Source organism: Neovison vison, chromosome 9 (genome assembly GCF_020171115.1).
Source record: "Neovison vison isolate M4711 chromosome 9, ASM_NN_V1, whole genome shotgun sequence".
NCBI lineage: Eukaryota > Metazoa > Chordata > Mammalia > Carnivora > Mustelidae > Neogale > Neogale vison.
In genome coordinates this window covers 89,434,125-89,506,213 of record NC_058099.1, presented here as the reverse complement: position 1 = coordinate 89,506,213, position 72,089 = coordinate 89,434,125, and positions in this window count along the sequence as shown.

Sequence of the window (72,089 nt, the reverse complement as noted above, 5' to 3'; positions counted from 1 at the left end):
TGGAAAGTCATTTGTGGGGTTTGAAATTATGTTGTCCTTTAGCACATTTACGGAGTTTGTGAAAGAAATTTATACTGGAGAACAAACCTTCAAGAAAGAATTTACCCTTCATAAAGGACTATAACACATACTGAGGTGGGTAGCAAAAATGCTGAACTACCGGTATTTATACACCATCAAAATAAAATATCAAATTACAATTCAGAATGTAGGTAACCTATCTTCAATGCATTACAGGGAAAGAACCAGCAAGCCCACAGATCAGGACAGAACCCTAGGTCAAGCACAGCAATCTCTGAAATTAAGTGAGGTAAGAATACTTAACTGGAATTCATCATAACCTACCTTATGTTTTTATTTTCAGATAGAGATCTTTCTCTACTAAACTAAAAGTCATCAAAAGGAACCATAGTAAAAGAAAACAAATCTGAAATATACCATCATCTTAAAAATAGAAAGCAATATTTCATTAGAGTTTCACAATTTAGTGCTTTATGTTCCAATAACCTTATACAATCTAGAGAAAGGAATGGTAGAGTAAAAACAATTAAGAGGAAATCTGGGCAATGTCTCTGGTTACTTTAATAGAAAAATCATGGAGGGGGAGGGACAAAGGGTAAACTGTCAGCCTCTCCTAGCTGGAAAGAAATATCTGTTAATATTCAATTCCCATTACTCTAATTTCATAGCCTCTAAACAACTTTCTTTACTGTAATTTGGCCACCAGAGGACATCTACTCACCCAAAGGGAGTGTCTTTTCCAGTGAACTGATCCAGTTATTGTACTAAATGCAACTTCCACTGTAAATTAATGAGTGGGCATTAAGACTTATAGATCAGTCTCTTGTGACTTTAGCTAATATGAATCAATCTGTTAGGCTGTTTCACTACCAGCTGAATAGATATGCTCTGAGGTTTCAAGCATAGAACAATACCCTAAGTAACACTCTGCCGAAATCTGGGCACCAAGACTCAACCTGAAATGGCTTAATTATTTATCTTTACACCAAAACCCATCAAGAGTTAAAGTAACAGTTTCAAATCAGATATTGATTTCATTTTCCAATCTGTTCCTCAACTGAGCTTCACCCTTAAAGAGAACTTCCCACTAAAAATTACAGATTATTCTAGAATTGTGGTGAATGAAAACCATAATGTTACACTTCTCTTTTCTTAGCTCTTTTTCATCATACACTTTTTTGGGCAGTGACTTTAAAGAAAATACACACGCGCACACACACACACACACACACACATAACCCAGTATGAGTCTAGTATTTTATTTCATATCTGTTCTTGAAGAAATAGCTTAAAACTTGTGCACAAATACAATGAAACCAAATTTCCAGTACGTATTTTTTTTCGTAAATTCATCTTTTTTGAAACTATGGGAGATCTGAAATATTAGATCTAATTTCAACATCAGAGAAACATGGTCTACCAGTTACTTTGTAGAGACTGTATCATCCTTACTAGAATAGGAGATAGCAAGACATCTACCTCTTATTAGCTGTGGAAGTGTTCTCTCTTGGAGATGGTGTCACGTTGGCAAAAGAAGAGACAAACAGATCAACAGAACAGAATAGAGAACACAAAACAAGCTTACATCAACTTGGTATTTGACAAGAGAAAAGGCAATGCAATGGAGAAAAGATGGTCTTTTCAAGAAATGGTACTGGAACAACTGGACATCCACATGCAATGAAACTGGATGCAGATGTACCTTTACACAAAAAGTGACATCAATCACAGACCTCAAGGTAAAATTCCAAAGTAGGATAGCAAGTAACATAGAATAGAAAGAATCTAGACGAACTTGACTATGGTGATGACCTTCAGACGCAACACCAACGGCACGATCTATGGAAGAAGTAATTGATTAGCTTGGCTTCATTAAATTTAAGAACTTCTGTTATGTGAAATACACTGTCAAGAGAATGAGAAGAGAAGCCGCAGATGAGGAGAAAATATGTGCAAAAGGCCCATCTAATAAAGACTACCACCCAAAATATACAAAGAACTCTTAACATCCAATAAAACGCAATTAAAAATGAGCCAAAGATCTGAACTGCACCTTATCAAAGAAGATATATCAGTAACAAGGATATAAAAAGATGCTCTGCATTATACATGCCCACCCATTAGAATGCACCCCCATTAAAACAACCAAAATCTCAGACCTGGACAATACAAAAATGTTGATGAGGGCATGGGACAACAGGAATTCCTTTCACTGTTGGTAAAAATGTTAAATCATCTAGCTACTTTGGAAGACAATTCTGTAATTTCTTATAAAATCAGATATACTTTAACCATACAATCCAGCAGTTGTGCTCCTTGGTCTTACCCAAAGGAGTTTAAAATATCTGTCTGCACAAAAACCTGCTTTTATAGCAACTGTTTTTGTTCCAAGATTGTTTATGCACCACACCAGTGCTCCATGCAATACGTGCCTCCTTAATACCCACCACCAGGCTCACCCATCCCCCCACCCTTATCCCCTCCAAAACCTTCTTTCCCTTTCCTTCTCCTAATGCCCTCCATATTATTCCTGATGCTCCACAAGTAAGTGAAACCATATAACTGACTTTCTCTGCTTGACTTATTTCACTCAGCATAATCGCCTCCAGTCCCGTCCATGTTGATACAAAAGTTGGTATTCATCCTTTCTGATGGAGGTGTAATATTCCATAGTATATACGGACCACATCTTGTTTATCCATTCATCTGTTGAAGGGCATCTTGGTTCTTCCTTCAGTTTGACGACTGTGGACACTGTATAGCAGCTTTACTCCTAACTGCTAACACTTGGAAGCAAGCAAGATGACCTTCAGTAAGTGAAGGGATAAGCCATGGTACATCCAGAGGCTGGAATATTATTCAGCACTGAAGAAAGAAGCTATCAAGCCATGAAAAGATATGGCAGCATCTTAAATGCATATTACTAAGTTAAAGAAGCCAACTGAAAAGACTACATACTGTTTTGATTTCAAATACGGGACATTCTGAAGGCGGCAAAACTGTGTAAATGGTAATGGGAAAAACAACAACCCAGTAGCTACCATGGGTTAGTGAGAGAAAAATGACTAAGCACGGAGGATCTGGGAGGCAAATTATTCTGTAGGATACTCCAATGATGGCTACGTATCATCGACAATACGCCCAGACCTATAGACTGTAACACCCCCAGAGGGAACAGAAATGTACATTATGAACTTGAAGTAATAATAATGTGTCAGCGTAGGGCCATCGATTGTACCAAACATGGGATATGCGCAGATGCTGACCGGGGAGGGGGGGGGGCGAGGAGCACATCTAGGAGCAGGAGGGACACAGGAATAGAGCCACTTTCTGCACTTGCAGCTCAACTTGGCTATAAACCTCAAACTGCTCTTGAAAAGTTGTTAAAAGAAATTCAGCACTAGAAATTTGTCAGGTAGTGTCAGTATGAGTTTATATAACCTAAGTTATTGCTGACTGACATGAATACCCAAATCTGGTACTTTACAGCCTTAAAAGGATGAGCTGACACTTGATAGCTGGTGTTTAATTTCTAAATAAACTCTTCCAGACAGGAAATCGAAGGATGTTACAAAAAGTAGAACACGGCAAACACATGAAGATGCTATTCATCCGGCACTCATAGATTATGTAATTAATAGAGGATTGTTTCCACAAGTAAATACATTGTGGTATCTAAAACACGGGCCTTACAGGATTCCTGATGGGTCTTTTCTTAAGGCAGCACAGGTGAGAGATTTGTGTTATCTAACTTTCTAATTATTTTTTCCTGTTGCTAAGATAACCTGCTGTTCACGAGCGCAGTCACTACCTTATTTCTACCGGCCTTCCTCTGAACAGAAGGATCACCAGATCAATTAACCTGCAACAATGCTAAGTCCCCTCTGGCCAGAAGGATCTTTTGTTTCCTCCCAAGTCACTGAAAATGCTCACAAGCTTCTGCTTTTCCTTTCCATCATAGAACCTGATTTGTTTTTCTGGCTATAAAGAGTCCAAGAATATAATGAAGTAGAATAAAGTATCAGCAATAAACTAACCCCCCGATCCCAGGCAACCACTGTTAACATTTTAGCCATTTTGTTTAGATTTTTTATGAAACTTCATCATCAAGGAAAAAAAAAAATCATATCCCTAACTTCCCATCTTGTTCTTTATTTAAACACTTTCCTGTTGCCAGGCAATACAATTTTGCAATGAACACCTTTTCACAGGAAAGCCTGCCTCCATTTTAAGCCCCCCCTTGCTGGTGGTTTTCTCAATACCTTATTGGTTTTAAAGATAATTCAAAAATAGGGGCGCCTGGGTGGCTCAGTGGATTAAGCCGCTGCCTTCAGCTCAGGTCATGATCTCGGTGTCCTGGGATCGAGCCCCGCATCGGGCTCTTTGCTTGGCGGGAGCCTGCTTCCCTCTCTCTCTCTCTGCCTGACTCTCCGCCTGCTTGTGATCTCTCTCTGTCAAATAAATAAATAAAATCTTTAAAAAAAAAAAAATTCAAAAATACCCGTGACAGATCAGCCATGAACGCCATTATATTATTCATTATCACAAAAAAATGTCAGCCGTATCTGGATCACTGCTACCCAACATTTTCCGAGGTTCTCATACCTCCTTTAATTCCCTGTTACTGGGGTTTTGCCCCTTTCAGTAGCCTATGTGTAATTTTTTAAATTCTCTGGTTTCAGTTACAGTCCACCTTATTGAAGTTCTTTTAAAATTAGTAACAGGCTTTTTTTGGGTTTTTGGTTTTGTTTTTTTTGTTGTTGTTTTTGTTTGTTTGTTTGTTTGTTTTGTTTTGCCCTAATAACCCCTGATGAGTCCTAGTTGGGGAGAAACAGACAAGGAAGCAGGAGTCCCTGGAGAAGCTCATGCGGGTTGCTAGGGTGCAGAAGATGTGAGTGGCAGTGACAGGGCACGTCCCCCCGTAGGGAGCATGGCCGAGGTCCTAGTTCATCTGTTCCCACACCTAGAGAGTGCAGCCTTAGTGAACACATCCTACAACCAGAAGAAGAACGCCTCCAGGATTTTAAGACTTTTCTGATTTGGGGGCCCTGGGGATGCTCTGGGGAATCCTGTGGCTTGGTCAAAGTGAGAGGTTCTGAGGAACACAACCTGTTTTGTTTTGTTTTTTTCCTTTTGGTGCACAGTGCCTTCTATTTGAGGAGAGAAGTCAGAACAAGATGGTCCTCAAGGTTCAGGAGGCAGCATGGAGGCCACGGGAAGGATGGAGCTTTGGAGCCCGGGCTATGTGAGTTTGGTCAGGCTACGCGGTTCAGGGTATGTTTGACCTCGCATGGGTTCTTCGCTGCTCGAAATCTTGGTTTTTCTCTGCTGGGTAACTCAAAAAGCTGCGGCAATGTGCAAAGCACCCAACAGTGTACCTGATACATTGCAGGTGTCTACTAAACCACCTGTACTAGACCACCTCTTCTCCCTCAATCCTTCCTTCGGCTCCGGCTGACTCGGGCAAGGGTGAGATCAAGAAGACCCTGCATTCTTTCCAAGAAACGGAATAGGAATTATACACATAAACATGGTGTTCGGGACGCCTGGGTGGCTCAGTTGGTTAAGCAGCTGCCTTCAGCTCAGGTCATGATCCCAGTGTCCTGGGATGGAGTTCCACATCGGGCTCCTTGCTCGGCGGGGAGCCTGCTTCTCCCTCTGCCTCTGCCTGCCTCTCTGTCTGCCTGTGCTCGCTCTCTCTCCCTCTCTCTCTGACAAATAAATAAATAAAATCTTAAAAAAATAAAATAAACACAGTTCGTTTGCAAGACGAAGTGAACTTTCAGAAATAGCTGAACTATCCAATAAAACCAGTTACTGCTTTTTCAAAGATTGGTGTTGGGGAACAAGGCATTTTTCAAATTCTATACATTTGAAGCGGAGGAATTTCCTAAATCATGCAAAATTATCTTCCCACTCTGTGTAGATCTCTGCTTTCCTCACCTGTCACTGATCTTACAGCTTCTGCTCCCAATTTCAAACTACAATTAATTTTGAGACAATCAAATCCAGCTACGCTTGCAGCTATTAGATTCATGTGAATATTCCATCCAGCTCATTTATTAAAATCAATTTAAGAAAAATACAGTTTAAATGGATTCTGTAAGAAATTAAAGGCATTTAATTAACTAAAACAGGCTATTATCCTGCCATGTTTTAAAAATGATTTTTAAAATGTAATCTGTCTTTCCTTATCAACTTCATTTTGTGAAGACTGGATTTTATTTTGCTAATTCGAAACCGAGAATTAAATCCTGCCTTTCTGACATTCACATATCACAGTCTTATCTATTTAAATAGAGAACATCTGGTCCCTAGTTTATTTGATCTATAGTTCTTATCATTCTCCTATGGATCCTATATAGCCACTATGGATCCTATATAGCCACTAAGCAAGAAACTCAAAGTTTACTAACTGTATGAACCTAGTTTTGTTTTACCTTAATAGTTTAGTGCACGTAAATGTTTGCCGAAGATTTTCAAGTATTTAAATTGAGTGGCATCTGCCACCCAGACTGAGAAACAACTGCTCGAATAGGCCTATTCGTGTGGTTAGTTTAAATACTGAGCGAACAAAGAGGATCAGTACGTCCAAAGTGTGGCGACTGGCATATTAAAAGCATTATCCTAAGAGCTACTTCTCTCTCTCTCTCTTGCTATTTTTTCATTTGTGGACTCTTCTGTTGAAAAGCACACTGGCTGACCCCCTCCAAAACACTCCCATTAATTCAATCTCCTGCTGCCCTTGTTTCAGTTCCTCCTCCTGGATTTTAATCCGACGGTGGGCACAATACTGTGAGAAAGAATTATCCAGGGTTCTGCAGGTGAATCCAACCATCAGACCTGAGTCCTTAAAAGCCACTTTCTGGCTGAGTTAAGAGCCAGAGAGAGGTCACAGGGAACTGCAGCCTTACTGTGCTTGAAGACAGGAAGGAGGGCATGGGTCAAGGACTGCAGGGCGGACCTCTAGAAGCAGCAAGGGCAAAGAAAAGAATCCCACCCCAGAGCCTCCAGAATGGAATCCGTCCTTGTCGACACTGTGAAGCCCACATCAGACTGACCTACAGAAGCTGGAGAGATGACATTTTAGTGGTTTTAAGCCACTGTGGGGCTGTATTATGACAGCAGTAGGAAACAGATACAACCCACAAGAATAAGTCACATTTTAAAGGAAAAAAATCTTGTGGGCCAAGTGATTGCTGTGCTTTTCAGATGCACTGGGCCATCTACATCTACAGCATTGTGATTATACTGCTAAAGACTTTTTTTTTTTTTCCTATTAAGACCATCTGTACATATTGATCGAGCCCGGCATCGGGCTCTCTGCTCAGCAGGAGGCCTGCTTCTCTTCCTCTCTCTCTCTGCCTACTTGTGATCTCTGTCAAATAAATAAATAAAATCTTAAAAAAAAAAAAAGAAAGAAAGAAAAAAAAGAAAGGGAGGGAGATGGAAGGCAGAGGGTCAGAAGGCCGCCAGAGGGAGAGGAGGAGAGGCAGAGAATCTGAAGCAGGCTCCACACCCAGGGCAGAGCCTGATGTGGGGCTGATCTCACAACCCTGAGATCACGACCTGAGCCAAAACTCTAGAGTCTGATGTTTAACCAACTGAGCCACCCCAGCACCCCTGATTTCTGTATTCTATTCTGCTCTCTCCCCAACACGTCAAGGATGTACCTACTCTCAATGAGCAAGATATATTCCGACCTGTCATAGGCTTTCACTGTGGCACACATGAATGCAAAACACGAATGCATGAAGAGATCAGTTCTTTCCAGTAGAAATCATGAATACGTTGGCCAGAATGATAACCATGTTTTGTGAAGTAAGAGATGATAACGGAAAAAAAAAAATTTTGTGTTTTCTATAGGGCCAAGAAAACATATTATGAAAAATAAAGAAAAAAAACATTGTTTTTATTTAAATTCAACTAGCCAGCATAAAGTATATCATTAGTTTGGGATATAGTGTTGAATGATTCATTACTTTCATATAAGACCCAGTGCTCATCACATCGTGTGCTCTGTCTTAATGCCCATCACCCTGTTATCCCAACCCTCCACGCACCTCCCTTTCCGCCACCCTCAATTTGTTTCCAGGAGTCAAGAGTCTCTCATAAAAAACCCTGTCATTTTTTAAGTTTTTTAAATTTAATTTTATTTATTTGACAGCGATCACAAGTAGGTAGGTAGAGAGAGAGAGAGAGAGAGAGAGAGAGAGAGAGAGGAGGAAGCAGGCGCCCCACTGAGCAGAGAGCTCAATGCAGGGCTTGATCCCAGGACTCTGAGATCATGGACCTGAGCCGAAGGCAGAAGCTTAACCCACTGAGCCACCCAGGCACCCCAAATGCTGTCGTTTTAATTATATTTACTTTTTTGTACTGCTATTCTCATTCATTCTTGCACTTAATGAAATACTTTTGTTTTTAAGTATTCCAAAATTATCAAAAGTAGCATTGATTATGTTCATTAAATTTTGGACCATCTATGACCAAACACTTAAAATACAAAAAGGTATTCTTTAAGTAGTCCAGGTAAGCAAAATTCTGGGCCCTGACTTTTAAAACAGATTGCGTAAAACTGAAGGGTTATCCATGTCTCCTAATGCAGATTTTGTGCTAATTCAAAAATACATTTGCTCATTAGTGAAATCCAAGTTATGAAAAAGTAGTCAAATGAGATGTTTTAAAAAGATATTCTGGGGCGCCTGGGTGGCTCAGTGGGTTAAGCCGCTGCCTTCGGCTCAGGTCATGATCTCAGGGTCCTGGGATCAAGTCCCGCATCGGGCTCTCTGCTCAGCAGGGAGCCTGCTTCCCTCTCTCTCTCTCTGCCTGCCTCTCCATCTACTTGTGATTACTCTCTGTCAAATAAATAAATAAAATCTTTAAAAAAAAAGAAGATATTCTGTAATAGAGGCTTAACTCCCAAAGTAATCATGTTCCATTAATACATCATTTTTGTAACTTGAATGACATCTCCTTTAAAAACCTGAAATTCTGGCTTGTCCTAAGTTTGGACAGGACTCACACAGCTCTATGTTGATGACAAGGTTCCACTGTATGTCATTCAAGAACATCTGAATGGTAACTTTTCTATAAAAAAAAAAAAAAAAAAAAAAAAAAGCTTCACAACAAATACATCTCTGTTTCGACCACCATGTTACTATTTCGGAGCATGCTCAGCACTAGCTCGGGTTCTGAGAAGGAACAATGCTCTGGTAGAGAGCATCGGCGGTTGCTGCGAACCAGCCATCAGTCATCACAACCAGCTAGCTCTGATGTCAGGAACAGATGCAACTTTTTCAAGATACATTGTCTTTTACCTTCAGTTCTCTCACCTCTAAAGTAATAATCACAAAAAGTCAGAGTTAGAAGCAACATTAAAATGAACTTTTTTTTAAAAAAGATTTTATTTATTTATTTGACAGAGAGAGAGAGATCACAAGAAAGCAGAGAGGCAGGCGGGGGGCAGGAGGGAGAAGCAGGCTCCCCGCTGAGCAGGGAGCCCGATGCAGGCCTTGATCCCAGGACCCCGAGACCATGACCTGAACCGAAGGCAGAGGTTCAATCCACTGAGCCACCCAGGTGCCCCTAAAATGGCCTTTCTTTGACTCACTCTTTTTATGTCGTGTTATGTCTTGCTCACCCCAACTGCAGCTACCATCTGTCACCATACAGCACGAATATAATACCACGGACTCTTTATGTGTTACTCAAATTTTTTAAAAATTTGATGTAATGGAAGTAAAATAAGTTTTACATATTTAAAGTATAAAATGTGTTTGTTACCTCCTAAAATCTCCCCCTGCCCCTTGGTAACCCTCCCTAGGTACCCCCAACGACCACTGAACTGCTTTCCATTTCTCTTCAATGAGTACTATGCCTCCCATTTGTTATCGCTGCCCATGTAATGAACTCGGTGGGTAAATCAGGAGCTGGGACTCATAAACCTCTCTACACCCAAATACTATACACACGTTACAACGTATTATTAGATTACTACTACTACTCAAAAACTGTTACCCTAAGCCTCAGATATTTCAGCACTCTGGCAACAAGAAAATTGTCCTTAGGGGTCAGTCGGGCTAGGGATTTGACTGCATGAAATGGAAAGGAAATTTTGAGTGGGGAAGAACACAAATTCCCCTGTGCCACCATTGTTCACCCCGGAGACATCTGAAAAGGAGGTATTACAAAAATCCTATTATGAGGAGACCTTTTTTGTACCTATTTTAAGATCTGCACTACTCTAAAACATGATTATGGATCAGCGGAAACAACTTCCAGGAAGGCTTCAGAAGGACAGGAATTTGGGCGAGGAGCAGGCATCTTCTAGGCCACAGCCATCCTACAAGAGAAGATAATCTTCCCTCAAGTGTGAAAGGTTCATTAAGAAGAGCAGCAGGATATACAGCAAAGCTCATCTTAGAATTATATTTCCTGCAATTCTGATGTTGTGACTGTATCTGCAGTATTATATTGCCTATGGTCCAAGCACTGAGCCACTGCTCACAAAACAATTCTCCGCTTATCAGAAAAGTCTCCACAACTAGAGGAGAGCAACACAGATTTGTGTAGAAATAAGAGACTACCAGAGTTCATCAAAGAGAGAAAAATAATTCTCTTGGCATTATCTTTCATACTCTTCATCACGGGTCTTTTCATCACTCCTACCAGTAGAACCTAACTCCTGATTCTGCTGCGGCTTAACTTCCTCAGCCTACTGGGTAAATGCTGTGCTTCGCTCAGCTCCGCCGTCAGCCCTCTTCACGCCTCACTTCCTGCTCTGACAACCTCATCCACTCCCATGCCTTTAATTGCCACCTATCCATGATGACTCACAGCTCCAGCCCAGACTTTCCCTCATAACTCTAGAGGTACACAGTCACTCAGCCACTTGAAAAATCCTATTGAGTGCTCCAAAGCCCTCTCAGAATCAACATGCCAAAAATAAACTTGTAATCTTCTTCCCAATCAAGATTCCCTTCCATAATCCCCTGTCTCAGTGAGTGATTCATCCAGCCACTCATACATAGGAGCCCTCCTTGACATTTCCTTCACCCCCATCCCCCTTCCATATTTCAGCCATCATCAATTCTTACAGTCTTCACTCTCTAAACATATTCTTTCTCCCAAATTGGTCTACTCCTATCCATTTCCACTGATTTTGTCCTCATCCAAGCTGCCATCACAGACAGCTGCAGTAATGCCCCAGCTAGTCATCCCATACCTTCTCAACCTCCCTTCCTCTCTGCAATGCAGCAGAGGGTCCTTCAAAACAAACCATCCCCTCCTCCTCCTCAGCCTCTGAAATATAATCACCTACACCTTTTAGTCTACCTACTAAATCTCTCTTGAATATATCCACTTTTCCCCGACCCCAAAGCCACTAAACCAGACCCTGACATATCTCATCTCTTGCCTAGATTATACCAACCACTTTGAAACTGGACTCTATCTTCACTTAGAAACATAAACTGATCATGGGACGCCTGGGTTGCGCAGTTGGTTAAACGACTGCCTCCGGCTCAGGTCATGATCCTGGAGTCCCGGGATCGAGTCCCACATCAGGCTCCCAGCTCCATGGGGAGTCTGCTTCGCTCTCTGACCTTCTCCTCGCTCATTCTCTCTCTCACTGTCTCTCTCTCTCAAATAAATAAAATAAAATCTTAAAAAAAAAAAAAGAAACATAAACTGATCATTCTAAAGCAAAAGATTATATTGTTCTCATTTAACTACGTAGTCAAAATCATATAAACAGAAAAACCAGTAACATAAAATTACAAATACACATAAATATCACTTTCATCTTATGAGGCATTCATCTGAGGCTTCCCATTCTTAGAATATGTCATAAGACGTCAAAAACAAACAGTTGAAATTTTGCACATTTGCTGAGTAAGATAGAAAGTGCATTGCATACATGTTTCGCAGACTAAATGACAATAGTTCCTATGAAAACAACGTCCCAGTAAATGTTGTCTACTAGACAAAGGAAACTAAATGTGCCTATGAGCTGCTCAGGGATCTGAGCAGGGGCTATCATCTGGAAAGAGACAAGTTTTTATTCAGAAAAGTTTTACTGAGCAGCTAGTCCATACACATTTATTCGGTAAGCAACTCTGAGTACATACACACTTATAAGTGGCTCCTCACTACTCTCGAGGTGCTCATAATCTACCTGAGGAGATGTGACTCATTTATGAGAAAAAATTTAAAAGCAAGTGACCAGAAGTTATTACAGAAGGAAAAAAGTGAGGTGAGGGAGAACAGAGATTAAGAGATGCATAAAAACCTTATGGAAAGTCAACAGAAGTAAGGAATTACATTTTAATAAAAAGTTGTAGATGAAGTGGCCAATGGGTTTGGGCAGGAGCTTTGACTTAAAGCTTTTATGGAATAATTTTGGCTGAATACTCCATTATACATTTCTTCAGTATTTTAGATCATTAAAATCTGTTGTGATTCATTTGACCATAAGCCATCTCGGAGGTTAAGAGAGACCCTACTGGTGTGTTAAATGAATGTTGACAGGGAAATTTTGCATGGATAATTCGCATCTGAACAAACCACTCAGCGATTCATCCAATTAGAGGATAATATCATTGTCGGGATAAACATATTGCTATTCTTGTAGGATTACAGTAAATTCTCTTACGCGAGAATTCATTAAGCATCTGCATGTGTAACTAGCTATCCAAGCTGATACATGATCCAAGAAATGACATCGCAGCCAGTCATACTGCCCCAGGTCATAGCGGAGTTAGACTATGCCATCCTGTTCTGTGCAACTGAGGGGGCTACAGGGAAAATGTCAAGTCCTACCTCATGAACATTTTGGGAGCAAGGATGAGTCATCTTTTCCCAACTTCTATTTTATGGGGTCAATAGAGACCGTTAAAGTGAGGGACAGAGAGAGACAGAGAGAATCTCAGACTCCCCGCTGAGCACAGAGCCTGACAGAAGCTCAAATTCATGACCCCAAGATCATGACCTGAGCCAAAATCCTGAATCATACACTTAGCTGACGGAGCCACCCAGGCAACCCAGGAAAGACACATTTTAAGAACTACCTTTCACATAGTAAGTAAATGTTTCTTAGTAAATGGAAGAACTGCTTAGGTCAAGGGCAAGAATCAGAGCAATAACTAAGTCAACAAACACATAACTTCTCCTCTTCTCAAAGATACTGGCCATATTCTCATTCATTCTTTTGTTTGGGTTTTAAGAGCTTTAAAATACAAACACTGAGCATCCTTCCGTAAGACTGTTGGGGAAGAGCACATGTAGTGACTGAACAAAAGAGTGCTATCTTAATAAAATAGATGCCTAGGAACCATGGTATTTGTTGATAATACATCAATAGGAATCCTGGAACTTCAAATCTGAAGAGCCCAGAATCCATTTCATTGAATATTTCCATTTTACAGATCAAGAAACTAAGTCTTTCCCAAATGACGGCCAGGTTAGTAATGCTTATCAGGTACTCTTTGTATTATGATTCTTCAGCTCCTTCTCTTGGAAGGCAGAGAATAGGTATTTCATTCATCTTTGCATGCACACTACCCAATAACTTACTTGGTTCAACATGACTATGCTGTAAGCATGGGTTGGATGAGTAAAGAACTCAAAAAAGTTCAACTCAAAATTTCAGGCATGAATTAAAAGTAGATGACTGCTGTTTGAATGCCATCTTTACCATGGTTGATAACGTCACTGAGTCTCCTGATTGGCTTGCAAAGCAGCCGTAGGATACTCTTTGAAACAGGGAAGATGAACAGGAAAGCCTGGAGACAGCTGTAGCTTCCTTGGCCCCATAAACATCGTCCTAGTCTTAGGAACTCTGAGCTGTGGAAATGGATGAGGGTCCTCCCCTCATGACCTTCTCTAACCCAGCAGACAGAAAAAGAACAGGACCAGTGTGCCTGATGGGACTCCCAGCCCTGGTTCTCTGGAGTACTCACTCCAACTATAGAACACACTGGTTAGGAATTCACCTGGCATGGCGACATCGGAACGGTGTCTCTCGGTACATGGGCTACTCATGCTATCTGCAGAGCCTCTACTTCTACAGGAAATTCTCTCCACTTACAGATCTGAGTTCACAACACTTAGACTGGCTGCTAGGAACTGCTGTTTGGAGTTATGCTGCTTTTCAACTTTTCTTGGATCCTGGCATCTGCTTTCCTGTGGTACTATGACTGAATGTCTTAGCTTTTATTAGAGAGATGCTGAAGATTTGATGTCAAGTTAGGGTTTTGCTCGGTTGTTCTAAGGGCCAAAAGATCACTGAAAGGAAGTGAGCTGTGGAGAGCAATAGACAACCATCCAAAGCTACTACTCCTGGGGATGCCTGAGAACCTAGCATTCTGGAGCGGGCTGATCAGTCACAGCACATACTCTGTCTCCTCCCAGCAGAGATAGAGGGGCTTTCGGGGAATACAGAAGTATTTTATCTGCAAAAGGAGTCACAATGACTGCATTTGAGACAAAATTCATCAGATAAATATGAAATACGATATATACACTACAACCACATGGAACAACATAGAACGAATCACCTACTGGCTTTCAAACCCAAAGAATGATGCAGTGATACAATGAATAAGCCTGTGTTTAATGTGTTGTATCTGTATCTGGAACAAAATACACTGTTCTTAGGTTCTTTCAACTCTTCTTTTATCTCGGCAACCACCTCTGAATTCCCTTCAGAAATCAGCTTTGCTTCTGAAACCACCTGAACCTACTAGCACTTTTCTGAGAAGTTCTGTCAATGTTTTTAAAATGTTGTAATGTATTAACCATTATACCTTGTCTACTTTCAAAAAGGCTGTAAGGGGAATTACTTCGTGTCAGCTGTGTGTAGGCATCTAACATTAAGTAGCACAACAAGACTGCAGCCCTTCAAGCAACCAGTTCAGCTGCCCTGAAGCTGTGCCTTGAAGCTGCCCCACAGTACTGCCAGGCTCAGTTCTTCTGGGAAATGAGGAGTCTCTAGAATCAAAGAGTGGGCCCTAGTACAAATGGCATTAGCCAAAGAAAAGATCTACAGCTTTTCTGAGGGAAAAAAAATATCCAAGTGACAAGCTTGAAGAAGCCAGAGTGTCCCCTGTCTGGATGCTCTGGTTTCTCTTTCATCTTTGCTCCATCCCGAGGACCTCAACCTGGCCCACCTTTGTCACTAGGGTGTCCTACAAGGACCTATCATCTTTCATCTTGATCTCTCCCGCCTTCTCCCTGACCACCAAACCATGGGGTACAATGACCAGAAGCTCAGCACAGGACTAAAGTGGGGTCTGAGATGTTGAGCCAAGGAGGAACAGTCTTAGCCAGTTCACTAACACCCAGGAACTAATTAACCACAAGAATCTAAAGAGGGCCCATCATCATATTCTCCAGGTGACTGCTACTAGGTCTCACATTAACATGTCCACAGTCCTCCACAATTACTATTGGAACAGAAAGGGATCAGGTAATTAGGGGTTCAATTCCAGTGGGATTTGAAAGGTTTCTTTAAAAATGAAAAACAGTTACATGTCAAGTACCCATGTTCAAGCAATCAGTGTTAAGTTCTCATTAATACTTGAGAAGCATGGATCATTGCTATAGATTGAAAAACTATTGTTACTAAAAGTATTCCAGCATCCCAGAGAAGTGGGTTTTTTGGGGGGCGGGGGGTTGTTTTGTTTTGTTTTTACCTTATCTCCCTATTCTGAAGAAAGCCTCAGTGGAAAGTGGTCTGGGATACAGATTTCCCCTGCCAGAATCTATCCCTAGCCCGATAAGACAAGTCATTTCAGGTCTTTGGGTACAGTTCCTCATTTTTCTAACACATACAGTAATACTCATTATATAACACTGTAGCTTGTCATGATAAATTCCTACCTATGATCACCTAATATGAAGCTGCTTTCAAAACACCATCAGTTTATAAAATTTATGATTATTCGGTCGATTTTTACTATGTCTCCTGTAATGCATTATAGCAATACATCCCATGTGTATTTTAACTGCTACCGTCACTGTTGTCATACAAAGGAATGCATCTCTGTCACCAAGCCCCAGAGGTTACCACGTTCCACACTCCCGCATGGACAATACTGAATGCCAGCAAATGTATTTTGTACAATTACACTTGCTAATGTGGTTCTGAGCACACAGTAGACAGAATATGGTTTTAATTACACGATGATTCTTCAATATTTCAATTGGTCAAGAAGAGTGTGGTGTCCCAAAGCCACACAGCTGAGCTCAGACTTGGAGATGTAGCAAAGAGTTCAAAGAAGCCAAGAAGATGTGGCTTCCACTACAGAATCTCCATAGTTTCAGTAATTGGAGATCTGAATAAAATTGAAATTCAGTAAAAGGGGGCAAGGAGTTTTAAAGAGATGTTGAAAATCATTGCCATGAGTAATCAAAATAATATGCAACCATGAAGACAAATCAATCTGTATCTTAGATGTCTTCCATCAAAACACATATCTCCACTCTACAGCAGTTTTCCTCGACATTCTTCCTGCATTTTTTCTGAGAGAAAAATGTACGTGCAGAATTCCAAAATTTGGAGGCAGGGACAATGAACAGTCCCCCCACAACAAGGCAAAAAAAAAAAATTAATGATTCCTGAATTCTATTAAAGGAACATGCCTGAGTACCTGCTGTATGCTTAGCATCCAGCAACTCAAACATAAGTACTCAGAAACATTCATACAAACAAATATAGAAACTTTCTTGGAAGCATCTTATTCCAAGTCAGTTTGAAGCAATTATGAGATGTGAGTTGGCAGACCAGAAAATGAGTGAGCAAAAAAGGACCCAAATTTAGGAAGACAATAGGAGAGCATCAACCCTTCAGAAGCCACAGCCGGGTACGAGCTATAGCCTACTTCCCAAAGTAGCACTTTAACATCCCTCATGTACAGCCCTGGGGCACCCTTCATCCAGGCAAGGCTCACGTTGTCCCATCCCACATCTCCCACATCGGAACAGCTCACTCAACGTGGCTAATGGGAGCCATAATGGCAGTCTAAATTTGTAGAAAACTAAATTGCAGAGGTTTTTTTGTTGTTGTTATATCATTAAATTACTTTTGAGAACGTATAGTAACTCAGGCTAACAAAAGGTTTTCAATTTGGTGTGGGAAAACTTTCATGAGAGAAAGAACTTCATAATCATTGTATTGATTCATACATAGGTGGCACTGCCGAAAATGGAGTGGATTATGCTAGTCAGCTACACTTGAAAGATAATGAATATTATTCATTGAGTGTGAACCACTTACCAGGTATTATACTAATGATCACAAAATCCCTCAAAGGTTAGAGTTCATTATTGCCTCTTTTTTTCTAATACTCGGGAAATCCTTAGTACAGTACAGTAGAGCACAGAGTATATCTTTTATTTGTCCATCTGAGAGAAACACCAACAAAGATGGCGCATATCTCAAAGCCTAACGCTAAGGCATGTGCTCAAGGTTGCAGGAAAGATCAGGATGTGGCAGGGGACATGTAACACAAAGGAGACCTATCCCAATAGCTGGCTCATCCCAATAGGCTGAAAGAGGACGCTACTGTGCGCTTGTGCATGGTGAGCGTGGCGTGCTGTTGGACGACATTCATGGGGAGTCTTGGGACATGGCTCACTTTGCCGGGACATGGTACATAGCCTTTGAGGCCTTAGTATCTGTCCTGAGCGAGATGGCTGGAAACAGGGTAAGAAGCAAAAGTTACCAGATGACAGGAAGGAAGACACAAGCTGTTGAGGGAGGCAAAGCCTACAAACATTGATGAGAAACCAGACTCTTTCCTTGTAGGGTTCCTACAGCTTCAGGTGTAGCAGGAGCTCACAGAGGTGGAAGCCTGCCCTATAGCCTGTCTAGAGCCTGCCCTAGTGAAGAGCAGGTCTTCACTTTTCTTAAAGAATTTGCCCAAGAAGCAGGACAAAATCCTTATCTTTAAATGGCTAGGAGATCTTGGGAAATTTAATTCAACTCCTGGGATCTCCATTTTCATCTATAAAGTTAAAATTAGAACTCTGAGATAGTATATACAGTTCCATGTGATTTGATTTTACAGAACATTAATTGTTCAGAAGATTTTGAAAATAACCCTACATGAGTGTTCATTATAATCCAATTAAAACACCTCCAGATTAGGTGAAATTTCAGATGAAAAAATTGTATTATACAGTGGAAACTCAAAAAGGTTACACTGTGAGCTCTCAGAGTGTTTGTCTATGATACTGAAACTTTTTATTAATGCTCAGGTAGCAAGCTAGCTACATTTTTTTTTGCCTTGTAGTAACTACTCTTCACATTGATTTAGATTATAACATACCTTTATAACAAATATGGCTAATTAATATTTGATTGGCTAATATTGTTACTGCCCAAAGCTACAATTCTCTACTAAATTCTGCACAATGGGGATGGGGGCAGGAACAACCTCACACGAGGACCCCCAGTAGCCCTCCCAGTAGATACTAGGCATACTTCATATTTACTATTGAAATTATATGTTTAAAATTGTGAAAATCATGGTAAATATACTAAATATTTACATGGGTTATTGTGTAGTGTTTAAGACAGACTGACATGGTGTGGTCAGGGAATAGGAAACTCTGGCTAAATGAACAGAGGTGTCAAATAATGTATCTGGATAACTGACAGTCTGCTCACCTTAACAACTATACTACGCATATTCAAATCCTGGAGGATTAAAAAAGATACCAATTTGGGGATGCAATATCCTGAAGTATCTTAAATTTTATAGCTCTTGTCACAGGCAAGTTCTTATTCTGAAAATCTCTTGAAGTCCCTTTACCTAACCCAAAGAAAAATTAGTCTCCATCATTGGTTTTCTCTGTGTTTTTCAGTAGTGAAACCCTCAAGTGCATTCTTATACAATACTCCAGTTAAGCTGAAAGTAGTATCTTATCACTCTAAGCTCACATAAAAAATTTACTTATTATAGGGGTGCCTGGGTGGCTCAGTGGGTTAAAGCCTCTGCCTTTGGCTCGGGTCATGATCTCAGGGTCCTGGGATCAAACCCCCTATCAGACTCTCTGTTCTCTCCCCTCTGTCTCCCTCTCTGCCTGTCTCTCTGCCTACTTGTGATCTCTCTCTCTGTCAGATAAGTAAATAAAATCTTTAAAAAAAATTTACTTATTATAAAGTCAATCAACAGAGTATACATTCTGTTCTGATACATCAAAAAGTGTGAAATCACAGGATAGAAAGCTATAGTGTTATTTCTGATTCATTACCAATGTATTCATAGATTTCATTTTCATTTGACAGGTTCATGAATTTGCTTTATACCACCAAGCATTCATGTAGAATTTTTTTTTAAGATTTTAGGGGTGCCTGAGTGGCTCAGTGGGTTAAGCCTCTGCCTTCAGCTCAGGCCATGATCTCAGGGTCCTGGGATCGAGCCCCACATCAGACTCTCTGCTCAGCAGGGAGCCTGCTTCCTGCCTTACTGCCCACTTGTGATCTCTGTCAAATAAATAAAATCTTAAAAAAAAAAAAAGGTTCCATTTCTGTGACTCCATGTGGTTGTACCGTCTCCACAGGGCAGAGAAAAGGAGGGATTTACAACTACAGAACAAATATTTCAACCAAAGAGGTCGTAGCAATGACATGAAGTAGGGATCGCAAACTGAGCTGCATGGAGACTTCCAGCAGGGACCATAAGCAGGTGAAGGGGACTGGACAAGGTCAGCTGTGGAGCAGAGAGTTCGTGGCCCACTCACAGGGAGCTGGTCACAGCTCGGCAAACACAGGGCTGCTGGGCAAAAGAACAGAGAGCTCCAGATGATTCTATAGCAACTCCTGAGGGCACTCACACCCTCGGATAACCCCCTCTCCTGGAGCAGGGACCAGACCTAGTGACTTACTGACAATGGATAAACAACAACACAGAGCAAGTGTCAGGGTGGCACTTCCGAGATTAGTTTATAGAAGATTCTGACTTGGGTCTCACTAGGACGCCTGTTGGCTCTCATTTTTGTTCCGATAAAACAAAATGCCACATGATGAGCTGCCTCCTGGAGAGGCCCATGTGAACAAGAACCAAGGGGGCGTTTAACCAACTCCCCAGGAAGGAAGTGAATCCTTCCAACAACCTTGACAGTGAGTCTGGATGAGCCTCTCCCACTCAGCTCCTCAAATGGCAGTAACTCCAGAGGACACCTAACGAGCACCTTTGTAAGAAATATCGAGCCAGAGGACCCAGTTAGGCTGCACCTGGGTTCCTGACCCGTAGAAATTGAGATCACGAATATTATTGGTTTAAGCAGTAGCCAGCTAATGAAAAATGTCAAATTTTCTCATTTTTCTAAAGCAGCTGGAAATCCAGATTCACATGTATAAAATCTCTCAGCTTTTTAAAGTGGAAAACCAATTCTTTTAGTAGATAAATATGTAGCTATGTCTAAAGGATAAAAGGGGCTAGAAATTTCTAGTTCCTCACAGATACGGTAACAGGGAAAATGCCAGGGACCATCATCAAAAGTGAATACACATTGATAAACATGTGCAATGAGAAAGAAGTCCTCTACAGTAAAATATATTTTTAAAAATTTCTTTTTTTTTAAGAATTTATTTATTTGACAGACAAAGATCACAAGGAGGCAGAGAGGCAGGCAGAGAGGGGGTGGGGAAGCAGGCTCCCCGCTGAGTAGAGAGCCCAATGCAGGGCTCTATCCCAGGACCCTGGGATCATGGCCGGAGCCAAAAACAGAGGCTTTAACCCACTGAGCCACCCAGGTGCCCCTAAAAAAAAAAATTTATTATAAAGTTGAACCTGACAAGATAGTTGGTCTACAAAAATTAAGATGTTCCTGTTGCAAATAGGTATGACAATCAGTAATAAAATCAGAGAAAAAAATCATAACAGAAATTCAGCAGAAAGAGACCTTGAATCATTCAGAGCTTTACTATTAAGTCTGCTTAACATTTTGCTCATGTGTTTCCACCGAATGGTAATAAGCAAGCTGCCAAGTAAACCCACGGGATTATTTTCTCCCTTTTAAAAAAACTTGAAGAACTATACTATGGTTAATATTCCTGATTTGCTAACTGCTAGGAGAAAGAGGTGGATTTCTAATACAGAAATGTACTCAGGGATAGAAATCATACTAAAATATTTTAAGACAAACTGTTTCTATAAATTTGTGCCACAGAATTACCATAACGTCATCGGCTCTATTACAAATGATAGCTAATCTTGTCTTACTCAACACTTCATCTATCATTTCTATGAAAATGAATCCCAAATATGCATTTCTTTCCCTGTCCACATCCCTAAGCAACAATCCTCTATCTCCAATTGTTTCTCTAAGCTTTCTTCCTTATTCCCTTTCTCCTCAGATCTTCTCCCCCCTGCACTACTTGACCATAGTTTCATCCCATTATCAAATCTGATTAAATAAATAACATGAAAGAGTATCTTCCTTTAGCTCTCCCCAAGAATGATACTGGTTCAAGCCCTCACCAACTAGCACCCTAACTGCTAGGTTATTTTCTTCTGTTCATTTTTTTTTTCTTTTCAATGATTCACCCATTATTCACTTATACTACACACACATCTATAGCAATACAGAGCTCTTTGAATAAAATTTCATCGAATAAAATATCAGTCATTGAAGATGAGACAGAATTTTGCCCCACATTACAAAATGCAATTACCACTGAATTTGTAATTGCCAAAATGGAATGAAATAAGCAAGGAGGTATTAGGAAGGAGATAGTGGATAACTGAAAGTTACAGATAAAAGCAACTGCAATCAATTTTAGTGACCTGAAAGTAGTAATAATTTTGCAGACATGAGACATGATCTTGGCTCACTGGGGACCTAAGGTCAGCTCTCCTCAGCAAGATTTGCTATTTAACACAGATTAGTTATCATAGACCGCTGTAAACCAGACTGTCTCGTCTTCTGAAACCCTCGGGAGAAGTTTGGCAAATCACACACTTTTAGATTACATTTTATTTCAATTTATCAGAAGACTTATACAAAGTCATTATTAAGAAAACAATACTTCCTGAAGTGAGTAGCCATTCTTAAACGAGTAGTTAGATGCTTATCGATGGAGCACTTAATATAGAACACACCTTTACGATCTTCCCAGTATGACTCACACCAAACACTTACTAACTTGATAAACCTGCATCTGATAAGATCTGCTCATGGCTAATATGAAACAATTCGGAAGACAACTGCCAAAATTAAATTCACCATTTCTTTTCCATTTAAAGTAGGAGAAATAAATACTAAGTGTGATATTATGCCTCCAGGACCAATAAACTGGTTACTTCAAAAATAAGCAAATAATCTTTTTTTAATGAGTTTTTCTCTTACAAATTTTAGCATATATTTTTTCCAAGTCTTCAACTTAATTTTATAAACATGAGAGATAGATGATGAAGGTTTAGTATCAAGCAGAAGCTATTAGAATCTATCATTTAGAAACAAGTTTTGGGCACTTCACTATTAAGTATTTTCACCCTGCTAGGAGTACGAAGAAATGGTGCTCTTTGACTTTAGGTTCTGTATATATACAGCATAAACAGAGCAGATGGGTTTATTACTAAAGTCAGGAAAATTATCATGGGTCAGTGATAATTAGTCCAGGAGAAATTATTCAAGATAGTGGTACCTCTAACGTACCCATCAATTTACAAAAATAAAAAATAAAAATTTTTTAAAAAACTATTATCTGCTTAGTATCATACTTCAAGAATACTACCATGTATTTTCTAAAAATCTGGCTTTGAAAAATAACCAGAAAAGAATCAAGCTCATTTCTCATGCCTAGTAAGTACCAATCAAGTAGGTAAGGCAGTGTGGTTAAATGGAGTAGGCAGGCACTTAGGAGTTAATTCTACTGGGATTTATCTTGGTTCCAGACTTCTGAATCTAGGTAATGGCAGTCGTACCAGACTGCATTGTAGCCTGCCAATAAAAAATTCTAGGGGCACTTGGGTGGGTCAGTGGCTTAAAGCCTCTGCCTTTGGCTCAAGTCATGATCCCAGGGTCCTGGGATCAAGCCCTGAATCGGGCTTTTGACTCAGCGAGGATCCTGCTACCTCCTCTCTCTCTCTGCCTGCCTCTCTGCCTACTTGTGACCTCTCTCTCTCTGTGTCAAATAAATAAAATCTAAAAAAAAAATTCTAGGCAAAATATTTTTAAATGTTTTTTGATGGTGTGCACTTTTGATTATAAAAGGACCAAAAGTAGACAGAACTAGACATAATCTATCCCTTGAGAGATGAAAAGGACATTGAATGAGACCCAATGTATGCAACCATTCTTCAGAGAGCACTATCTACTCTTCCCAGAGCAAGGGCTAGAAAAAAAAAGAAAACTGGTAATCTTAATGGACTGAAGGATCAGTTATCAGAGTCTGGGAAGACCAGAAAAACTACAAATCAAGGAAGAAACTCCCTGAAGGAAGGTGGCCAGAAAGTAGGGAGTCCCAAAACCTGCATAAAATTCTCTCAAAATGTTTTGATGCCTCCTAACTGCACACATTCAAGGCAAAACTCCATACAACCCAGGGGGAAAATATCTAGAAAGCTGAAATAGCCAACTGAAGACTTCAGCAGCTGCCTCCCACATGAATTCAGGAGCATGGTATACACGTTGATCAATCCAGTGAAGCTCTCAGTTTGAGTTAAGATAGACAGAGAGAGATAAGTAGAAATATATAGACATCTAGATAGCTATCTCACATTCCAACATTCCATGACTAATGATTTTCCTTAGCTTAATGGCAAACCTGATACAGAACCACTCCAACAAAACCCAAAACCAAGCCTCTAGGACATCAAGGTGATATCCCAGTAATTTAAGTGCTTGGTGAACAACATTCAACACTCTTGTAAGAGACATTATAGAATCCGGGGCTCCTGAGTGGCTCAGTGGGTTAAGCCTCTGCCTTTGGCTCAGGTCATGATCCCAGGGTCCTGGGATCGAGCCCTACATCGGGCTCTCTGCTCAGCGGGGAGCCTGCTTCCTCCTCTCTCTCTGCCTGCCTCTCTGTCTACCTGTGATCTCTGTCTGTCAAATAAATAAAATCTTAAAAAAAAAAAAAGAGAGAGACATTATAGAATCTAAAGTGTCCTCAGTGTTTCCAACAGAAACCCCAGTGTATTCACAGACAAACATGAGAAGATAATTCATGGTCATAGAAGAAAAATTGACAGAAATAGGTCCACTGTCAAGGAAAATTTTGAAATTACTACAAAAGAATTAAAACAAAAAATGTAAGATCAGTGTGGAACTACAATATAAATTTAAGAATAAAGAGGAATTTAAAAAACAGTTTCAAACCCAATATGAAAACTATGGAGATAACCAATGGAAATTCTAGAGCTAAAGAAAAAGTAATATCTGAAATACAATATTTGATTGTTAAAGTCTTTGGCAAAATTCAACACCTACATCTAATAAAACCCATTATCAATAGGAATGGTGGAGTGCCTGGGTGGCTCAGTCAGTTAAGCATTCAACTCCTGATTTCGACACAGGTCATGATCTCAGGATCATGGGCTCAAGCCCCACACTGAGCTCTGTGCTGAGCACGGACCCTGCTTAAGACTCTCCATCTCTGTCCCTGTCCCTCTGCCCCTCCTAACTTTCTTAATTTAAAAAAAAAAATATGGGTCCCTGGGTGGCTCAGTCGTTAGGCACCTGCCTTCAGTTCAGGTCATGATCCCAGGGTCCTGAGATGGAACCTCAGCAGTGAACCTGCTTCTCCCTCCCCGTCTGCCCCTCCCCTGCTTGTGTTCCCTCTCTTGCTGTCTCTCTCTCTCTGTCAAATAAATAATTAACACTTAAAAAAAAATAAAGAAGAATAGATGTGTACTTCCTTACACACACATATCCCTATACCTCAGAGTCAGTCAGCATCTCACTTTATGGGTAGAGCGTACAAACACTGCTATTAAGGTCAAAAACAGGGTAAAGACATGATACCCACCATCTACCAATACTATTCAGGATTATATTGGAGGTATTAATCAATGCAATTAGACTTGATAAATAAAGCCATCTGTATTTGCAAATAACATGATACTGTATCAAGAAACACTTGATACAGTATCATGTTATTTGCAAATACATGGAGCACTGGGTGTGGTAAAAAAATAATGAATACTGTTTTTCTGAAAATAAATAAATTGGAAAAAAAAAAAAAAAGAAAGAAAGAAACACTTAGAGGGGCGCCTGGGTGGCTCAGTGGGTTAAAGCCTCTGCCTTCAGCCCGGGTCATGATCCTGGGGTCCTGGGATGGAGCCCCGCATCAGGCTCTCTGCTCAGCAGGGAGCCTGCTTCTTCCTCTCTCTCTTTCTCTCTCTCTCTGCCTGCCTCTCTGTCTACTTGTGATCTCTGTCTGTCAAATGAATAAATAAAATCTTAAAAAAAAAAAGAAAGAAACACCTAGAGACTCAATGATAAAGCTCAAAGAATTAGACAGGATAGCAGATACACAATTAGCTTGCAAAATCAATATTCTTTATACAGTAACAATTAGAATGCAAGATGGAAGTAAACTCAATTCACAATGGCAACAAGAGAAATACTCAAATGAACACAATTAACTTCAAAGCCTTTATGAAGTAAATCATGAAAACATCCTCAAATTATATAAATGGAGGCTTGTATAAATAGAAAACATTTCTTTTATTGCTTTAAAAGTTTTATTGTCAAGATACATGTTCTCATGAAATCTTGCCATTTGCAACAACGTGGATGGAACTAGAGGGTATTATGCTGAGTGAAATAAGTCAACCAGAGTAAAGACAACTATGATATGATCTCCATGAAATGAGGAAGTGGACATGCAACATGGAGGGTTTGGGGGGTAGGAAAAGAATAAATGAAACAAGATGGGATCGGGAGGGAGACAAACCACAAAGGACTCTTTTTTTTTTTTTTTTTTTTAAAGATTTTATTTATTTATTTGAGAGAGAGAGAGTGTGAGAGAGAGCATGAGCGAGGAGAAGGTCAGAGAGCGAAGCAGACTCCCCATGGAGCTGGGAGCCTGATGCGGGACTCGATCCCGGGACTCCAGGATCACGCCCTGAGCCGAAGGCAGTCGTCCAACCAACTGCGCCACCCAGGTGTCCCCACAAAGGACTCTTAATCTCACAAAAAAAACCTGAGGGTTGGGGGGGGTGCGGTAGGGAGAGGGGGGTGGGGTTATGGACAATAGGGATGGTATGTGCTATGGTGAGTGCTGTGAAGTATGTAAACCTGTCGATTCACAGACCTGTATCCCTGGGGCTAATAATACATTATATGTTTATTAAAAATTTTAGAAATTATTAAAAAAAAGATACATGTTCTCTCAAATTTATAAATTTAATGTGATTGCCCTAAGAATCTCTTCTTGGACCTAGAAAGCTTGATACAATCCAAACAGAAAAATAGGTATACATGGATAACTGGGGCAACAGTGAAAAGGAGCTCAGAGTCAACAGTGAAAATCTAGCTCCACTGGATTTTTTCAACATACTACAAAGCCTCCAAAATTGAAGTAGTATGGTGGTCGAGGCATAAGTAGACCAATAAAACAATGAAATAGAATAAAAAGCCCCAAAATACCTCTAACAACTTATGGAATTTTAGCATATTACACAAATGGCATCTCAAATCATGGAGGCAACACACTCTTAATAGTATTGAGGCAACTGCACAACCATTTGGAAAATGTAACATAGGCAATCCGCTGGATCCCCTCCTCACACCACATACTAAAACTCCAAATGCATGTGATTTAAACTTTTTTAATATAACTGTCATCTGTAACCCAAATGTAGAGGAAGGCTCTCCACCAAGGACATAAAATCCATGTTCAATAAAAATGCAGGTTTTGAAACTTGACAAAATACAAATAATTATGTGGGGGGGACCATATTAAGAAATATTACGAGAATGAAGAGACAGCCTGATACTAGAAGAAAATGCTTACCAAATCACATTTCTGATAAAAAGCATATATCCAGAACACACAAAGAGCTCTCAAATTTTCAGCAAATAAGGCAATTTTTAAAAATGGGTACACAGCAGATACACCTCAATTACAATGGCAAAAAAAAAAAAAAAGGCAGTATCAAGTGCTGGCAAACAGGTGCAACAACTAGAATTCTGATGTTGGAAATGTAAAATGGTATGGCCTCTTTGAAAACTGTTTTGTTTCTTGTGTAGACATCTACCTTTATGACACAGCATGATCACCTCTAGATTTTACATAATAAAAATGCAAATTTATAGCCACACAAATATCTGTACAAGAGATTTATAGTTGTTATATTCAGAGCCATTTACAACTATGAACAACACAGGTGTCCTTCAGCCAATAAAGAGACACACTGTAGTAGAGATACATAATGGTACACTACTCAGCAATATAAAGTAGTCAACTACTAATTCAAGGATGTGGAGCTCCTCCCATTCACTGCTGACAGAAATCAAAAACATTCATACAAAGCTAAAGATAGACTTATACAATCCAGCAATGCAATCCCAGGTATTTTCAACCAAAGGAGTTGAAAACTATGTCCATATAAAAACCTATACATTAATATTCATAGCAATATTCAATTACTGTGAATTGGGAACAACCAAGTTCTCTTTTAATAGGTAAATTTTTAAAATTCATGTAATGAAATAGTGATAAATGAGCTATTAAGCTATGAAAACACATGAAGTTCTTAAATGCCTATTTTTAAGTCCATAAAATTTTTTTGAAGTAGTATCTATGGCATTCTACCTTTAGTGTAAGAAAAAAAGCAAAGGAGAATATATCTATTTTTGCAAAAGAAAACAAGAATAAACCAGAAAATAAACTTATTTCCTATAGAGGCTTAGAGTTAGGGTTAGCGCAAGAGAAGGTATAGGGTATCAATTTTTTTGGTAGGATTTTGACTTCCATAAGCATATTAATGTCCTATAGATGTAGAATATAAAATTAAACCAATAATAAGGAAAATCTCAGAACTGAATGCAAAGGAATGTACCAAATTTTATTTTAAAACAATGCTACTGAAGAGGGAAAAAAAAATAGTCCAAGTAGTTTTTCATCACAGTATAATATACCTTCAGGAATATTGGGGCAGGAATTCTGGATTTTATGTGTATTATTTGTAACAATAAATGAACATGTGGATATTATTGGGATCCAGGATATTCACATGGGAGAAAGAAGATTCAAATATGGAAAGGAAAAAAAAGCACAGAAGAATGTTGTGGGATTAGTTTGGAAGTAGATTTTAACCAACTGATACAGGATTTGGGTTCGAAGATGTCAGTGTAGGAAGATCCTAAACTCCACCTCTCCCATAGATACAACATATTGCAACTATATATGGAATAATTTCCTCTGGAAAAGACCAGAAAACTGGTAAACCTAGGTTTTCCACCAAAGGACAGAAAGCACATCATTCTGACAGATAGGAGAGGCACAGATATCATCTCATTGAGAAAAACAAAAACAAAAACCAGGTGCAATGATTCACAATTGGGGGTGACCTCACTCAAAAATACTGAACTTTTCCCTAAGGAGAGAGGATTTGTATGTCACATTAGGCACCCCAACCCTTAGACCCTGCATGAGAAAGACAAACTCTAAATACTGGGCTTTGAAAACCAATGGAGGCTATGTCCAGGAAAACCACACATCTGTAGGGAAATGAAAACATACTCTTAAAGGACTTAAGCACAGACTCACTCCCCCAGAACTCAGCCCAAAAATTCCAACTAGAAAAGGACCCAGACAATATTGCTGATGGGCACAGAGAAGACACCCTTGAGCACCTTTATCTAATGGTCAGAAGAAACTACACTTCCACTCTTCACATAACATGTTGTACACAAGCTCACTCCTTCAAGATTGAGAAAGGCAGCTGATTTACCTAACACACAGAAACACAGAGTCCAGCAAAATTAGGAGACAGAGAAATACAGTCCAAGTGAAGAACAAGACATCAGAAAAGACCTTAATGAAATGGAAATTAGCCATCTACCTGATAAAGAGTAGAAAGTAATCATCAGGTGGTTCTATTTCAAACTCACCTCCTCCATGTAACACATCAAACTAAGAGAACAATCCCTCTTGAAGAACTGAGAGATGACTAAACCCAAGACAGAACAGCAAGAGACACCAAAACACAGTAAAACGGGGAAACCCCATCCCCAACACTGCACATGGCAGTGGGGAAGGTAATACCAAGGGACTGAAAACCAATCCCTCTATCCTTGAGCACAAGAAAGAAACAAAAAAGAAAAAAGAACACACACACACACACACACACACACACTCTCTCTCTCTCTCTCTCTCCAGTTTAAGAAAGCAATTAGCATATAAAACAGTCAACACTAGAATTCTGCCAAATGGTACAGGAATGGCTGGGAAGCTCCTCAGGTCAGAGGGACTGGAGAACACCACAGTTTACATTCACACCCCATCTTAAAAGTCTAGACTGGAGCAGGATCCAGACACCACAACAGGTAAATCTAGTTATCTCAGCAAGCTGGCTACTTCAGTAAGCTCAGGGTCCCCAAACCTACTCCAGGCCTAGTCATGTCAGAACACAGAAAAGAGGCCAAGGTTTAAAAGGGGCAAGGGCTACAGGAATGCTCTCCTCTCACCTACCTTAAAAGAGCAGAGTCTGGATGCCATAAGGGGCAAGACTCAGTGCCATTATTAAGGGTCCCACATCATAATGAATGGGTCTAGACTCCCCAACTGGTAGGTCTGGTCTTCACAGGGAACTTGCAACCTCAGTGTTCTCAGTGTCCTCAAGCCTACATGATCTTCCCTGTGATGCTGGGGCACAGAAAACGAGCCATGGTTTTGTGGGCATTTGTTTTTGGTTTTAGTTTTTACTTTTATTGTTTTTACTTTTAAAATTTTATTTTCTCTTGATTTTTCCTTTCCTATAGTTTTTTTCTTTATTCTTTCACTAAAAAGCCACAGCTTAAAAGAAAAACTAGCATAGAAAGCCATAGCTCCAGTAAGCCAGCAAGTCACAAAGCACACACACTGTACTTAAGGGACACCATTCACAAGACCACTATTTCAAGCTTAGGAGAAGTAGCCATTTTGCCTAATCCATAGAAACACACACAGAAAGTCAAGCAAAATGCTTGAATATGCTCAAGAGTGAGCAAAGAAAAACCTCAGAAACAGAACTACACAAAACAGACATAATATGCCTGATAAAGAATTTACAGTAATGATTATGAAGACCACTAGGCTTGAAAAAAGAACTCAGACCTTCAGTATATTAAAATATTGAAAAGAACCAACCAGAGTTAAATATAACTTAAAAAACACGGTGGGGGGGAACCAACACTAGAGGGAATTAACAGTAGATTACCAGATGCAGAAGAACATATCAACAATCTGGAAGACAGGGTAATGCAAAGCACACAAGCTGAACAGCAAAAATAGTAAAGAATTTTTTAAGATCAGAATAAATTAAAAGATCTCTTGGAAAACATTAAGCACACATTGCCATTATAGGTGTTCCAGGAAAAAGGTGTAGAAAACTTCACTGAATAATAACTGAAAACTTCCCTAGGAAAGGAAATAGACATCCAAGATAGACATCCAAGTCCAAGAAGTAGAGTTCCAAACATGGTGAATCCAAGGAAGTCCACACCATGCTACATAATAATAAAAATACCAAATCTTAAAAGCAACAAGAGAGAAACAAACAAAAAAGTTACCTATGAGGGAAAACCTATAAGGCTATCAGCTGATTTTTCAGCACAAACTTTCCAAGCCAGAAGAGAATGGTAGATATAGTCAAAGTGCAGAAAGGGGAAAAAAAAAAACCACACACACACATACACCTAAAACCAAGAACATTCTACAAAGTAAGATGACCCCCAACCCTTCAAATCTCAATGATAAAGCATTTTCCAGACAAACAGAGAGGATAAAAAGAAGTTTATCATCACTAAACTAGCCTTACAAGAAATGTTAAGAGGACTTCTTTAAGTAGAAAAGAGATGGCCATAGACATAAGAAAACTATGAATAAAAAGATATAAAATATGACAACATAAACATACAATGTGGAGAAGGGAATCAAGAGGAAAGAAGGGAATAAGAAAGATTTCTTCTTTTTCTATTTAGAACATTTTTGAACTTAAATTACCAAATTAATATTGTTTGTTATTTACTTAGGAGGCAATATATGAACCTCACGGTAACTACATACCCCAAATCTATGGGACACACACACACACACACACAGAAAGCCAAATGAACCCGATGGACACTCATTTATCACAAATAGCAAAAAGGAAAAAGAACTACAAAAACAACCAGAAAATGAATTCCTAAAAAGCAACTATATACCTGTCAATAATTACTTTAAACCTAAATGGCCTAAATGCTCCAATCAAAAGGCAGTGTGGCAGAATGGATTTTTTAAAAAAATTACATATCTCTATGCTGCCTACAAGAGATTCACCATAGATCTAAAAATGCATACAAACTGAAAGTGAAGTGATGGAAAAGCATTCACCATGCAAACAGAAGTGGAAGTAAAAAAAAAAAAGCTAGAGTAGCAATATTTAGACAAGCTAGACTTTAAAATAAAGACTGTAATGAAAGACAATGAAGAGCATTACATAATGATAAAATGACCAATCCGACAAGAGGACATCACGTTGTCAATACCTACACACCCAACAATGGATCTCCTAAACACATAAAGCAAATATTAATGAACATAAAGAGAGAAATTAATGGTAATACTATAGGCAACTTTAACACTCCACTCACCTCAATGGATAGACCATCCATCCAGAGTTATCAGTAAGGCTACAATCTTTGAAGGACACAATGGACCAGATGGACATATTATTCAGAACATTCCATCCAAAAACAGAATACACACTCTGTAGGGGCACATGGAACAAACTTCAGAAGAGATCACATATTAAATTTACTGAGGCTTGTTTTATGGCTTAAGAATACTGAAACAAGGGACGCCTGGGTGGCTCAGTTGGTTGGACGACTGCCTTCGGCTCAGGGCGTGATCCTGGAGTCCCGGGATCGAGTCCCACATCAGGCTCCCAGCTCCATGGGGAGTCTGCTTCGCTCTCTGACCTTCTCCTCGCTCACGCTCTCTCTCACTGTCTCTCTCTCTCAAATAAATAAATAAAATCTTTAAAAAAAAAAAAAAAAAAGAATACTGAAACAATGCCATGCATCTTCCCTGACCACAATACAATGACACTAGAAACCACAAGAAAAAAACCTGGGGAAAAAAAAAAAAAGCAGCAACATCTAGAGACCAAACAGCATGATACTAAACAACCAGCGGGTCAATGAAGAAATCAAAGAAACTAAAAAACAAAAACAAAACAAAACAAAAAAACATGGAGACAAATGAAAACGAAAGTAACACACGAAATTCTCCGGGACACTGAGAAAGCAGTTTTAAAAGAAAAAGATAGAGCAGTGCAGGCCTATCTTAACAAAAACCTCAAACTATCTAACATTCCACCTAAAGGAACTAGAAAAAAAAAAAAAGAACAAAACCCAAGGTGAGTTGAAGAAAGGAAATAAAGAGCAGAGCTGATTTTTCAGCACAAACTTTTTTTTGGTCTCTATATAAAGATACAGAGACAAACAAACAAACAAACAAAAACAAACAAACAAACAAACAAACAATGAAACCAAGAGCTGGTTCTTTGAAAGGACCCAAATAAACAACATCAAAAATGAGAGGACAAGTAACAACAGACATTACAGAAATACAAATGTTTCCAATACTATAAGAAGTAAGCAAAAAAACTGGACAACTAAGAGGAAATGGATAAATTCCTGGCAACCTATAATCTTCTCGAATTGAACCAGGAAGAAACAGAAAATCTCAATAGACCAGTTGCAAGTAACTCCATCTTATTGGTTATCAAAACCCTCCCCAAAAATACAAGTCGAGGACCAGATGAATTCACAGGTGAATTCTACCAGACATTTAAAGAACACTATAGAACTATTCTCCACCAACTATTAAAAAAAAAATAGAAGGAAAGCTTCCAAATACTTTCTGTGAGGCCAACATTACCCTGATACCAAAATCAAAGACACCACTAAAAAAGAACTATAGACCAATATCCTTGACACATACAAATGCAAAAACCCTCAAAATATTAGCAAACCAAATCCAACAATACATTAAAAATATCATTAACCATGATTAGGTGAGATTTATTTCTGGGATACAAAGGTGGATAGATATTCACAAATACATCCATCCCTAATAAAAACTCTCAATAAAATGGGGATGGAGGGAATATACCTCAACATAATAAAGGCCATATATGAAAAATCCACAGCTAACATCATCCTCGGGGGTAAAAAACAGTTTTCCTTGTAAGGCCAAAAACAAGACAAGGATGTCCACTCTTGCTACCTTTATTCAACATAGTACTTTAAGTCCTAGCCACAGCAATCAAACAAGGAAAAGAAGTAAGAGGCATACATACTGGTAAAGAAGTTAAATTGTCACTATGGCAAATGACACAGTACTACACATACAAAACTCTAAAGACTCCACAAAAATACTGGAATAAACAAATTCAGCAAAGTGGCAAGGTATATAATTAACATTCAGAAATCATCACTATTTCCGTACATTAACAAAAAGTTTCAAAGAGAAATTTTTAGAAACAATTTACAATTGCACGAAAAAGAAAATATTCAGAAATTAACTTGCCAAGGAAGTTAAAGACCTGAACTTTGGAAACTAAAACACTGAGGAAAGAAATTGAAGGAGACGCTAATGGAAAGATAATTCTGTGTTCAGGTTGAAAGAACTAATATTGTTAAAACATCTGTATTACACAAAGCTATCTACAGTTTCAATGCAATCCCTATTAAAATATCAACAGTATTTTTCACAAAACTAAAACAAATACTAACATTTGTATGGAACCACAGAACACCCCAAAGAGCTAAAGCAATCCTGAAGAAAAAGAATGAAGCTGGAGGTATCAAAATTCTAGATTTGGGGGAACCTGGGTGGCTCAGTTGGTTAAGTATCTGTTTTCTGCTGGGGTCATGATCCCAGGGTCCCGGAATTGAGTCCCACATCAGGCTCCCTGCTCAGAGGGGATCCTGCTTCTCCCTCTGCATGTCTCTCCCCATACTCATGCTCTCTCTCTCTCTCTCTCTCTCTCTCTATCAAATGAATAAATAAAATCTTTAAAAAGAAAATCTAGATTTCAAGACATACTAAAATCTGTAGTAGTCAAAACAGTATAGAATTGGCACAAAAACAGACATATCGATTGATGAAAAGAATAGAGACCCCATAAATAGTCACACATTTATGTGGCCAACTAATCTACAGCAAAGGAGACAAGAATATACAATGGGAAAAAGACAGTCTCTTCAACAAATGCTGCTGGGAAAACTGGAAAGCTAACTGTACCCAGACTACTTTGGATGCCATACACAAAAATAAATTCAAAATGAATACAGACCTAAGTGAGTCCTGAAATCATAAAAACCCTAGAAGAGAACGCAGTCATTTCTGAAATCGAGCACAGCATCACCTTTCTAGGTAGGTCTCCTACGACAAGCAAAAGCAGAAATGAACTATTGCTACTACATCAAAATAAAGCTTTTGCACAGTCAAGGAAACCATCAACACAACAAAAGGACAACCTACTGAATGGGAGAAGATATTTCCAAATGATATATCAGCAGCCAGATTCTATAAGTACCTTACACACCACCACCAAAAAAACTCTTCACAATCTGATTAAAAATGGGCAGAGGATATGAATAGACATTTTTCCAGAAACAATATACAGAAGACCAACAGACACATAAAAATATTCAACATCACTAATCATCGGGGAAATGAAATTCAAAACCACATTATCATCTCACAGCAGTTAGAATGGCTAAAATCAAGACAAGACACAAGAGTTGGTGAGGATGTGGAGAAAAAGGAACCCTCATGCACTGTTGGACCAATGTCCATTGGTCCAGCCACTGTGGGGAAAAATATGAAATCTCCTCAAAAAGTTAAAAGAACTTACATGAGAGTAAACCCCACAGAAATGCTCTATGATCTAGTATTTCCACTCTTGGGTATTTAACCGGGAATGCACCCCTGTGTTAACTGCAGCATTATTTATAACGGACAAGACATGGACGACATCTAAGTGCACGTCAATAGAGAAATGGACATGGAAAATTGTATGTATACTGGGGAAACTATACAGCCATTTAAAAAAGGAAGAGATTGTGCCATTTGTAAAAACACAGATGGACCCAGAGGGTATCGTGCTCATGAATCAGACTGAGGAAGACTAATGCCACACGGCTCTACTCATAGATGGAATCTTCAAGAAAGAAAACAAAAAGAATCAGAAGTATAAATACAGAGGACTAATGGTTGCCAGAGGGGAAAGAGGTGAATGGGTCAAGGGGAGAGGGAGACACAGGCCTGTAGTTGCGGAATGAGTAATTCATAATAAAAAACCATAAGGAATATTGTCTAATGGAAATAGTGATGTAGTGGGACAGATGTAGCTTTACTTGTGATCTTTGTATTTTACTAAACTTTATATTTTAGTGGTGAACACATATAAACTTACAAATCACCAAGCTGTACACCTGAAATGAATATAACACTGTGTCAGCTATACTGTTTGTGAAAGTGCCTAGTACAGCATCAACTACCCAAAAGAAAGCAGTAGAGAATTTTGCTGCCCTAAGATACCGAATCACAAGTAACAGACCAATTTGCCTGATGAATACAGAGACTGGATGAAGGGTAGCAATGATTTGTTAATAAGCTGCAAACCCTTTTCTGGGTAATCTCTGAATCACCACGAATATTTATTTGAATTACCACCCCCCTGGCTCATGGCAGTGTGTTAAACTTTAAAATACCTGATAACATTAGGGCAAAAATAAGGAGAAAGTCTTTTTTTAAAGGCCTTTGAACTCCTTCTCAGTAATCAGAACCAATGATAAGTTTTGTATTTCTCTGTTGTGACATTTCCTTTAAAAAGCTACTGAAGACTACTTAGGTTAGCCGATACAGGAGATCACAAGTAACCATTCTATTTTTTTAAAGCCCACCTTCCCAGCCTTCATATACATTATACATTTGAGAATATCAAGTGGCTTAAATTATAGCCAGAAAAAGCCTTCGTTGCTTTGAAGATTGCCTGCTCTAACAGGACCTCAGAGCAGAGAAGAAAGTAAGACGAACATTGAAATGCATCTTCTGTCAGTATTGTGATGGCTCTTAAACGGTCTCTCTAGCATCCTAGAATCAAAGTAAAAATCTACACCAGTATTTGACTTGAAGAAAATTATAAAGCTACAGGTGTTCAATATGAAGACCTTGTGCTCTTCTGGAAGGCTCAGTCTACCAAAAGTTATCAGGTAGAAAAGATGACACCCCCACCATAAAGCCTAAGAGAAGTGGACATCTCCCCAAGCATCAAAGTTGAACAGTGAGAATTAGTAGTTCATGTTCTAGAAAATCAGTTGAGACAAAATGCACTAAGGAGACCTCAGCACGCTGTTCTACAGATGGTCTCCCTATTTGGAGACTGACCTTAGGTTTTGTTGGTGGTGGCAGTGGGTGTTTTTTTTTTTTTTAAGGGGTCTCCCCATCCAGCATGGAGCCCAACACAGGGCTTGAACTCAGGACCCTGAGATCAAGACCTGAGATGAGATCAGGAGAGAATCTGCTTAACCGACTGAGCCACCCAGGAACCCCACATTAGATTTATAAAACCCCAAAACATTCTACTTCACTAGAATCTTGACTTTATTTAAAGTCTGCTCCCAAATTCCTTTGAAAGTTAACAAACACCCTTTCATATGTACACTGAAGCAGCATTACAGTCAATAATGATTCTAATGTCTTTTCCTTTGACTAATTTTCTTCCTGAAACATGTTTGTAAAAGAGGCTCTAGAGTAATTTACTCATACTGTACATCACCCCTCCACGATTTTTTTTCCCCTTTGCTACATAGGGAGGACACATTCATCTCCTCCTTGAATAGGCTGTCCCACTCTTCTACTCTACTCTTCATCACAGAGGGGAGTGTTAGTGTGCAAACCTGGAGACCACCACCCCCTCAGTATTCTTTATATTGTTGTCCTATAGAAGGACCTCAAACCCTGCTTGAAAGCTGAAAAATTTTTACTCTGGTTTTTTCACTTTTTTCTTCAAAGCATGTGTATCTATCTATTTATACACACACACACAAACACACACACACACGTAAAGCATATGCTCTAAGTAAATATATGTATATATTTACATGTGTGTATACACATATGTGTACACACCTCTAATTTGTGATTTTCCTCCACATACTAATAATTAGTCTGTATGCATCAACAGGTTAGAGAATATATTAAAACTGATTCCTTTTTTCCATCTTCCTATTTATGATTTGTCCTATCTGGAGTGGTCATGATGAGGTCTAATCACAAATAATCTATGTATTATATGAAGAGAAAAAGTCACAATTTGCAGTGCCTCCAACTGTCTAATGTATTCTGTCTCAACCGGCAGATCACAACACTAGAACTCCAGGCAATTACAAAGAAACTTTCACATTCTTCAATGGCACCATTTCCAAACCCTGCACTACTCTGGTCAGGTTCCACACTTCTAGTTTATCAACGTGCCAAGGAAAATGCAGGTCCTGGAACCGCGAGCAAGTCTGCAGCTGTGGTCTGACCAGTCCCTGAGTAGAATAGGCCATTATCTCCCTGGGCTGTGGAATTATACTTCTATTAATGCAGCCACCAGTTTACTTTTTCCTTTTCACCGCATAATTGAACTGCTGACTCGCATTAGAACACTAGTGTATCCAAAATCCCAACATGTTTTGCCCGCGTGGAAATCTGCCAAATATACTTGACCTAATCTACTGCCTTTTCACTGATTCTTTTAATTTTTTTCCATTCATTCTAGAATTCAATTTTATTTTGTTGATTTGGATTTCTCCTTCAAGTGGATTAAATTACCGGCTCTGTCATCTAGCTTCCGAGTCATTTTCCAAGCTTCGTGTCACTCAAATTTAATAAGCATTATTTTTAGTCAGACAGCAGAAGGAATGTGTCTTCTGGTGAAAACACTGGAAGCTCAATGATAACGGGTGTGGCAGTATCTGGAGGAGAGGACCCCAGTTCCACACACACCCCAGGGATCAGGCCATACTGGCGTCTACCTCCAAGCCCATGAAACAAGTATCTTTAGGCCTCTCAGGAAATTAGGAATGGCTAAAAATGAGGGCTTTTTAAAATTCAGAATTCGACACTGAAAAGGCCAATAGTGTGACAGGATCTGATTGGGTGACCTTTTCTTACAGTAAGTCAGTCTTTTAAAGGTGAACCTGCCGAGCCGTCGTAAAGAAGTGGATATGAAAATATTTTCCTGCAGATAGTTACCAATTCATTTGACCCCTTTAATAAACTTGCTGGAGCCAGAAAGTACTGGATTATGGAATAAAATCAGAGCTTCCCCTTTATTGTGGTTGACCAACTCTTTCCATTTAGAAGGTCATCAGTAGGTCCAATCGTAAGCTTAGACACACATTTTTCAAGCTGTAACAGGAGTCATACAACAACAACAAAAAAATGTGATTGACATGTTGTCTCTTTCATTTTCTTTCAGAAATAATGATTGTATAACTTAGAGGATCCCTGAAAATGGACAGAGGCAGCTATAAACAGCAAAGACTGAATAAGTAAAATTATATGTATGATTAGTCAAAGAACTTGACATTTAAATTATTTCCAATTTAAACATCTATCAACAGGAGAATGAATAAGTAAATCATGGCCTTTTTCTACAGTGAAATACTATAAAGCAATGAAAATGAATGAAGTAGAGATATGTATATCAAAGGGATCTTTAAATTACAACACAGGGCAAAAATATTCCGGAAAGATAAGCACAGGAAGCTAGGAAAATGTTTTAAAATGTCCAAATTACTATGTGTTTTTAGGATATACCTAATTTTTTTAAATGCCTTAAATGTTATTTTCTATGGCGGTTATATAACCCTAAAACATATAGTTGGATATTTAAAAACAATTAAATTGAAAAGTAATAGAAATTTGACACCTAGTTGAGTAAAAAGTCTTATGGATGTTGGAGAGGTGATTGAAAAGTAGGGAGAAGGAAACAGAGTTGGGGACAATTTTTAAGCTAATAGTGTACATACAGATGTTCATCATTTTTTACCTTTCACGTATTAGAAAAGTTCTGTAACACAAGAGGATATTTAACTTAAAAAAAAAAAACAAGAATTTCTCCCATGAGTATTCGAAATTAACTCAAATACTGTATAACTTCAGATATTTTTCCCCACTATGTTAAACAGTGAATTTTTTTTTCCTATAAAACAGCACAGACATGTCACTGACACCATGAAAAAAACGATCCTGTTTATATTCTTTTATGGTTATTTATGGATGGAAAGGGGCTATGCCAGGACAGCATTTGGCCAGAGAAGTTGATATGCAGTATCTACGAACGCTATTGCAATACTAACACATTTACCACATGGTTCACGAGGAAGGCAGGAGGATTCTTCATCCCATGATTTATCTCGGCCACAAGTCCTTGAGAATTAGATATTACCCAAAATATAGTTTAATGAGAGGAGAACGGGTCCCGCCCTGTGACTTCAGCACCTCCTCCAGCTCACACCCGCAGCTGGTCCCGGCCTCTCCGTACAGCCCCTGTCTGTCTCAGACGCCAGCCAAGCCCACCAGGGCAGGAAGCTCCCTTGGAAACAGTCCTCTTTCCCATCCAAGCAGGCTTTCTTCCTGCCCTCTTCCAGAATGCTTCAGGTTCTCCAGCTGGAGCCTCACAACCACCCAACCTGCATGCAAGACTCCTGGAGAGACAACGACCCAAAGTTCAGGGTCCACAAACCAGCCTGTGTGCAGGACAAGGGCCCAGCCCCCAAGCCACACCTACCAAGTCGGAATCTCAAGCAGTGCTCATGCAGCCCCGTCAGCACCGGTCCAAAGCCAGCTCTGGATTCTTTGCACTGGGTTTTTCCTGCTAGAAATACTCCTCTTCACCTACTAGTTAGGTACACAGTATTCTTGGGATGTTGCTACTACTTTTGGTCGTTAGATCCTGGATCATCCTTTATATTAGACTCTGACCCAAATCCCATGATTTTGACTCATGTATGTGTATATATATATATGTATTTTGGGGGGGTTGCTTTTTTTTTTTACCAATTTATTTATTTTCAGAAAAACAGTATTCATTATTTTATCACCACACCCAGTGCTCCATGCAAGCCGTGCCCTCTATAATACCCACCACCTGGTACCCCAACCTCCCACCCCCCCGCCACTTCAAACCCCTCAGATTGTTTTTCAGAGTCCATAGTCTCTTATGGTTCACCTCCCCTTCCAATTTATCCAAAAGCACATACCCTCCCCAATGTCCATAACCCTATCCTACCCTTCTCCCAACCCCCCTCCCCTCAGCAACCCACAGTTTGTTTTGTGAGATTAAGAGTCACTTATGGTTTGTCTCCCTCTTTTAAATAAGCTTCTGATGGTGCCTGCTTAACCCGAGACACTAAGAATGAGTTTCTCACAGATTATCAATCCAAATAGATTTCACCCTTAACCTACAGAACTTAAACACAAAGCAGATTTTTTTTTAAAAGATTTTATTTATTTATTTATTTGTCAGAGAGAGAGGGAGAGAGAGCGAGCACAGGCAGACAGAATGGCAGGCAGAGGCAGAGGGAGAAGCAGGCTCCCTGCCGAGCAAGGAGCCCGATGTGGGACTCGATCCCAGGACGCTGGGATCATGACCTGAGCCGAAGGCAGCTGCTTAACCAACTGAGCCACCCAGGTGTCCCCAAAGCAGATTTATTTTAAAAGACATTGAAGTAATAATTAGCCAGAGATATAGTTTGTCAATTAATCCTGCACTTTTCCATCAGTTTACACACACACACACACACACACACACCCCACACCCTCCCCAAAAAACAAAAAACAACAAACAAAATTGTTTGTAACCAAAATATGTTCGTTGTAGTAACTCCTCAACCTGAGATGCCCTGGCACCCAAAGTTCTTATTTTCAGGTTATCCTCTGTCCCTGTCACCAGGGAGAATATTCATATCCCAGACAAAATGCTCCAGTTAGGTAGAAGGATTTGGTTTGTATTTCCAACCCTATGGTCACAAGAGCTGATTCACTTCCTTCCATGGTGGCAGAGATAAGATATGCAGAGGTCTCAAACCACGGAGACTATAAATATACTCCAGGCTACTTTCCCAAATAGTAGCTGTTATTCGAACACCCTTTTATAGGTCAGACTATCTGCGTTATGTTCATAATCAAGCCTGCCTTAGTTCTTTGAGCTGCTGACCTTTCTTAAACTCTTAGCAACTTCTGCAAAGAAGGGTCTCCATTTCCAATGTCAAAGGACAAGTAGCCATCGTCAGTACTCCTTACCCTATGTTTCCACGTCTCTTCCTTTCCAACCTCATGGTCCCATTGTGGTTCACAGTCCCTGTTTTAAGTTGGACTAACCACCCCCCCAAAAAAAGATATGTCCAAATCCTAATCCCTAGTACCTGTGAATGTGACTTTATTTGGACAAAGGGTCTTGACAGATTTAAGTTAAAATGAAGTCGACCAGATTAAGATGGGCACTAATCCAATAACTGGTCTTCTTTTAAGACAGAAATCCTGAGACAGACATGGATGGACTCATACAGCCAAGAACCCCAAGTGAAGACAGAGACAGAGACTATAGTGATGTTTCTGTAAAAAGACACATGCCAAGGATGGCTGATGACCACCAGAAGCTAGCAGAGAGGCAAGCAACAGATTCTTACGGAGGCCTTCAGCAGAAGCCAATCCTACCAAACACCTGGATTTGGGATTTCCAGCCCAGATGTGTGAGAATAACTTTGTTTTGTCTCAAGCTACCCAGTCTGTCTTTGTTTCTTATGGCTGCCAAGACAAATTCACAGGTTTCTTATGGCTGTTTGAAGTTCTGTGACTCTTTCTCTCCAGTAAGCTGTAAGGGGAAGTACATGCATTACAGGCAAAAACAATTCACTGATGTCAGACCCTCCCATTCTTTCCCTCTGGCTTGAGCTTCCAATCACCTACAATGGACATGGACACATGGCAGGAGCTACAACCAAACCTCTGTTATTCACTAATGATCACTGGGGTACTTTCACCATGGAATAATACAATCTATCCTAGTTTTTCCAGGGGTTATAACTTCAATCCCTTTAAAGGAAATAATACACTGGAAAATGATTAAGATTTTTAGTAGATTAAAAAAAAATCTTATAGTAACATCCAAATAACCTAAATCATCATGCTGCTTAGAAAAAAAGCACACTTCAGGAAGAACAAATCTGGCAGGTAGTGGTTGATTAGGGATTTCCTCCAGAAATGAAAACACTGAAGCCTAATCATAAAATTTTAGGCAATAACCAGCAGGTAGGTCCCTCCACCACACTTGAAATCATGACAAGGAAGTGATTATCGTTCAGCCAATGGAAACAGCTACACTGACTGGGGCCCAGAATACCATCTGCATTGAGCTCTCTGTGGGGCCTGTGGCCACAGACACTCGGAGGGTAATGTCTCTGAGATGGTAGAATAGGCAAGTGATGAGGACAGAATGCTTGCATTCGCATCTCTGCTCCTTCCTCCTATACCAGGCTCCGGTTTCACAGCTCTAACATGGGGAGGGCTTCGTCAGGATGCTCGGAGAAGCTGATGAGGGAGTCCACGGGATCCATCGGAGTCAGGGTCTGGCACACAGTACGTTCTCGATACTAGCAATGGCTATTAAGAATATAACTTTTTGACTTGGTAACACACAACCCAGAGACTTCTGCCATGTTGTGTTTAGTGTATGTATGTATGTAGTTCTGATTCTTTCTCACACTCTTCTGTAACCCAGCCTGAGCTGGGAGGCTACTGAGTGAGCAGGAACGAGGGCACAATAGGTCCAAATGGGAATTTAAAAAATGCTCCCAGAGCAGCTCTCGATGGTGTACGAGCACCCATGGAAAGAAAGTGAGAAAAGCAGGAGTGGGATGTGAATGAACAGAGAACCCACGCTCCAGCAAACACCTGCATTCAGAGTTACCACAACATTGGGTTTGCTGGGGTGGGGCGTGTTCAAAATTGAACACATCACACAGGCTCAACAGATTACTTTCATTCTTTTTTAACACGACAAGCTTCACTTCTCACCGCACCACCAGTGTGGTTAAGAAGCAAATGACACATGTAAAGATATAATTTTGTGTCCTTTAGCTTCAACCTGAAGTGGTAATAGTTCCCAAGAAACATGTTCACATTCTTTAAGTGCCATTAGCTCAAGTAGTGACCTGTGTCACTTGATGAACCCAAGCTCAGGAGTTCCGAAAACAAGGATAAGCAGACACACTTTATTGCACAGAAATTCATGGCCAACCTCAGTCGCACACAGAGACAGCACTCCCCTCCCCTTGTTTTGGCCTGGACTTGCACCCACCAACCTTTCCCGGTCCTGTCTAAGAACAGTACGCATGTGTCAGGTGTTTGGCTGGAACTGGGAACGCTATCTGTCATGTCCCAGACAAAACTAACTGTCCTCTGAAATAAGAATCATGCCCAGTTCACTGGGACAAAGTTCAGTCCAGGCCTAACTGCTTCACACTTGAGTGATCTATCATCCTCAAAAGAAATGCATTTTTTAATTATACAGAGAGACCCATAGGCAAATAGCTATTCAGCTCTAAAGCTTTTGCCATGAATCTGTGATGAAGGAAAGGGATTCCGGGAGCACTTGGAAAGCATAAGAGAGAATACTGCACACACACTGCAAACACATTTCAGTTTGTCAAAATGAGCTAGGTCACTACGTTTTTGTCCCAGATCTTAATGCAAGAAGGGCCTTGGGGAGTAGGAAAAACTGCAGATACAAGTCAACAGCACAGTGGACGTGAAATATTTGTTGTATTTTACCAATACAACATATATTGTATATTATACAACAATATATTGTGTATACAACAAATATACAAATATACAACAATATATTGTATATTTACCTATATATATTATATATATTATACAACAATATATTGTCTATACAACAATATATTGTATGTATGTATGTGTGTGTGTGTATATATATATATATATATATATATATATATACAGGAGTTCCCCCAACTAAATCTAATTACTGACTAGAAAGTAACAGGATTAAATCTTTAATTAAATTCAGTAGCTCAGGTTCAAATCCCACTTTTGGCCAAGTAGTCTGGAAGGTCAGTAAATACCACATCAACTCACTTTGTTATCAAGCACTATCATTCCCCTTGTTTGTTTTAAGTAACTCACTCATCGGGAGGGTTTGAGAAGACCAAGGTTATGGGCTCCATCCTTACGTGAATCTGTTACCGATACATCACTTTCCAAAAAAAAAAAAAAAAAATCACACTGTTAAGACTTAGACACGTTTTTAGGAAGCGCATATCATTTGTTATATCATTTGTCAGACAGGGCCAAGCAAGATCTATGGCTAAATCAACATGGTCCCTCACCAATACTGGGCAAACTGAAGACATCTATACTACTGATTGTGGGTTTAAAGGTTATTTCCAAAAATCCAAGGCTGCAAGTACATCTATTTACTCAAGCTTTCTGTTCTCTTCAGATTAAATGCACCTTGAGCCTAAAGGCTTCACAGTGTACTGACCCCGCTTCTAATCACAAGGTATTTCAAACTTCAAACCCTAAATAGAAAGATACCAGTAAGAATAGAAAATAGGGGGTAGCCAGAAAAACCCAGAGCGAGCAGAACACAAGGTAAGGTAGACGTGGAGGTCAGCAGAAATTTTAACATTGGGATGGGACAGCTCTCTTCTCCCAAGTAGTTCATCGTAGGAAGTACATAAAAAATGACATGTCAATTATTTTTCCCCCATGGAAGAAGTTTAATAAAGAGATCATCAATTTTTCAAAGAAGAACAAAAATGGAAGACTTTCCCTGTCATATGTTGATTCCTAGAATAAATCCATAGAGTTCACAATAGGCACAGTTCTGGGACTGTAAGCAGAATGAGGAAATCTAATTTAAAAAAAATAGAGAAACACAGCATTTACATGAAAACTTAGTATATGTCAATTTGAAAGTGAGTTATTTAGCAAATAATGCTGGGAAAATTAGCTCTCTCTATGGAAGAATATAAAATTAGATTCTTACCACATAGCTTATTCAAAAGTTAAATCCAAAATAGACCAAAGACATAAATGTAGAAGGAAGAAAAAAAAATCATGAAAACGACTAGAAGAAAATGTAGGGGAATAGATGTATAACCTCAGGATCAAAAAAATAACTTCAAATAGACCCATAAAGCCTAAATCATTAGCACAACAAGTTGCAGATTAAGCTTTATGGAAACTGCATGAATTTGGCAATTATCAAGACTCACCATATAAAGGTGCTCTGCCAAAGGGATAAACAGGCACATCCCCTATTTCCAAATCTTTTTGCCAGTAGCCATCACACTTCAAGGTACCTTTTAAATTTTTCTAAAGATGGAGGACATTTACACCTCAAAATAAATTCAATCAACTCTACTGTCCGAATTCAAGAATTTGGTCAAGCTTGCTTTGATGCTGTGGTGCCTGACTGAGCCTTGAAACCAAGACTAGGTATCGTTTATCTAAATACTAAGAACCAAAGTCAGGGAAGGGTTATGGAAATTATCCTGTTCCACCCAGAGCAGGAATGAAGAGAGAGCAGTCGTTGTACACAAGAGGCTTGGGGCTTGAATAGGAGACAATGGCCACTAGAATTTACACAATCCATTTCGTTAAGATTCAAATAATGGTTGGGAAGGTAAAGCGCAAACATAAATGTTTTGGTACAGTGTTTATGATCTGCATTCATGTATTTCTGACTGTATCCATGAAGAAAAAAAATTCTTCAGTGGGAGTCACTGAAACTTGACAGAAAATTCTGAGATATGTCTAAATAAATGTCTATTGTCCTAAAATATAAGTAATTTGAAACACACTGCATTCAGCTTTAATTGCTAATGGCAAATACTATGGTTAACCTGTAATTATGCCAGTATTTTTAAGGGTTTTTTTTAAGGGTTTATTTTTTTAAGGTTTTTATTTTAAGGGTTTTTTAGGGGGGGCTTGTTTGGTTTTTTTGCCTCTGTTTTCTTAATTTTCCTTTGGGGCATATATTTCCACCCAGATTTTAAGATGTTCCTGGATCTTCACATTAGGCAGAAAATGTTGTTATTTTCAGGACTCGGGCTAATAGAACGGGCATGTGGGCAGTATTTGATTCCCAGACCAACGTGCCAAGCTAAGTTATGAATGCTGCTAAGTTTAACCAAGAATGACCCTGGATTTCTCTCATAACAGAAATGCCGATAATGTCTTACTGGTGTCCATCCATTTCAGAAGTCTTCACAGCTATTTCCACAGATGCGTTCTTTCATAGACACCTTCGCAGTTGAGGGTCTTCAAGACCCAACCTAATATACTTAATACCCCTAGTGAATAGCTCCCACTAAGGAGGAAAACACTCTGTATAAAACCATTAAAAGGGAAACAAACCTGACTTTGGATTATGAATACCTGTGCTGTCTTTTCATCTCCAATAGTTCATCAATTGGCTGATTTTCTATAGAACACTTTAAGGTAACTCTTCTTTTGCTAAAGCAACTTTTAAAATCCCCATGTTGTCAATTTCTGGCTGCTTTAATTCATTTCTGTAGCTGATTGCTACCTATATTATTTTCATATCTACTCTTGATCAGACAGTACAAGAAATAGAGTTCTGGGGCACCTGGGTGGCTCAGTGGGTTAAAGCGTCTGCCTTTGGCTCAGGTCATGATCCCAGGATCCTGGGATCGGGGCCCCCAATAGGGCTCTCTGCTCCACAGGGAGCCTCCTTCCCCCTCTCTCTCTGTCTGCCTCTCTGCCTACTTGTGATCTGTCAAGTGAATAAATAAAATCTTTTTTTTAAAAATACAGTTCTGTTTTGGTTTTTCCTATTTCCTGTTTTCCCCCATTTGTTTTAAAAAAAAGCCATTCTTTCAAAATAATTAAAATGCTTAAAATATGTGGCTATGTTTTTTTTTTTTTTAAATCATCTTTCTTGCCCCAAAATCCAATTTTATATGGGCTAGCTTGGGGCATATTAGCAAGGCTACTGTAAGAATGATCCTGAGGAACAAAGCTGCTCAAATCTTGCAATGAGCCAGCGATCCGTGTTGCCATCAGAAGAATCACAGTCACAACTGAGGCTCTTAACTCACATCCCAATGTCTAAGTGAGTGCGGAGATAAAGCAGTTCCCTAGAAATAGACTGCATCGTACAGATCTATGTTTTGCCATTCATGGTTTCATTTTCACTGACAAAGCTAAGAACTTCAGGAAGGAAAGCACAACTAGAGGGGCAGCATAGCAGAGTGGTTACAGATAAACGCCTTGAAGTTCAGTATCGACACAGCATAGCATGATGCTCGTGATGGGGTTTCTGAAACAAGACCATGTGTTCACAACTCATCTGTGAAGCACGTACTTCAGATACTTCAACCTCCAGTGATTCCGTTTCCCCAACAATAAAATGGAGTTAAGGGTTTCGATGCATACAGTTGCTGCATACATCCAAGGAGGATGATCTACAATGAGCAGGAATTCAGGGCTTTGCTTATTGCTACATTGTAGCACCTAGAACAGGACTTGACACTTCAGATTCAATGTTAAAGAATAAACAAAGCAGACAGAAAAATGTCTGGCACATAGCTAAAATAGTTATTTTCATTCCTATATCCTATTTGTTCTAATCTTTACTTCCCAGCTGTGAGACCATCAGATAGTTATTTAATCTCTGAGTTTCTATTGAATTTTATAAAGCACTATGAGAGAGTGATAAATGCCTTGGTCTCAATCAGGAATCACTCAACCATATATAATTATTTTCTTTGGACAAGTCTCTACTATCTTGGTCATCAGTGAACAGACAGAATAGTATGACAAATATGATAATTTTATTATTAATATTTCTGAGTACAAAGATGAGAACTGAATGGTGAAAATGTTAAGAATCTTAGAAGGATGCTATTTTAAAGTGGATTCCAGTGAAATTCAGTCAGATATTTTACCCTAAGGTGTTGGATAAGATATTATAGCTGGGTGTTAAAAGGTAACAAAGACTCAATTTCTAGATTTCTAAATTTCTACATTATTCTAATTCCTAAACAGATAACCAGAGATGAAATATTAAGTGAACTCACTTTTTAAAGATTTGACAGAGACAGAGAGTGCACAATCAGGGGGAATAGCAGGCAGAGGGAGAGGCTGAAGCAGACTCCCCATGGAGCAAGGAGCCTGATGCAGGACTAGACCCCAGGACCATGACCTGAGCCAAAACAGATGCTTAACAACTGAGCCACCCAGGCATCCATGAACTCACTTTTTTAAAAACGGCTCTCAGGGCGCCTGGGTGGCTCCGTGGGTTAAAGCCTCTGCCTTCAGCTCAGGTCATGATCTCAGGGTCCTGGGATCAAGCCCCGCATCGGGCTCTCTGTTCAGCAGGGAGCCTGTTTCCCCCTCTCTCTCTGCCTGCCTCTCTGCCTACTTGTGATCTCTCTCTCTCTCTCTCTGTCAAATAAATAAATAAAATCTTTTTTTTTAAAATAAAAATAAAAAGGTGCTCTCACAAGCTTACATTCTAGCAGAGGAAACCTAAGGAAGATAATGTCATATACTAATTCCTGGAGATGGTCTCTGATTATATTATACAGCATTATCTCTTTGAATTAGGTAAGAGTTTATTTGTAGTTTCTTATACATTATGAGTTTTTATCATCTACAACAATTTCTAATTGCAAATATCATCCTTTTTGTTAACAGTGGAGTTAGGAGAAAGATGTTCCAGAAGAATTATCAAGAAGGTTGCCACAATGTTGAAAACTGTGGCATCTAAATTAGATAGATGTGTAGGGTGGGGTTATTATGTTTTCTTCCTTCTGTGTATATGAGAAACTCCGAAGTTGAAAATGAGGCATTAATAAAACTTAACTACCATCTAACTTTGAAACGGGCTTTGCATTTCCAATAATGGCTAGGGCAGGACAGTAAATATCTCTACGAGGACGTTAGAGACCTTGGCATACTAAGTTTCACTCTCAAAGATCTCCAGGAAAAGCAAAGAGACAAGGAAGAGACAGATGAAGCAAATGGACAGGAAAAATGTCTCCAAAAACGCCACCTCCCTGAGGGAGAAGTAGAGATGGCAGCAGGGACTGGATCATGGGCAGTCCTTGGGGCTGACCATAACCAAATCTGTGAGCCGGGAGTAGTCACAAGAGTTTTCCTTCGGAGAGAGTCAGGTATGACCAGCTGGCTGGAAGACAGAGCAAGGTTCCCGCTCCTGCACCTGTGTTTGGCTGTATCTGAAGATCAGTGTTTGGCCCACATTGTGTCTTTGCTGTATCCCCAGGGTACTACCACAACAATGGAGAAATTTCTGGAGCAAAAAATGACTGTTTCTAGTGCCTAATGAATTCTTCCACATGAAATTCTAGATTTTCTCTAAGTCTCCACTACAACTCCTGCCAAAAGTGGTGGGGGGCATTAAACAGAATTTATTACAGTTGGAGGACTAGTCATTCTTCTCAGATCAGTTTCAAATATTTGAAAAAGAAAACCCTGCCATTTTTTTTCTTTTTTCACCTGTGGCCCAATAAAAAAGCAAGTGTACAGAGAGAGATGAAACAGATTATAGAATCACAGAATGTTCATATTGAAGTCTCCTCATTTTACAGGTAAGAGACCCAAGGCTCAGCTTGAGGGTGATATGCTTTAAAACCATGGCACATTAGTTAATGGCACCGGAGTGGGCGGATAGGCTGACTCCCGGCTAGCGCTCTCTGTTGCATTCATCATGCCCATGGTAACGACACATCACAAGTATATATGGCTGACTAGAGAAACTTCAGGCAGGGTTCCCTCTATTCCCCCAGGATTCACAGGACCTGAACATCTGAACATCTTAAGAAACTGTGCAAGTTTCTTAAGGTTTCTTTATGTGGGAATAATTACACAACTAATTTCCCCCTGGGGTCGGGGGAGAGGGTGGGGAGAGGCATCTGGACCCATTAACAGTCAGCTCAGAGCAAAGGATGTTGAACTTGGGCAGAGCAAGTTCCACTGAGTGGGAATTTCAGGAGGCTGGCCTTGGGGCTTTCTTCAGAACTGCAAAGAGAGTTGTGGTACCCAAAGTTAACACCGTGTCAAAGGGAAACTCCACCTTCCCCTGTGGTGGCCCTGAAGGATGGTACGTTGTTACTCTTGGCTGGTAAAGGAAATTTCAGCAAGGGTACCCACATGCTCACCCACTCTGAAAATCTGAGTTGAAGTTCAAGTTTTCAAACAACCAGCATTCAGAAGGCCTCTTTCTTTCTTTCTTTCTTTTTAAGATTTTATTTATTTGACAGAGAGAGATCACAAGCAGGCAGAGAGGCAGGCAGAGAGAGAGGAGGAAGCAGGCTCCCCGCTGAGCAGAGAGCCCGATGCGGGGCTTGATCCCAGGACCCCGAGATCATGACCTGAGCCGAAGGCAGCGGCTTAACCCACTGAGCCACCCAGGCACCCCTCTTTCTTTTTTTAAAGATTTATTTGAGAGAGAGAGAGCGAGCAAGCACAAGCAGGGAAGGCAGAAGAGGGAGAAGTAAGCTCCCCACTGAGCAGGGAGTCTGATGCGGGACTCGATCCCAGGACCCTGGGATCATGACCTGAACTGAAGGCAGTCTCTTAACCCACTGAGCCCCCGAGATGCCCCGGGTTACCTTCAATTTAACATGATTGCCAGTATCTGGGACTACATGTAAACCTTCTGAAAATAACATATAAAAATTCTTGTCACTTGTAATTAAATATCTTTCCTAACATAATGAATTAGATCTCAAGTTTCAAATTAAACAGTACCTATGCCTACTAAAGCTGAGTGACTTAAGAAATACACAATATAACTCCAGTCCATGAATGCAGGAGTTTCATTCTAGAACTTGTAGAGATAAAATAACCATCTTAGGAATTAAGTTTAGCAGGCGTGGATTTGGGCAAGCAGGCTGGCATTTCATTGGGATTGTTTAAGAGCCAACAGTAATCCTTTCATCTGAAATAAGCTAACGAACTAAAACAAGCAAAATCATTTTCTGGGCAATACTATGGCAACAAGAAGCCTTGCTAATGTTCAGGTTGACAAGTCACAATTGTTCATTTTATTTGTTTTACTACCTGTACTACTCCAGAGGGACCATTCCAATCAAATTTTCACAAGGCAAGATTTCAGCATGTGGACTCTGCTGGATCCCCAGTTACCACTGGAGTTAGGAGTAGTTTAAGAGAAACACTCTGCTCCAATAAGAGGATCCTTGCCATATTCCCAGGTCGGTAACATCAGTCTACCATTTCTAAGGGTGATCACAGACTTATTAGTAATTTTGTCTTAAGTCTTGTTTATACTAGACAAGTAAGTAGTAAACCTACCAATGGACTTGAAATTGTGCTTTTATGTTCCAAACAAAATAGATTATAATGACTACTCTTAAATATTACCATTGCGCTCCTGCTCTAAGAATGTAGTTTGTGCTTTGTATTATTTTAACAGACCCTGAAATCACTGTCAGGTAGCTATTACTGTAAACATTTTTCTAATTATTAGTCATCACTGAAGCTTAGTGATATTAACTTGTCTAAACTACTACGTATCAGAGCCACAACTAGAACATAATCAGGGTAACTCTGAAATCTACATCCCCAATCTCCACAAAGACTATTTCCCAGGTAGGTGCCCATATACGCTGCTTAAATGGGAAGTGGAAATCTTTCCACAGAACCTGAACTGAGAGGTTATTAAATGAATACTCTGAGTTCTATAAAATTCATTTTTTAATTAGAAGAATAAATGCTACAACTCCAAAAGTATGCTCCAGAAAACTACATAGTAATGGAGTTCTCCAAAATGTCTAGCTCCTTAAGCCCATAAGGAATCTACAAAACACCCTTTGTAAAACTAAGTTCATCTGGATTCACTACTAATTGCAAGCCCATTGCAGTGGCCATCACCATTCTGCCTGCCATGAGGTCATTTCATTCGGAAAAAAAGATACCCACGCTATGTCATGAATACGGGAGCCAAACTTTCCAACGCCTTTTGGTAAGCTTCTTGCTCATACTACTGCAGATGTTTAATGTGGTAAATGGCTTTCAAATCCTGTCCGGAAAGAGTAACAAAACAGCATCCATTAGGCAGCAGCTACTGTGTGCTGACAGTCTAGACCTCATTCAAACAAATGAGAAGAGAAAACCCAAGGCTGGCATAGTTCAGTAACATGTCCAGGGACACACATTTCATTAAACGGCAGGGGTGTGATTTGAACCCAAGCCCCCATCATTCCAGTACCATTGCATCTTCATGTCACTAGGCTGCCACATACAGCATCGTTCTATATTTTAGTATTTTCAACTTCATTAGTAGTTGTTTGAAACAACTCCTCTGGCCCTAGTCAGCTACAGAAAATACATTTGCCAGAACCAGAAGCTGAGCACAATGTACAAGTGTGCTCTGTAAAATGTCTATGCTAACTCCTTCTCATCCATCAGATCTCTATTTACCTCCCAAGTCCTCAGGGAATTCTTCCTTGCTCCCTGAACGGGAGGCCCCTGACTTGTGTCCCCAGAGCTCCCGTGTACTACCAAAACACATCCCAGTAGGCTTCACTGCTAATGGAATCTGCCACCCCACTGGCCCAAGTTTCATGAAGGTAGATCCTGAACATGTTTTAGAACCCACTGTGTCCCCAGGCCTGGCATATAATAAATGCACCCAAGTATTTATGAAATAGGTGGACAGAATTTGCTCTGTTTGTGGTATCAGAATTCATTTGGACTTTGGAAGCTACTTGAAAGAAAACAAAAAAACTGGTAAGACTGGAGAACAGACGTAGGACTATCTCACTGTACTATGAGGAGACTGCTCTCTCTAGAGAGAAGGACCGTAAAAAATAGTGTTAGACCCCCATATACAAAAAGAGGGTGGTCATTCCCAGGGCAACCTTACTAGTTCTATTCCCCCTTATTAAGGCCTATCAATTCCAAGACAGGGTTGAAACATTCATTTAAGGAAATTTCAACATTCAAAGATAACAGGAGACTCATGCAGCCATCGTTTGTGCCTAACCAAATGGGATTTCTTCAGGACATTTTCAACAACTAATTGGCTGGTGCAAAACGTGTGTGTACGTGTGTGTGTGTGTGTGTGTGTGTGTGTGAGATATTACGTTAACACATCTGCCATCAGCAGCATCAGGGAGAAAGGGATGGTCATTAGGGGAAGGTTGGCTAATTTGCTTGCTTATCACAGAACCCAACCAGTTATTCCAAATGACTTTGAAGGATCATAAATCCTCTTAAAGGGTAATGTGAGGTTCAGAGCTAAACTGGGAGAAGGAAATGATTTTTAAATCTCCACAAATCCTAGGAGAGACAAGGTGGTAAGGATCCCATGGCTGAGACAATGGAATTGTCTGCAGAATTTATACCTGCAGCCTCAGAGTAGGTCTCATTAAGTAAAAGGTCTTTATCATCCTGGGTGACTGAAGTGACTGACCCAGGGCACTGCGAGTGAGGACAGAGAAGTCCACAATTAAGGAAACCATGAACTGTGAATCACAAAAGATTTACTCAGACACAAAAACACATCCCTTTTCTTTTTAACTGAATAATCACATGAATGTTCATAAGCATCCGCCTGGGGGAAGAGAACCTATTTTTCAGAAAGGAAATAAGATACGATCTTGTTTCTCATTAGAATTTGCTCACCTTAACAATGCAGACCTACAGACAAAAAGAAAGGCCTGGTATTAAGGACACCAGGGCAGAAAGGAAAAGCAAAACAAAACCAAAAAAAAAAAAAAAAAGGAAGAAACAAGCTAGAAGGAAATAAGCTTACCATTCAAGGACCTAAGAGGGGCAGAGCTTATTTCTCCTTCAGGTCATTGTAGACAACAGACAATGTAGACAAAAGGCAAAGACCCCCTTCCCTCCTGTTCCTTTTCACTTCATTTAATAAATCACTCAGATTGTTTCCTATTAAGACTTTAGAGAAGAGTGCAAATGGGGGTGGGGTGTTGAGGAAGACAGATTCCTGAGTACAGAGTCTACACGGGGCTGGACCAAGCCCTGAGCCAAAATCACGCGTAGGACACTCAATAGATGGAGCCACCACTCAGGTGGCTAAGAAATCCCTTTCTGAGATTTTAAAAATTCCCCAGATATGAACATTAACAGGGCCAGCCACACTGAATAGGTAACAGCCTCTGGGTTATGATTTTAGGGATTCTGAAGGGTGTGACTCAGCAGGAATGGTTTAAGAGCTAGTGCTGTCTACTACTTATTTAATTAGGATCCCTCCTTGTTATATTGCAGATGGGGAAGTTGTACCGTGATGTAATCAAAGATGAAGAATTTGGAGCCAAACAAGCCTAGATTCTGACCTGTTTCCACCACTTCCTATTAGGAGACTTTAAGCTCGTTAATTGTTCTGAACCTGGCTTCCTCAACTGCGGAATTGGGGATTAATAATGCCCAACCTCACTCCATACGTAACACCTACTGCTCTTGTGATGGGGGATACAGTGGCAACCAAAACAAAGGGCACTCTCTCACAGGGCTACCACTCTGGCTGATGCGTTCAAATGGGAGCAAATATATCAATAAGTATTGGTTATAACGTCAGTGATAAATGATGTGAAACAAAATGGAACAGGAAAAGGGGACAAAGATGGATGGAGATGGAAGCCATGTTAGAGAGGAGGGCCTTTTAGAGGTCACACTTGAGCTGAATCACCAATAAAAGGAGGTAAAGGCTGCCCAAAGAATTTCAGAAGTTAATAAACATCACAGTGATCAAGGACCTAGTACAGGACATGCTTAGTACCTCAAAAGCACTCCTACAGAAATGGATACATACAAAAATTTGAGTTCATTTCTACCATTAAGGCCCAAGTTATTAAAACACTGAAGTGTTACTAGTTATTCTAGAGCACCCACAGGTACCTCACCATGGGGAGCTTTCTCCTCCTGTGGCTTTCCTGGAAAACAGGAGAAATGGAGTTAGAGCTTAAAGGAATGACACCTTGGGACAGCTCAGGGAGGGGAACAGGGAGGTATGCAGGGCTTGGGACCCACCTCACCTGAGGGAAGGACCGTGTGAGGCCCTCTGCAGCCCTGCAGGCAGCTTGGGGGCTCAGGGCTCAAGCATCAGAATAGGTTGAGGTGGTGTGGGGAAAAGAGAAGGAAAGCTAGGTCTCCACAGCTAAGGCTGCCTATGTGACCTGCTTGCCCAGGGCTGAGCCACTGGGCTGCTCTTTACAGTTTAAGGACACGGTTCAGTGCTATCTTAAAATACCTCCCAAGAGAGCATTCTTCTCAAAACCTATTCCACAGGGCAGTGGGTCTTAAGAGTCTCCCTGTCATTTAGAGGTTTTAAGCACATTTTTATTATGTGAGAGATCAAAAAAATGAATTCAGTAATTTCAATGCAGATTACTCTAATAGAAATAATTTGGCAGTGATGAATCTGCATTTTCAGAAATTTAAAGGTTGTTACAAATTCAAATGGATTTCTTATAGATGAGATTGCACCAACAGAAGTTCAAGACTTCAAGGCAAATGAGCCTATTTAATTGATGGTTTGGAAGTGCCAGGGAGACAGAGGGCATTAACTTTTCTATGATAAACAGAATTAATAAGGAATTTCTTTTAGATTTTTAGGACTCTCTTGTTCAAACGACGATAAATAAAACAAAGTGATTCTAAGAAAAGCATTCAACGTAATCTCTGAATCAAATTTTCTCCCTTAAAACAATAGCTTGAAAAATCTGGTGATATCAGAAATGTTTTACCCCGGGGACGCCTGGGTGGCGCAGTTGGTTGGACGACTGCCTCCGGCTCAGGGCGTGATCCTGGAGTCCCGGGATCGAGTCCCACATCAGGCTCCCAGCTCCATGGGGAGTCTGCTTCGCTCTCTGACCTTCTCCTCGCTCATGCTCTCTCTCACTGTCTCTCTCTCTCAAATAAATAAAAAATTAAAAAAAAAAAGAAATCTTAAAAAAAAAAAAAAAGAAATGTTTTACCCCGGACAAAGAGCACAATTTGAAAGGGCTGTATATAAACAACTCAAAGCGAACACGGGTAGGAAAGCATTTTGGCAAGTCTTACACTGTAAGAACTGACCCGCCTGGACTGTGTGCCTCTGTCCCAGAAGCTGGCAACAAAGCCACTAAATCCTCAGGAGATCCCCTGGAGGAGAGTCTGTTATCATCTCCACTTGCAGATCAGGCCGTGGAGATGTGCTAAAGTTCGCCAAGATGTCTACATTTCACACAGGGAAAGTTAACATCGTGAACTTTTTTAATTCTCTTGATTAGGAACAAAGTCATGTTCTTAAAAACAGCGGCAGGAGGAAAAAGGGCTGAGCTCTAGTTCAGGGTCCCCACTTTCTCTCCGCCTGTTTTCTCAGTCAGAAAGATCTAATCCAGATCAAGAGCTGCCAAAAATATCCAATCAGAGGATGAAGACAAAAGAACTCTGCACAAAAGAGCAAGGCCCGAGGAAGTGGCAGGGTCCCCATACTGCTGAATTACTGGCAGAAGACGCATGCGGAAACGGTCACCTGTCTTGGGAATGGAGGCCATCAGTGCCTGCTTAGGCCCTACTTCAGTTACTCTTAGGGTGCTTGTGGCAGCTTTGGGGCCATTCTCCCAACTCCGAGGTATCTTTCCCCTACTTCAGAGGCTGTAAACTTTCAACTCACTTACAGTGTCTTCCTCGGTAGGTATCTATGTTAGGTTCACTGACTGAAGACGAATCAGTAACTGGAAACGGACCCACAACCACTTAAGAGAGGACCAAGACTTTAGATGAGCCCCAGTGACCTTAAAATAAATGTCTTTGGTAAAATGTGATGAGACTCCCAGCAGCGTCAGTCCCTTTGATTGGGAGTACAATTGTAGAAGCTGATTTGGACGCTCTGATTACTTGTTTGACAGCTGCAGAATGTGTCCATTAACTCAAGGGAGCTAAGGCTACCCTGAAATTTTCACTAACAAACAGAATGACTGGAAAATTCTCAGGCAGCTGGCCCAACTCCAGGCCTGAATTCCCATGTGAATCCTAGTGACAGCAAAGAAAGTTTTATCCCAAAACCTGTAGGGGGAAAAGGTCCACCACTGGAGAGAGTGTGTGTTGGGGCTGGGGGGTGGGGTGGGGGGGACAGAAACGCACATGCAATCTTGCATGCACATACACATACCAAGGAGTGGAACTTGCCTCTTTCCCAGTAGATGGAAAGCCCCCTGAGAGCAGGGACCATGTCCATCTTATTTAATCATGTTTGCCCAACAGAGAGCAAAAGGGCTGGCTAGCATATAGTGACATGCTCTGAGGTATGGCTGTTGAGTGAATGAACAGACCTGCAATAAAATGAGAGGTTCTAAGCAGAGTCCCTCAAAGTCCATAAACAGACTGGGATTGGGGAAGAAGATGGGGAAGCAAATGCTTTAGAGAAATTTTTATGACTGGCAACCCACAGTTACTCCAGGGTAATTCACACGTACATGAATTCACTTACTATAATTTATGCCAGCACTTGTTCCTATGAAGTTTAGAGACACAGATCTTAGGAGCTCTTAAAACTCCCAATATGCCTTAAGAACGTCTGTGTGTCCTGGAGTTTCCTGCTTACTAGCATTCATCAAATCACTCAGAGTTAGAACCAACTACAGTGAGTAGTGCACTCACTCCCCTTGCGCACAGCAGACAAGGTCTGCACCTTGTCTAGCAAGCATAGATTAAGAGCTGCCACCAAACACACAGGTGGCCCTGTGTACTTCAAACCACACTCCTGATTTAACTGGCTCACTTCCTCTTTTTTCTATTACTCTTCACCTTTTCATTTTCCTTTTTTAAAGGAAAGTTTCGTCAATAACTCAGTTAGCTAGTTAGTATGTTAAGTTTTCAAGGTAAAGGGTTATGTAGGTAATGCTTCTTAGCAATAGTCACTAAGATGGTCTAGTGGTAGTCTGAGAATAATAAATCAATAGAACCGTATCTATTAACAGATCCCCTCAAAAGCTTTTTAGATTCTCTATTTGCAGACTTAGGAGTGTTGACCAATAACCCACTGTCTTTTGCATAAGTAACAGAAGATAGATAATATTTTTAAATCAATTCCTTAACTTTAAAATATTGAGCTAAAAGGTTTATGAATTACTAGTTCAACTAACTGAAACCATTTCATCATCAGGAATCAGAACACAACAAAATAGTCCTAATTACTGGTCACACCGAAGACCTGCTTTGGATAAAGCAGGACGGGAGGAGAGTCATTAAGTCACCGGCTGCTTCATACAGGCTAGGTCCAAAGCCATTTTATTTAGCTTTCACTGAAGCCTTCTACTCTAACAGAAACTAATTTTTTCAGGAATTATCCCACTTCCCCCACCCCACCCCAAAACCCAAAGGGGTTTATAGTACAACTTGCATAGGCAAATCATTAGCTGCCTTTAACAATTTGCAACAAAGCTGCACTTGTAACTTCAAGCTAAGAGAAAAAAAGATAACTGTAAGTTCTAAAGACAGTTTGCAACTGTAATACAAATAAACATTTTTTTTAAATAAAAGGAATTTCATTTACTCACCCTTTAAAACCTCACACTTTATTATCTCATACACCTAGATTATTGCTTTGAGGATATTCACAAATTCCTTACCAGAAACTACAAAGGTACTACATGTACCTGTTTTAAGAATATCCACATACCAGGTACAACTCCAAGAGGAGGCACTGGAAGAGAACCAAGCTGGGTCTCTAAGGCGTCCCACATCACGCGATGACACACCTAATTGGCACCAAGTATTTAATTAAGCTACTTGAGGATCATGTGTTCTATTAATTAAGTATTTAATTAAGCTACTTGAGGATCATGTGTTCTATTCCATCGCCCTGTAAACACCTTTCTGCCTGGCCAATAGATACCATTTATCAGCGAAATATTTTTCTGTTACTATACTCTGCACCGTGGGTTGGTTTGGTAATAAACGTGAGGCCTTAAAAAAAAAAAAAAAAGAATACCCATTTTTTAAATCTCACTTCACCCTGTTGCAGGGATCCTCTGATTTTTCTGCCTAACAATAGAGTTAATCTTCATTGCAGACACTGTAAGCTTTATATCAAAATAGAGGATACCAGATTTTGAGTTAAAATTTTTGATTACCTGTGATTACTCTAAAACATTTTTCTTACTATCTAAATGCTAAGGGGCACCTGGGTGGCTCAGTCATTAAGCAACTGCCTTTGCTCAGGTCATGATCCCAGGGTCCTGGGATCAAGCCCCACATCAGGCTCCCTACTCAGCGAGAAGCCTGCTTCTCCCTCTCTCCCCCTCTCTGCTTGTGTTTCCTCTCTTGCTGTGTGTCTCTCTGTCAAATAAATAAATAAAAATCTTTTTTTAAAAAACATAAACAAATAAAAAAACGCTAAAATGGCACATTAATTTCTACTACCTCTTAAAATGTTAAACCATTCTTTGATATGTAGAAAGATGATGACTCACCAGTTACTGCTGAGCTCCTAAAACTGAGCATTCAATACTTTTGTTTTCTTGGGTGAAAGTTTTCACTAAATAAAATTTAACCAGAAATTTTAACAACAAATTGTTAATTTAATCAACACTTTTAATACTACATATTAATTTTATTTTTTTTTAAAAGCTTGAAGCATTGAACAAAGTTTTTCTGGTCTTCTATAAAGTATGTTTTATTGGACCCTAATCAGAATTCCAAGTATTTCACCAAAATGAAATTCAGCTAAAATGAACTTCATCTTCTGTCATTGTCTGTGTATGAGTGGTAAAGTTTTCAAACATATATTATTGACAGTAATTTTGTTATGCAGTTATCTCTAGCCTTAACATAACTGCTCATAATGGCTTTAGTGATTTACTATTTTGAAATATTTGCTATCACACCTAAGTTTAAGTAAAAAAATGTTTTGATTCTGATTTATAAAAAGGATGTTTCCTATATGTTCCACAACAACTAGACATATACTAATCAAGTCACACATTGTAAAAATAGACTCTGAATCCACCCAATTTCACATAAAAATAAATGAAAATAAGATAAAGGACAAACAGGGGCACCTGGGGAACTCAGATGGTTTAGTGTCTGCCTTTGGCTCAGTTCATGTTCCCAGGGTCCTGGGATCATGCCCTACATCAGGCTCCCTGCTCTGCTGGAAAGCCTGCTTCTCCCTCTCCCTGCTGCTTTCCTTACTTGTGTTTCCTCTCTCAAAGAAAAAAAAATGTGTATTAGACAAACAGTAAATTCCCCAAAACACATAAGACCAAAAAGGAAATCATAGTGGAAATTTTTAAATGGATAAACTGGTAATAACAATAGGATATACCAAAATATGTAGGGAAAAAAATACACAGGCCTGGGGGGATAGAGTCTTACATACATATATTATAAAAGCTAAGATCAGTAACAGCTAAAATGAGTTAACTATCCATCTCAAGAACCTAAACACACACACACACCACCACCACCACCACCACCACCACCACATAAGTTAATCCCCCCCCCAAAAGGGGGGAAATAGTGAAAATAAGAACACAGATAAATGAAATAGGAGGGAAACACACAAAAAGGAGAAATAATGGTTTTGGGTTTTTTTTTTCCAGAAAAGACCAATAAATTCCTAGTAATACTGATCAAAAGGGATATTCCTCTACTTAAAAACAGTAAGATTATTCAGCAAAGAAGAAGTCAAACTCTCATTCTCACTCCGGTGATATGATACTTTATGTGGGAACCAAAAAGACCTCACTCCAAAAATGCAAGAACTCAGACAGGAATTCAGTGAAGAGTCAGGATATAAAAACAAAGCACAGAAATCAGTTGCATTTCTATACACCAACAGCAAGACAGAAGAAACAGAAATTAAGGATCTGATCCCATTTACAATTGCACCCAAAACCATAAGATACCTAGGAATAAACCTAACCAAAGAGGCAAAGAATCTGTACTCAGAAAACTATACAGTACACATGAAAGAAATTGAGGAAGACTGGGCGCCTGGGTGGCTCAGTGGGTTAAGCCACTGCCTTCGGCTCAGGTCATGATCTCAGGGTCCTGGGATCGAGGCCCGCATCGGGCTCTCTGCTCGGCAGGGAGCCTGCTTCCTCCTCTCTCTCTGCCTGCCTCTCTGCCTGCTTGTGATCTCACTCTGTCAAATAAATAAATAAATAAAATCTTTAAAAAAAAAAAAAAAAGAAAGAAATTGAGGAAGACAGAAGGAAATGGAAAAACTTTTCATGCTCTTTTGGAAGAACAAATATTGTGAAAATGTCTATGCTACCTAAAGCAATCTACACATTTAACACAATTCTTATCAAAATACCATCCATTTTTTTCAAAGAAATGGAACAAATAATCCTAAAATTGATATGGAAACAGAAAAGACCCCAAATAGCCAGAGGAATGTTGAAAAAGAAAACCAAAGTTGGTGGGATCACAATTCCAGACTTCAAGCTCTATTACAAAGCTGTCATCACCAAGACAGTACGGTACTGGCACAAAAACAGATACATAGATCAATGGAACAGAATAGAGAGCCCAGAAATAGACCCTCAACTCTATGGTCAACTAATCTTCAACAAAGCAAGAAAGAATGTCCAATGGAAAAAAGACAGCCTCTTCAACAAATGGTGTTGGGAAAACTGGACAGCCACATGCAGAAGAATGAAACTGGACTATTTCCTTACAACGCATACAAAAAAAAGACTCAAAATGGATAAAAGACTTCAATGTGAGACAGGAATCCATCAAAATCCTTGAGGAGAACACAGGCAGCAACCTCTTCGACCTCAGCTGCAGCAACTTCTTCATAGAAATAACACCAAAGACAAGGGAAGTAAGGGCAAAAATGAACTACTGGGACTTCATCAAGATCAAAAGCTTTTGTACAGCAAAAGAAACAGCCGACAAAACCAAAAGACAACTGACAAAATGGGAGAAGATATTCACAATCGACATAACAGATAAAGGGTTAGTATCCAAAATCTACAAAGAACTTATCAAACTCAACACCCAAAGAACAAATAATCCAATCAAGAAATGAGCAGAAGACATGAACAGACATTTCTGCAAAGAAGACATCCAGATGGCCAACAGACACATGAAAAAGTGCTCCACATCACTTGGCATCAGGGAAATACAAATCAAAACCACAGTGAGATACCACCCCACACCAGTCAGAATAGCTATAATTAACAAGTCAGGAAATGACAGATGTTGGCGAGGATGCAGAGAAAGGGGAACCCTCCTACACTGTTGGTGGGAATGCAAACTGGTGTAGTCACTTTGGAAAATAGCATGGAGGTTCCTCAAAAAGTTTAAATAGAGCTACCCTATAACCCAGCAATTGCACTACTGAGTATTTACCCTAAAGATACAAATGTAGTGATCCAAAGGGGCAAGTGTGCCTGAACATTTATAGCAGCAATGTCCACCACAGCCACACTATGGAAAGAACCCAGATGTCCATCAACAGATGAATGGATAAAGAAGATGTGGTATATATATATACAATGGAATGCTATGCGGCCATCAAAAGAAATGAAATCTTGCCATTTGCAACTATGTGGATGGAACTAGAGGGTATTATGCTGAGCGAAATAAATCAATCAGAGAAAGACAATTAACATATGATCTCTCTGATATGAGGAATTTGAGAGGTAGAACAGGGGGTTGTGGGAGGTAGGGGAGGAAAAAAATGAAACAAGATGGGATCAGGAGGGAGACAAACAGTAAGAGACTCTTAATCTCACAAAACAAACCGAGGGTTGCGGGGGTTGGGGGAGTAGGGAGAGGGTGGTTGGGTTATGGACACTGGGCAGGGTTTGTGCTTTGGTGAGTGCTGTGAACTGTGTTAAGACTGACGATTCACAGACCTGTACCCCTGAAGCAAATAATACATTATATGTTACTAAATAAAAATAAAAACAGTAAGATTATAAACTTTATGCCAACACACTTGCATATACAGATAAAAGGACATACTTTTTAAAAATGCACTTAGAAAGCTGAACTAAGATGAACCATCTACTAGCAGTCTACCTAGGGGCCCCGTGCCTGGGAGGATCTGGAAGGGGGTCTCCAACTTGCTGGTGCCAGGCCATTTCTGGATTGAGCCTATGGATGGTGTATCTGTGAATATGCAATTTCTGAGCTTATTAACTTCTATATTTTTTCCTGTACGGAATAAACATTAACAATGTTTATAATAATAAACCATTTCTTTCAAAAATAAAGTTACATACCTAGATACTTCCTGACAGGACTACCATCATTTTTCTCCCCAAGTTCATAGATTATAATTTCTAATATTGGGTGGTAAAGGGTAGCGTCCATACTCCAAATTGTGAATTAATACAGAAGTCTGGAAAAAATAAGCTTTTTCATTCCATTATTTTCATTTATGATTAAGGGAGACTGGAGTACTATAACAGAGCTTTAGGAACTTTAAAGCCAGCTCTCTATTCCAAACAATTTTCCCCTGCAAGTGACTTAAAGAAAACCCCTTAAATAGAATGAGATTTGAAATCTACAACATTGCATTTCATAATTATCAGTAACAGGCTACATAACAAGTAATTTTCCAAGAGTTCTATATTTGTAGCACGTTTAAAAGGAGGTCTTAACCTTTCTCTTTCCTACTCAGTGTAATAGGAATGTTGTGTTCTATTTTAACCAAGCTGTTAGGATTAAATAGTGAAATATGTAATAAAACAGTGCCTGTCACATAGTAAGAGCCCACTAATTGCTGGCTGTTTTATCATCATCTTGACCATGAGAATAACTCCTTCTCTCCCAATTAAATGCAGTCCCAGGGTTCAATCATCAAATATGGGGTATGATTTACATTCATTTCTACCCTCATTTAACATACAAAGGAAAACAAAACTTGGAAATTCTGTGTTTCTACTCACAAAAGTACAGTGAAGCATGGACTAAAAGATATTTAGATTTCTGCTCAATATTGAAGTTAAATTTGAAAGTATCTATTTTCTATGCAGTTCATAAACAATTTTTATTTCTCACTGTAACTGAAATTCTCTTAAATAGATTTTAAAATTTGAAAGACTCAAAAAATTGAATAACTACTATATGCCATGAGAATGTTTCTTGGCGAACAACTAAAAGATGGTTCAGAAATGAAGAAATTTATACAATGCAAACAACTGATACATGGAAGAGAAGAGTTTAGAACATTTTTTTGGAGATGCCAAGTCATTTTTAATTTTTCACCATGCTATACGGCCTGATATGGATTAAATATTTAGACAGCCATTCCCTCAAACAATTCCTATCAACCAAATATATTTTGATAACTGAATATAATAAATCCAGGGTGTATGAGCATTAAAAACCTTTTAACCTTTTAAGAAATTAACTTTCAACCTCTGAGATGGACTGTTAATAATAACCACCATCCAAAGATGAACATCTGAGTCATTTTATAAGATAAACAGATTATATGGATGGGCTAGTCTAAGTTTTTTTAAACCAAATAAAGTTTAAGTTTAATAAGAGATACTGTTGGCTCCATTGCTTATATTCAACAGCCAAAATTTTGAGCAGAACAAACTTAGCATAAGGGAGATCTGCAATAAATTACACCCATTAATTTCTTCCTCTATAATATCATTTCCGGCTTTGCACTTTATTCTTTTAAGTGTGTTTAGTTTATCTTGACGTTTTATTGACATAGAATGTATAGAAAACTAGAATGTATAGAAAATACACAGAAAAGCACAAGTCCTAGGGTGTAGCTCCATGTCTCTTTACTAAGAGATGGAATCAACATCTACATGAACAGCACCTAGATATAAAATAGGACATTAGTAGTCTCCCCCATCAATTACTGTTGCCCATCTGTGAGTGTTACATAAGTAGACTCATTAAATACTACATTGTACCTGGCTTCTTTCACCTGTCCATGTAGTTGTAGTCCATTTTTCTCATTGTTCTTTATATCAACTTAGGACTAATCATTTACCCATTCTATTATTGGGAGACTTTTGGATTGTCAAGCGACCTTCAAGAAAGAAAGCAACATGGGTGTTTGGGTGGCTCAGTTGGTTAAGTGACTGCCTTTGTCTCAGGTCATGATCCTGAAGTCCTGGGATCAAGTCCCGCATCAGGCTCCTTACTCAGCAGGGAGTCTGATTCTCCCTCTAAACCTCCCCCCTCCCACACTGTCTGTCTGTCTGTCTGTCTCTCTCTCTCTCATTCTCTTTCTTAAATAAATAAATAAATAAATAAATAAAGCAACAAACTACAGAGTGGGAGAAGATACTTGCCATACAGGTGCTAAATAATATCTAGAAGACATAATTAAGTCAAACATAAAGACAGATTAACCTGTTTAAGGAAAGAGTTGCAACAAAGAACTTCAAAAAGGAGAATATGACAATTGTCAATAAACATCCCCCAAAAGAGACATAGTTTCGTTCATCAGCAAGGTGATGCACATTAACACAGTAAGATACCACTATATATACACTATAATGGCTAAAACAGAAAAAAACAGAACATCGAGAGTTCGCAACAAAGTGAACAACTAGAAGTTAGGCACACTGCTGATACAACTACTCTGTAAATTGGTACAAACTGCAGAAAACTACTGAGCAAAAATGTTCAACAGTGCCACAACCTGTAGTATTCCTCACCTGATAATGCTACAGTTTGAGCTATTCCAAGGTACAGAAGATACGCCGGGACCATCATTTTCCTGGTTCTGACAAAATCGAGTCTCTTCAGTCAACAAACTCTAACCACCTAAATCACAGACCCCATATCAAGTGTTAAGGCTACAAGACTCCAAATTAATTCTCCTTTATATTTTCATATGGAGATGCTTCCTGCCATTGCCCTCTGGAAACTCTGAATAGTGACAACATGGAAACGTCCCCCAAATGATAAGAACTTTAGAGTATAACTATAATAATGCCCTTGAGCGGACATCTTCAATTACCTAAGAAAAACTTTTCAACAAAAGAGGGTTAATTAAAAAAAAATTAACTCCAGGGGTGCTTGGGTGGCTCAGTGGGTTAAAGTCTCTGCCTTCAGCTCAGGTCATGATCCCAGATTCCTGGGATCAAGCCCCACATCAGGCTCTCTGCTCAGTGGGGAGCCTGCTTCCTCCTTTCTCTCTGCCTACTTGTGATCTCTGTCTGTCATATAGATAAATAAAATATTTTTTAAAGAATTAACTCCCTTGACTAGGATCTAAGCACATCCAGCCTTTATATTATATACCATTACAGAATTATGTATTCTTGAACATTATATAATGTACACAACTATCTCAACCACAATGGTGCAGTTTTGATGTAACTTAAAATTCTAGCAGTAGTAAAACTGGAATTGCCATATACCATAAGCTTGAAGATAAACACTAAAAAGCACATTTTTTAAATGCTAAAAATCAGTGGTGTCTTATTTTTTAAACTCCACTTTAGGTAGGATATCGCATCACAAATTTACAAGTACCATGGCTAGAAAGACGACGTTTCTGTTTGTAGAACACTTAACATCATTTTTCACCTTTAGACAAACAAACTGTGAGATAGCCTATGGAGAAGATTTATAGGCTTAGGGGCACCTGGATGGCTCAGCTGGTTAAGGGTGTGACTCTTGATTTCAGCTCAGGTCATGATCTCAGGCTATGAGATGGAGCCTGGCAATGGGCTCCATACGGAGTGCAGAGTCTGCTTGATATTCTCTCTCTTCCCCTTCTCCCCACAACCACGTACATGCTCCTCTCTCAAAAAACAAAACAAAACAAGATATTCTTAATCTTATCTTTGTCACGTATGACAGACTGCATCTATACTATTCAAGTCTTACGCAGATATAAAATACTGAAGAGCATTATTTGGAACCATACTTAAATACTATCACTTTTTGTAGAATAAAGTTCTACAGAGATTGCTCAGGTTTGTGAAAGCATTAGTTTTTGCAATCCTTCAGCACAGCCAATTGGCTAATACATGGAGTTTCAAGAAGTCTTGATTCAAGGTATTAACACCCAACATTCCCTGTATTAGAAGGGACCCTAGTTTTTCCTCAGTGCGTCTTAGTTCCTTGCCTAGGCAAATTGTTCCTTCTTGAAAAAGGCTGCCAAATGTCACTGATGTTCTTTGAGCTTGATACAAGTCATGGGCTGTTTTATTCCCAAGAGATAATCCCAACATGTGCACATGACACACGAGGGAACATGTGAAATAGTCCATAGATACTTTTTTAAATAAAAGACTTCTTTGTGTTTTAGGGGTGGGGAGGTAGAAGAAGAGGGAAAAAGAGCATCCCTAGCAGATTCCCTGTTGAGCCTAGAGCCAGACACGGGGCTCAAACCTAGGACCCCAAGACCATGTCCCAAGCCAAAATCAAGAGTCCAACAACTGAATGAGCAACCCAGATGCCCCCTCTATCTGTAAATACTTCCAATCATGTCCAAGGTTACGAGAAATTTTGCATGCTTGTTATTTTGTAATATTACAAATTAGAGGAGGAAGCCCAACTCTTAATATCATAATTAAGAAAAGTTTAAACTTGGTTTCATCTTGGCCAGTGATTTCCTAAGGAGGGAGGCAGGTCCTCTTGATTCTGGAGCAACAGTAACCAGCTGAAGTCCACAAGGCTGAATCACGGATCCATCTCTCTAACTCACGCTTCCCAGAGAAAGAAACTGCATTAGCAGAGAACTCAGAAACCAGGATAGACAATACCTAACTAATATTATATTGGAATAGAAAGCATAACGCTACCCTTAAGCCTTATGCATATGGAATGCTATCAGACAAACTCAGACAGCATCGTAGAGAATATGGTGTTACGTGGTAAGGCCTAGAACATTCACACATCAATAAATACTGGAAAATAGGGAAGCCTTTTTTAAAACAATCAAGATTGAATTAAGTCTTAAAGAGCTAGTAACATTCAGATGGGCGTACAGAGAAGAGGGTGTTGCCAGACCTACGGTGAACATAATGAAAACCAGCGGTAGGAGAGAGCAGGTGAGCATGTCCCTGGAGACCACAGAGTAGTGAGAACAAAGTCTCCCACGGATGGCAAAGCCAGAACCTGGCCATTTCACTGACTGGGAATGCCCTGTGTGTACTCTCACGCAGCTATTAAGCGGGATTCTATGCAACTGCAAAGTTGAAAGTTGAAAAAAGATTTGTTGTTGGACAGAAAAACAGATGGCCGTCAGGGATCATTACTAGGGTATGTACTGACCATGTGACTATGTACTAGTGACTATGTACTGTATTACTAGTGACTATGTACTGTATTACTAGTGACTATGTACTAGTGACTATGTACCGACTATGTGACTATGTACCAGTGACTATGTACTGTATTACTAGTACTATTGTACTATGTACTGTGTATATTTGGCAGCACAGCAATGCTAACAATACAATGATGTAGCCACTATTGACCATAGGTTACGGGTAAGGAAGTGGAGGCTCAGAGAAGTTAAGATCACTCAATAAACAGAAAAATTAGGATGTGAAGGCATGCATGTATTTCAGAGCCCATACAATTCATTATGCTACACAGTTTTCTCTAGAATTACGAGTGGCTTAGTTTTCAAAGAAAGGAATCATGCTTATGTGTCCTCAACATCTGGAGAGGGGCCTGGGTTCGGCTTGTTTCTGCCCGGACCTGACCTCACAGTGCTGGCAAACTCACTAAGACGGAAGTCAACAATCACAATCTACTGAGATTCCTGCCGAGGCTGAGGGAATGAATAAATGCACGCACTTAACACGGGGAACACATGTGAGATTGCGGTATTGGTTAACATAGCTTGAGTGTTTGACTTCGTTTCGAACCCTGTCCCTGGTATTTTTTCACCGCACAGCTCTGTACAAGCGATGTGATTTCTCAAAACTTCAGTTTATTCAGCCATAAAATGAGAATACCTGTGACTTACAGGTTCCCACTCAAGTAAAATCATGTATGTAAAGCCTTAGTGCTGTGTCTGACTTGGATAAGCCCTAAACTGACATCCTTCCTGGCGTCAGAAGTGGTGGCATCCTGTGATCTCACAGATGGAGGCCCTGGTTTTTGTGCCACTAGACACAAGCATCAACAGTGTGAACATGAACAAATGCCCACCTTTCTTCCTGTCCATATGTGCGTACTTGCCACATCAGTCTGTGAATTTAAGGAAACCAATTCATATTTCCTGTAGACCTGGAATACGGACTCTAAGATTGTCTACCTCATGGAGCCAGTCTAAGCATTCAGTTATCCAATGGAATCCTTGAAAAGGAGAAAAGGAGTCACAGACTAGAAAAAAAGACAATGAGAATTCTAATTAAACTTTATAAATGGTTACTTTTCTAACGCTCCATAAAAAAAACAAAACAACAACAAAAACACAACACCAACAACAACCCTACTGAGGTACACTTGGGTGGCTCATTTGGTTAAGCATCCGACTCTTGATTCTGGCTCTGGTCATAATCTCAGGGGCATGGGATTGAGCCCCATGTTGGGCTCCAAGCTCAGCATGGAGTCTGCTTGATATTCTCTCTCCCTCTGTGCCCATTCATCCTCTAAATAATGGAATCTCAAACAAACAAACAAACAAACAAACCAGCTGACTGTTTTACTGAAAAATAGAAGGATAGGACTACTTCATTCATCAGATTTACAGTGTGCCAGCTGCAGGTAAAAAGCCTTTCCATCCATTGTTTTATTCTGAGTTTTTTCACAAATAAAAAATCCTACTACTAGAAAAGGATAAAACTGAGATTTGAATTCATGTTTACTGACTCTAAGTACAGTGGTTTTTACAATTGAATTTAATCAGTGAGAATAAGAGGTCCACACACATGGCTGCAAGAGAGAATAGAAAATGCTTGCCTGTGTAGACCCAGTGAAAATACCAGATGAATCCCCATATGGGGGATATTCTGATATCTCTCGTTTGGTAATCTTGCAAAACAATAAAAAGCTTCCCAACACCTATAAAACTCTTATCTATAAACCCATAATTTCTGTAGTTCCTCACATACTGCTTTTTATGTCTTCCAATGTCTCCAACATAAATTCTTCTCAACTAGATGACCAGCTCTTTAAAGGCTACATTTTATACTTCCTTTTCTACCTTTATTTAGGGGTATATGAATTTTACTCATCTACTAAGATAGTCTCGGTTTATAATGTCTTGTCTGACAGCTGAGTATTAAAATAGTATCTCATCATCCTTTTCATGTCTGTGATACTAAACTTTAGAAAAGGGGACTGCACTATTCAGCTCACTTTATAAACCCCAAATGATACTGCATACTGTATATGGATACTGAATAAATGATTAAAAACAAATGGAACTCACTAAAAAAAAATACTTCAAGTCAATATTCTGCATTTTTCAATGTTTTTATGGAGTGTAATAAGATTTCTAACCTTTTACATCAATATTGATCAATATTTACCCAAACGAATACATACACCTATGTATACATACATGCATGCATTGGATATTTTTAGATTTAAAAAAAAAATTCATTCTTCGAAAAATGTGTCATTACTTGTGATGCTGGAGAGCTTGCGTTTGACTCACCAGATCCCCTCTCCCATTTCCCTGCTGTGTGCCTGGTAGATGGACCTTGAGGGACTGTTGACCTAGGTCTTTGTCTTCTGTTCTGTTGGGTTCAGCCAGGGGGCGACACCAACAGGCAATGACGGAGGATGGAGGGGGTGGAGAGGGAAGTCCAGAGTATTTCCTCCCTGCTCCTGCTCCATCAAGTTAGTCAGCTATGTCCCTCTACCAAAGGCAGCAGCTCCTACCAAGCAACTCTCCCCCACAGCCATTCTCCCCAGGTTGTGGGATTACTTCCTTCCTCTTGCCCCATTTAGTCCAACTGCTCCCAGCCAGAACCAGCCCGGAGGATACTATCCCTTCTTCACTTTTCCCAAACCCTGTCTACAGTTTTGTGAGTTATACATTTCTCCACTAATGCAGACAGATTAGTCTTACCAAGCAGATCAAAAAAAAAAAAAAATATTATACAAGCATCTGCCCATGAAACGAAAACAAAATGTGCTCACGAAGTGTTTTAAAGCTTAGGCAAAAGGCCAGCATTTGCTTCTAGGGCCGAACCGATCCCTTACTAACACTCTGAATATGTGTCCTTCGTGATGCACAAAACACTCTAAAAGACACAATCAGGCTTCCTAGTCCTCATGTTAAATCAGAGATTTCGAAACACAGCAATAAGGAAAATTTCACCAAAAGCTGTTAAAATGCATGGGAGGAACTTGAGCAGTGATTAGTTTTGAGTATTCTTCTATTCTACCACTGTTGTAATAAATCTTGTCTTTTAAATGCAACAGGAATAAAGCTTTAATACATTACACGTTCTGATCGTTCAGATTTATGTGCAGAAATATTACAAAGTTTAAACGAAGTTTGAATAACTCTAGTTATTTCACATGTGGAGGCAGGGCTCCCTGAAATAAATGTTGAAATTTAAAAGTAAATTTGAAAAAAGTCTCCATTCTTTGGGTGCTTCATCTGAGGCATGCTGCCGAAGAAATTATTTGTAAGGCAATAACCCCCCTTAACAGAAATATGCAAGAATGTCACTTGCTCAAAAATACAAGAATAAATGGAATCCCTTATTTTGAATATTTTTTAAAAGATAGAAGAAATATCACTTTGGCAAGCATTTTCATCTAAATTAATCCAATACGCTTTTAAAACAAAATCTCATGAGCATACATTTCCCCATTCACACTGCTGTCGTCATGGAGACCAATCTCTGGCACATTTGATGGTGTAACCTACACATCTTTC